At 32.2% G+C, this 72,089-nt stretch overlaps 1 protein-coding gene across 1 annotated transcript; it reads left to right on the top strand.

Moving 5' to 3' along the window:
- The first annotated feature begins 34,554 nt into the window (after nucleotides 1-34,554).
- Nucleotides 34,555-45,352, top strand: LOC128987436 (uncharacterized). Its single transcript, XM_054408277.1, has 5 exons — nucleotides 34,555-34,629; nucleotides 37,806-37,845; nucleotides 39,748-40,166; nucleotides 41,012-41,054; nucleotides 44,826-45,352. The coding sequence occupies exons 1-5, from the start codon at nucleotides 34,594-34,596 to the stop codon at nucleotides 45,230-45,232; spliced, it is 945 nt and encodes a 314-aa protein (XP_054264252.1). The 5' UTR covers nucleotides 34,555-34,593; the 3' UTR covers nucleotides 45,233-45,352.
- The last annotated feature ends 26,737 nt before the right edge of the window (nucleotides 45,353-72,089 follow it).

Raw genomic sequence — 72,089 nt, 5'->3', positions numbered from 1 at the left:
TTTTAAGAATTTAGTTATAAACCAAATAAGATATGCAAAAAATAAGTACTTTTCAGACCAGTTAGAAAATAACATGAAAAATAGTAAAAACCAATGGAATTTGATAAAAGAGTTAACAGGTGCAAAGCATAAAGGTAGTACCCCAATTGTATTAAAAAATGAAATCGGGCAACTGATTGACAACCCCGATGAGGTTACGAATACCTTAAATAACTTTTTTTGCTCAGTGGCTGATGACTTGAGGAACGAAATCTTGTTCGATAAGGCAAACATCAATCGTGTATTTGACCCTTACAGGAATACCTTTAAAAGGACCTCAACTAAAGATTCAATTTTTCTTTACCCAACGTTCGAGGAGGAAATAATGAAAATTATAAATTCATTAAATGGTAAAAAAGCACCAGGTTATGATAATTTAACTCCCAATATAATAAAAACTATAGCTAATTCTATTGTACATGTTTTAGCCTACATTTTTAATTTAAATTTAGCAACTGGGGAATTTCCAGTTAAATTGAAAAAAGCAGTCGTTACACCTTTATATAAAAAGAATGATAGATATAATCCAAGTAATTATCGACCAATAGCCCTCTTACCAATTTCATCAAAAATACTCGAAAAAATAGTAAAAGTTAGGTTGGTAAATTTTTTAACTAAGCATCAATTCTTTAGCAAAAAGCAATTTGGATTCCAAAGCAAATTAAACACTTGTTCTGCTCTTATTGAGTATATGTCGGATATTTACACAAATGTTAATAATGGTAAAGTCTGTGGAGGTATTTTCGTAGACCTGATGAAGGCATTCGATATGGTAGACCATGGAATTTTGTTGGAAAGGATGTATCATGCTGGAATAAGGGGAGTTGCTCTAAAATGGTTCCGTTCCTACCTGTCAGGACGAAGCCAAACCACAAGGTCAAATAATTGTGTTAGTGGGGAAGGTCGGGTAAAACTTGGCATACCACAGGGCTCAGTTTTGTCCGGTCCCTTGTTTCTGATTTTTATCAATGACCTTTGTAACGGCAAATTTAAAGGTAATTTAGTTGCTTTCGCTGACGATACAGCTCTGTCATACGAAGCAAACTCATTATGTGAGTTAAATACTAAAATGCAACATAACGTGAATGCTCTGAGGTGGTGGTTTACATCAAATTTAATGGTCATGAGCCCAAAAACCAAATATATCATATTCAACCTAACAAAACATACACACTTCGCAAAATCCCTGAAATATCACAACGCAACATGCCCTACAAGTTTTAACATTTGTAACTGTCAAGACCTTGAGCAAGTAGGAAGCCTAAAGTATTTAGGCTTATACGTGGACAGCCAACTTAATTGGGAAGAACATATTTCATACTTAAAACTAAAATTAGTAAAATACATCCGTATATTCTACATGCTCAGAAGCGTATGTTATATACAGCTTCTTAGATCAATTTATTTCGCATTCATAAATTCAAAAATTGAATATGGCATAGAAATCTGGGGTGGGACATATTTTACCACATTAAAACCAATAATCACACTACAATAAGCCTTCGTCAGAATAATACTAAACGAAACAAAAACCAAACCTTCTCTACCTCTTTTCCAAAGTTTAAACATTTTGCTCTTTAGAAACTTATACGTTTTAAGAATTTTTTTTAATAGATGTGATACAAACAGAATGAACCAGGGCAATATCACATTAAGGAACGTGGGTAAAATGTATGTTCCGCGACCCAATTTATCCCATTTCAAAAAATATTTTTTGTACTTAGCACCAAAGTTTTATAATCTACTTCCAAACTATATTAAAGAGTGTAAAAACAAGAACCAATTCAATTAAATTATACGTAACTATTTACTTAACCATAATGACATTAATCAATTTTTTTACTACTCTAATATAAAGACATAGTGTTTTCCTTCGATAGTTATAGTCTTAGTTATAGTTTGTTAAACAATGCCTAATACTTTAATAAGACGTAAGAATTAAGGAAGTTAATATTGTTTCATGTGAAGAAGCCACGTTTATGTTATTTTTAAATATTGTGTAGTATAACTGTGGTACTGATCCGGCCAAGCACTCTCTACCCTACTTACTGAGTTTGTGTAAGATTCATATATAGATCCCGCACAGGTTTATAACCTTAGGGCTTTATTGCTCTATGATTCTCTTTATTATATCTCATGTTTATAAACAGTTAAGGTTTAAAAAATTTTGTGTAAGTTCATAGGCATATTTGTATAAATACTATAAGTAAAATTGTGTCCAATACTATTGTGATTGCTTACAATAACTGTATATTATGTACATTGAGCAATAAAGAATTTTTCTATTCTATTCTATTCTATTCTAAATTGGAAAACATTTAGGACAGCTTAGAGTCAATCAATCAATTATCAATTGAGATGGGGACACCGCCTATGAGTGCATTTCAGCCCAAATATGAATGAAGGATAAGTGTAGGATGGGGAGAGAGGACTTGGGTTACCAACTAAGACCAGCTGTTCCATTTGCCAGGACAATTTATTAAAACCCACATGATCAAGGACACCTGGGTCTTGTTTTACACCATCAAAAAGCTATACTCTTTTCCTTGAAAAAAATCTGCATCAGTGCAGATATTGTGGTATACTGAATTATAAATTTAAAATAAATTAGTTTTATAAAAGTTATAGTTTACTATAGAGTGAGTCCATTATATTTATCAAATATAACCTAGTTCTTTGAAAATTAATAATTTCTTTAAAAATATTATTGATATTTTAAAAAGTTTACAATGATGAAAGTAAACAATGATATCAAAATATCGAGTAGTAAACATGGACAATTCTTCCAAACTGATTGTCAGAATGTCTAAAAATACTTTTTAAACATTCTTTACAGGACGAAAAGTATCGCTCACTATTAGCGAATTTCCCATAGGGAATTAGCTATTACCGTAGGACTCATGGTAAGACCTGGACCCGGGACCGATTTTTTTTTGTTTTGAGGTCCCTAGAGGCCAAAAACACCATCCGTTCAAATTCATATATATAAATAGGCTATATATATATATTAATAAATGAAATAAATAATGAAACATTTAGTACCCTTTTTTTAGTTATTAATTTATTGAATCAACTTACATGTTTCGGATCTTAGGTCATGATCACAGTTATGAACAAATCTTATCTTACTAATATTATAAATCTGAAAGTTTGTGAGTTTGTGTGTATGTTTGTGTGTGTGTTTGTGTGTGTGTTTGTGTGTGTGTTGCTCAATCACACATAAACTACTGGACGGATTGGGCTGAAATTTGGCATGATGATAGCTCACATTCCCGATTAACATTAAAGCATATTCTTATCTCAAAAACCCTTTCGGGCTCCGCCCCAGTGGCTCTGTAGTTCCCCATGTTAATCTTATGATTTTTCAAATTTAAAAGGAATTAATGAATCTTAACAGCTGTTTCAATTAAACAAGTAGGTTCTGTTCTATGATGTTCAATAGCATAAAAGTTCCAAGGATTACCAACAGGGTGCAGCACTATTATTTTTTTTTAATTTATGACAACAGCTAATTTCCAACCAAAAGGTGAGTGAGCGTAGCGAACGAACTTCAACCTGGAGGCGAGTTAGCGTAGCGAACGAGCTAACCTGAAGGCAAGTGAGCGCAGCGAACGAGCTCCAACCTAAAGGTGAGTGAGCGTAGCGAACGAACTTCAACCAGGACGTGAATGAGCCATGCGAATACTTATGAAGCTAAACGGGGCGAAGCCCGCGGGTACAGCTAGTAGTAAATAAATAGAAATGTAAATAATAAATAAGTAAATTATCATATGATTTTTGAATTTTGTCTAGTATATAGGTTGGCTTAGGTGTTGTTTTCTTTTGATTTATTATATAATATTTTTTCATATATTATGTTTTCTTTTTGAATTTGCATTGTATTAAGTATGTTTTCAGGATCTTTTTTATGGTTTCTATATATGTGGAATTCTTCTTTAATGAATAACTTGGCTTTGTTTGGTTCAAATTCAATTATTGATAAATTATTTTCTATATTTTGATATTTATGATTAGTTTTTATTAGGTGTTCTGCGTAGTTTGATTTCATACTTGTTGAATTTTTAGATTTAAATGCCTGTATATGTTCTTGGAATCTACATTTGAAGCTTCTACTAGTTTGGCCAATATAATACTTGTTACAGTCTGTACAGGAAATTTTGTAAATACCGCTTTTGTAACATTTTGATGATTCTTCAGTTATTGTTATTCAGTTATGTTGATGTTTGGACACTTTTAAATTTATAATCTTAAAGACGTTGTTTTTTGTTCTATATGTTGCTTTGTAATTTTATATATGTATATTTATTTATTTATTTATATATGTGTCCGTAAGCGCGATAACTCAAGCAAACACGATCCGATTTTAATGAAATTTGGTACAAACGTGTAAACCTACGTTTATTCGAACGAGTTCGCGAACCAGCATGATCGGACCATGGGAACGGGGGTTTATGGGGGGTTTTATGGGGTAAAGATGGGTTTTTCCCATTTTTGACTCAAAATACATACAATTTTGCAGTTTCTTACCAAACTATTTTGTAGAGCTTAAAAAAAAGAAATAATTTAGTATATTGAAGCGTTATAATGCACCTAATGATTACGGAGAAAATTCCAAAAAATTTTAAATTTAAAATTCCCATGTTAATCTTATGGAGAATAAGTCAACTGTTGTAGTTTGCTTGTTTATTAACATATTTTGCCCAAATTTGGAAAATGTTTTTATTTCTTACTAACTATTAACATTTTACATAAAAAAAAACACTTTTACCTCCCTGTTGCAGCAAACCTAAGTATGTGTTAAACTGATTCTATTTAAATAAGGAATGTGATATTTTTAGGAGACATTTTAGTGTAAATCCAATCAGGCGAATGGAAATTCGCTTAGTCTGCAGGTTTGCTGCGGCGGGGGTATTCATTTCCTTGATATAAAAGATATAATGTTTTTTTGGAAGAAAAACTACGATGCAATTTTAGTTTAAATTTGCTGAATAACATATGAACATTTTATTTTCACACTGCAAATATGGGTAGGGTCAGGACTTAGGTTAAGTGTCAACGGTGAACCAATATAACTTTTTGTATTTTTAAACATACATCAATAAGGAGTAGCATTATGTAATGACTCAAAAACCATTGTTTGTAAATACAGGGTGACACAAAGGAACCGGACGTTTTTTAAACAGCTGTTCCATTGTTGTTGCACGTGATAGGAAGATTGAAGTTATGTCATTACCTTCAGTGAGGCTTGCCATTTTTGTTGAAGTGGCTCAGTGGACCCTAGACCATCGCGTTTTCGCATACGATACTTTGGTCCGAAATGGTGAATCCGTCGTCAAATCCAGCGGGAATTTAGTCGACATTTTAATATTGAACGCCATGGTACGGTTCCAAGTTGAAATACGCTATTAAGATGGGTTCAGGGTTCCGAACAACTGGGAATATAACAAGAAAGAAACCACCAGGCCTTGTCAGAACTTCGAGAATACCCGAAAACATCGCCAGAAAGAGAGCAGTATTGAATTAAATTTGGTGACATGCCGTGGCCGCCAAGATCACCCGGATTGTCCACTAGTGATTATATCCTTTGGGGGTTTCTTAAGGAGCGTGTTCATGCTCACAAACCACTCTAGGGGATTTGAAGTTTGCAATCATAGAAGATATCAATGGCATTGAACCTCCTGACCCGAGTTTCAGATGATTTTCAGACCAGAATGATAATTTGTAGATAAGTACATGGCCGCCATTTGCATGACGTCATTTTCAAAAAACGACGGTTTTATAACAAATGGCAAATGTTTACCTCACTATGTACAGTATTAAATCCAGTTTATTCCTTTTAACTACTGTGTACTACTTATTTAAAAAACGTCCGGCTCCTTTGTGTCACCCTGTATATAGTAATCAATTAAATTTCAAAATGAATCTTGTTGAAATATTTATATATTTATTCATATTAATCTTATGAAAATAATGTAAAAGTGTATTTGCCTATATTTCCCCTAATAACCTGTGTTAATATTAGTAAAACCATATTGTCTCAACATATAAATTTATTCATTGGCTTACCAAATTATTATTATTCCAAAACAATTTCTACAATTAAAATACAATGCATTTGGGTTCAAGGTTAGAAATAAAATACAACACATGTGTTTAAATATGTGAACCCCATAAAAATTAACAGATGATTGACAACAATAAACAGTGTAGAAAAGGTTTAGCTGTGCTAAACTAAATTGTGAAATAATTTAAATTATGAAACAAAGTGTTGTCTAATATTGATACAATCGAAGAAAGAAGAATTACATTATCCTGAAGCAAATTTTCTTATAGAAGAATGGTGAGAAAATTCCATTTCGTTATATATAGACTCCTCCATCATCCATTTTGGGACTAGACCTACCTCCATTTCATTAACATCAACCAAAGGAAAGAAAAATTAATCAGAATCAAAATCTTACTAAATTATTGTTTCCAAATTTTTATTTAATTTACAACTTAACTTATTGAATTTTATATTAGGCCTAAAGGAAATCTTTTGATTTACAGTCTACACGAATCCCCACCCCCTGAAGAATTTTGTAACCTTAGTGTTAGTAATTTTTGGACTATTAAACATTGTATTTTAAAACATTTGTCCCTCATCATTTCTACTATTAGTTAAGATCAGAATAAAAATAACAATAACAATATAGAGAGGTTTATTTCAACTATTGAGACCATGCATATATAACATTTCAACAATGTGAGAAGTGCAAAGACCTAAGTTTCGCAATGTCCCATAAAGCTCCTGAATTGCGAGAATTGAAACTTTCGAGTTCTAAATGGGTCCGGCAAGTTGGATCGTTTTTGCTGGCAAGACTTTTAATTTTAAATTCAAAAACTTAAATTTACATTGGACTCAACGAGGGCTTAGATCTGCTGTTATCAGGAAGGTAAAAAGTGTCTTTGATCAACTTTATCCTTAAACAAGTAACCTAAAAATGTTTCCTTTTTCTCTATAGGAACAACATGAGAATCAGATAATTTTTTTTCTTTTTTCTCCGTTACCTTGAATTGTACGGTAACATTTCAATACAGTAAATGGCTACACCAAAGACAATGAAGAAAATGACAATATCGTAATAAGGTTCATCATCTAGTATGTAACCAAACCTGCAATTTGTTCAAGTAAACCCTTATGATATAATTAATTTTCATACTACTCTTCAAAGATTTAAATCATAAAGTACATTATTTTCAATTTGTGATCGTCTACGCTACAGGAATTCCATTTTTTATCGAGGGACGACCTGATTCCTGGTATTTTATATGTAAATCTTTCTTTAGGTAACCTGATGGAAAGTAGCTCTAGTAAGTACTAGAGCTACTACTTAGACTAGAGACTAGAGAACTAGCTCTAGTCTAAAGTAAATTGATAACCTGATGGAAAATAGCATATGGATCATAACACGATATTGGTTGAAATCAATAAAGTGACCTTCACATTTAAAGGCAAGTGATACAACCACTATGTTACCCTGACAAAAGTTAATACTACCTATTCCATATTTTGGACGATATGTTTCACTGCACAGGTTTTTTTCTGCAAACAATAATGTTTATTTAAATAAAGTATTTGATTAGGTTTCCTATTTGATTTACTTATACTTATCCGTATAAATATGCGTCTTTATTTGACATAACCACTTGTTCAATATCGCCTTAAGGTATAAAATCTATTATACATGAAAGGTATAATTACTCAAAATTGTATACCTAATTAAAAAAGAAATAGTTCTAAAATAGAAACAAGAGTTAACGCTTGCAGTTTTGTAAGTTTCATTGGTGGTAGTATAAAGTACAATTTCATATGGAGGGAATACCAAGGCTCACAGAGGTATAAATTCCTTTGTTTGTGCAAAGGAATGTGAGAAATGTAATACTCCCCAATGTCTTGTATTAGTCTACGTCTGAAAATGTTTCGAAGCATAGCACAAAGTCTGGCTGGCAATTGATATATTTAAAATACCAATAAACAGTGTTCATGTTTATACAATGATTTATTTACAAAAATATAATTCCAAAGAAACACTATTACAAAAATGATACCTTAAAACAAATTCAAATTCAAGAATCAAGATTATACTCTTTGTTATACTTTAATGCTAATTTTCTAGGTAAACAAAAATAAGAAATTAGAAGACAAACTTTGACTCGGTTTCGCTCAGCTGGTGTTTAAAACTGCTAATACCAAATTATTATCAGTCGCATGTGTCATTCAGTAATCATGGTAACCAAAAGGCTGTACATATTTGGTTGGAATTAAACACTTGTAAAGTGCAGGTAAACTTTAAGTTTTAATTTCCCTTGCATCTCCCTAAGAAAGGCTTGCGACATATCTTTACAAAGATAGCATCAGGTAGCCATTAGTATTACCAAAGATTACATATGCTAACGCAAAATAGATATTGCACCTTACGGCAATTTTGTGCCAAGTAGTTTTTGGATGGGGCCACCTTCTCGTAGTTGGGTGGTCCCTCAACAGAGGCGCTGTGTCAAGTCTCGATCTGCATTACCATTCAAGTTCGGGTGAGTTCGGTAATGTTCGCGTGCTCGGGATTAACTTGCCTGTACATTGACTAAAGACTATACTGAGGCCTGTACGCAACGCGCTCGCCAACCCGTCGTCATCGTATCTCTTGTTGAAAGCGCACAGCTATCATTAATGTACCATAACTTTATCTTTTTACTAAAATGACAGTTATTTAATTTAAAATTAAAGTGACCGCATAACAAAGAGCTAAAGGATACTAAAGGTTTACTGATATAAACATGAATTTATAAACATCTTCAAAAATTGCATTCACAGTGATATAATAAGCTTACAATGTTATATTAGTTTTTCTGCATTGAATTTTAACGTACATTTAGAGAACTCTTAACAATTTAGAAATTTATAAATCTTGCAAGTTTTAATAATTAGTGACAATTTGTGAGTTCGTCGACTTTTCTGTTTTCGGAATTTTGACCCACAAAGTTTGCTTCCGGATTTCTAGACTCACGCAATATCTTGCTAATAAACTCACGATGAGGAATGTATGGTTAGTCAACTACTACCTAACCATTCACTGGCTACTTGACCTTTTTAAACATAGCAATATACACATAGTTTGTAGTTTGTAGGAAGAACATTTATCTACAAAGATCGGCATTTGTTTTCAAACTAAGTATTATCTCGTCACATTATTGGTGTTTTTTAAGTGCCGTTCGCAACAGAGCTTTGAAGAAAATGTACAGCATAAGATATAAAATATAGATTTTAAATTTGGATTGTTTTATAACAAATCTTTCAACTGACGACTATATAAAATTAATTTAATAACACATAGTTTTAACAACAGCGGAATGTTAATTGTACATAAATTAAAGAGGTTATCTTTACCACGTAAAAACGATATTTAGGTTGGAAATTGGAGGTCAGTCACACTCTCGCAATCACACAAAAGTCAACTAACCCGAGTGACCCGAGATTCCAATTTACCAGTATGGCCTGGTTTAAACATTATATTAAACAATAGGTCGAATACTTTGTACCGGAAGCCTGTGACTACATTTTACAACAGCCATTCATGGTAAGTTCCTGAATCAACATTAAGGCATTGTATTGGCATAGTCAGGTTTGGATTGGAGCGCCCTGGAGCAGAAATTGCCTAACCACCCCTCTCCAAATTTGAAACCCATAAATATATAGCCTAGGATACTTTATTTCCCTCTTAGTGGTCTTCGTTGATAAACACTTAAACCACGACGTTCAACGTACGCTTATTTTCAATTGACAATAAATTACAAATTATTGCATAACAGTATGATGAAGGTAGTTAATAATATATTTCGGAACTGTATCATAACTGTTATCATAAGGCAGACTCTAAAGATAATGAGACATCGACAGTAGAAATACTGGTGAATTTATCGCTATGTGATGAAGGGGCTGCCGCGAGACGGTGGTGATCGTCTGTAGAGGCAGTAATGAGTGCAGACTGCTGAGTGACAACTGATGTACATCCATAGTTTGTTAGTAGGCCTACATAACTAGTCATGTTGGTACAGCTTCCTTTTTACTTCTCATATTATTTATAAAGCAGTTAGGTTCAAAATGCAGTTCACACACTAAACGTGAATGTAAAGCAGTGTCGGGAAGGCCTTGCCGTTTTTTGATTGCCGTGTTTGCCATTTATCACATAGGCAGCTACACTCGTCTTAATACCTGGTATTGTTCATGAAAATATCCACATCATAATACAATTGTAATTCACTACACATAATACTAACACTTCTTCACTATTGCTAATCCATCTTCTAACAAACCTCCTGTTACTTACATAAGCAAAAGCAAACAACCATAAATGAAGGTTAACCATAACAATAAACAACAACAAAAAATACGTAAATAACAGCTGGTCGTGTCGGCAATGAAGTCTTAGGTTGTGAAGACATTCGCTAGGCTTCGCATGGAAATTGATATCACAAAAATGGCTTGGCTGCAATATCTATTTTGCGTTAGCATATGTAATCTTTGGTATTACATATTATGTTCGGAATTCTTATGGACTTAAACAAATATGGGTACGCCATACACTGTTGGATGCTGAAGTATACATCCCATCTACTGTATATGGAACAATTTGTTATTGAAAAAGAACATAGTTGTGTAAGCCAGTCACTGAGCTATAAAAATAACTGGAGTAACTGGAATAACTGGATTTATTACAATTGTTATTTATTTCTATTGTAGTTTATTATTGTTGTTATTTATTATTGTCATTGCATTTGTTACTGTTGTTGCTTGTTGTTGTTGTTATTATTTTTGTTATCTTTTTTGGCTAAACCATTTATTCTATGTTAATTATTAATAATTTATCATTGTTAGTCTACATTTGCTCAGGTTTTAGTTTGTTCTTGTCAAGATTTTTCTGTTAAGCAATATAAATACGTCCCATTGCATGTTTGGCTTGTCCCTTAGATATTAGTAACATTGAATATTTATTGTAAACATAATTGTAAATTGGTTTGTTTGGACCGTTGGAAGCAAAATAAAATAAAATAAAATAAGTAACCACTCTGTGTTTTAAAAAAGTACCACTGTTTTTGCTGGTTTTGTTTCAAAGTTTCGTTTCGTTAGGTTGGCCGGGTGATCGGGTTGGTGGGACTTGTCAAATTAAAGGCAAAACCAAGATGGAGTCATCCTGTTTTATTGATGATAGTAAAAAAAAAATCTGCCAACTCAACATTATGATTGCAATATAAGTTTATTTATTTATTTTACGAGCAAGAGCAACCCATGTTAACAAGATCATAAACCGATGGTCGTTATTTAATCAAAGCCATAGGGCTATTGGCCTAAACCAATATCTCTAAACCAGGAAACTTAACTAGCCTATTTTCACCACATAGCTTGAAAAGAGGTAAATAAGTTAGTATTTATTTACTATCAAACAAAAACAATGTATAATGTTTCAAAATAACTTTAAATACAGAGAGTTTAACGTGCAATAACTTAAATAAAATTTTGGTACAAGTCCTTGAAATAACGGATAACATAACCCCAAATAAATAGTATGGTTAGGTTAGAATGAATTGGAATTATTTGACAGCATCCCACTAACCGATCACACGGCCAACCTAACAACACGAAACACCAAAAACAAACCAGCCAAAACAGTGGCACGTTTTTCTCTAACGTTTAACCAGAGAGTAGTGACTCCAGTTATAATCTATATCTCAATGAGCCAGTCATGTGATGCGATAGGGTCTAAGATTCTATTTTATACCTTACTCTTGTTGCTGACATATTTGATGGGTCATAAAAGTTGTTATAGTTAACAAAAACTCATTTCCCTAGTTTGTCTTGGTAGAAAGGTTCAAATATTCGACACAATTAGTAATTTAGATCAGTACAATCTTTCGGTGGGTGACATCAACATCATCAGTGGCAACTCTAACATCTGGATGGAATGTCTAGTTGTATCAATAGTCAAATGTTACACTCAGTAGCCTTGGATTACATTAAATTTTGAAGGTGGTTATACGTACAAAAGTGCCTTATATTTGACTATACTCAGTGCAGTAGACTAATGATTTTGGTTATCAAAGGCAAAGAGGTGGAAATTGTATGAAAGCATCAAAGGCTTCACCATTACGTCTTATATCACTCACTGTTTACTGGGATTGGAGAAAGAAGTTTTATGTCATATTTGCTACCCGACCTTAAGGTAATACTACAATTATATACAGTTTATTAGTTGCAACTCAATTTGATGCAACTTTATTTTATAATCCGAAAGTGAAAAGTGGGAGGATAGTAATGACGCAGCATTGAAACTTTAAACAAAATAATACATAGGTTTTAAGAAAAAAGTGTGTGTAATGTGAAAAACCCTTCTGCAGCAAACCTGCAGAACAAGGGAATTTAAATTTAGAGTCTTTCTACATTTAATCAGTAACAACTATCCGACCCGTGCGAAGCATTCGGACTGTATTCTCTTCAAATCTCACTTATTGAAGTACCGGTACACAACATACTGCGTAGTAAGTGCATCACTGATTTAAGTATGGGTAAGAAATATGTTTTCAGGATTAGATGTGGGTCTACATTTTAGATAATTAACTTTTAAAAAAGAAAAAGGTTAAGTTATTTCCGTTTTTACATGATTACAGGACCTTTATGAACACTATGTCCGAAGTAATAATATGGCCATAAACGATTTTTGTTTTAATGGTTTTTGTAAAAATTAAAAAATGAATGTGTAAAAAACTAGGTCTGGCACGTGCAATCCTTCCTACGTTAGCGTCTGTCCAAGCGCCTTATTTCAAGTCATGGCAAAGGTAACATTTACGGGAAATTCCTTCTTAGTCAGTTTAGGATTACAGACTATTGCATAGTATGGCAGATTGGCCGGAGTCAGCCAACTTCACTTTGATAGTGTAGGTGCCCAAGTGAGCTACAGCCAACCTAGGACAATGCTTAGGTTTCTCATCAGAATTATAATAGAGTTATTTTTAGCATTGGTTTATGAGGGGAATAACCTAAAGGACTTAATGAGTTTAAAAAACTTGAATGGATACAACAAAGTGGTCTACGTCCTTTGGCAAAGAACCGAACAAAACTGATACAACCAGTTTTCTGTCGGTAACAAATTCGACACAACTATTTATTGACACCTGTAATAAATAAAAGATAAGACGTGATGTTTAAAGATGGAATTCTTAGGCATACATAGAACGGTTGGTTGGTGAGTCAAAATGAAGGCTATGTCGTAAATAAAGAAATACAGGGTTTTAATAAAATCATAGATAAAACATACTCCCTTAGTAGATTTCTCATCCTTAGGGAACAGCTGAAGACAATTTTATTGTTAGTTCTGTACGGTTTATGTAGAGGTCGTGTTTTGTTTACAATTTGTTTCCCGTTATTACAGCCATTTAAAACCTCGTTTAACCAAATAATACGATCTAATCATAAACAATAAATTGTCCCCTAGTTATTTAACCAAACAGTAAAGCACAAACCAAGAAATTAGCCCTAAAATAATAGAAACAAAATTTCGTCGACACTAGCGCCCAGTGTGGCGTACATGAACTAGACATGAAAAACGAGCTTCAAAATTTACAATAAGATGAGAAGTCTACTTGTGTTGGTTAGTCTACGATAAAATATTGGCGGGGTTTTAACTGTCTGTAAAACCATTATAAGACGATTAAAATACAGTTGAACCTCGTTTGTACGAACCTCGTTAAAACGAATTCCTCGATAAGACGATTTTTTTTAATCCCCTTGACACTTTCATATAGGTCAATGCTAAAAACACCTCTATACAACGTAGTAATTAAGTTAAAAACCTCCATAAGACGAATTTGTTTGTGACATGGGCTAGGACTGATTAACCTCTATACAACGAATATTCTTAGCACAAAACCTCTACAAGACGAACGTGACCTCTATAAGACGAATTTATCATAATCTTAACCTCCATAGTACGTAGTTTTCAAAACAAACAGAAGCTTGTCTCAACATGAAACCCCCACCCATCCCTCCTCCTTCCTCAATCATTGTTTGGAAAAACCTTGGAGCAAGGAGGAACCTCTATAAGAAGAATAACAGCAGCATTAAACCTCGATAAAACGACCCTCTTTATTAAGAATACCTCTATTGTACGAATATTTCCCGTACCCCTTGAAATTCGTCTTATAGAGGTTCAACTGTATTTCATATTGGTACCCCTGCATCCAGTAGCTCAAAAAGATTTGTTTGAATTAATTAAAACCGCAGTTGGGATTGTTGTGCTAATCGACAACCTACTTATTCGCTCAAATAAACTTCAAGTTGAGTTTTCTTTACAAACATATCCGATCATGATTAGGCTAAATGTGTAATGTTATTAAGTGAGTCAATGATTCTAGTACAATGGGTATTTAGAAGAAAATTTAACAAAGCTCCACAGCATGAAAATATCATTCGTCGTCGGAGTAAGCAGTTCATAAACACTGGGTAAGTTAAAAAGCAAAGTAGGCCTGGTAGACCACCAGTCTTGACCCAGTTGAAAACATAAGATGATGTGAGAAGTCCAAATAAATCTATCTCTCGCCGTAGTTTTCTCAACTTGATGGAATGGAAAATGCAAACAGTCTTAACTTTCAGCAGCATGGAGCCCCTCCACATTATAAAATTATTGTTCGAGATGACTCAAATGTTAAGTTTTCAACGAGGTGGATTGGCAGATGTGGCCCTGTAGCATGGCCTCCAAGAAACCCAGACCTGGGTCTAAGTGATTTTTTTCTTTGAGGATGAGTAGAAAAACATTGTTTATTGTAAGAAAAGTTCGAAATTAGGCCCACTAAAAGAAAGATTAGAGATTTAGTGTCCACTGTAACAAGATAAATGTTGCGCAACATGTGGGCTGAAATATAAAGATCATCGTGTGGATGTCTATCAAGCAATAAATGGTGCCCACGTTGAAGTTTATTAGCTATGTAAAAAATTTTTTTGATGTCAGGAATTCAACAAAATAAGTAAATTTTTTGTATCTTTTCTCGTATTATTTTTATTTCATAAATAAACCGGCTCCATTATTTTATTAAAAACCTGTATAGTAGTAAAAAAAATCCATGCGGTATTTACTTTTGAGTTGTTTTTGTTTAGACTTCTTTAAAGTGAATAATCTGATTTCCGGGGTTATTAACGCAGAAAGCACAGACTAAGTATGTTGTCGTCATTGTTGAAGTAAAAAAAATCACTTGGATTTGAGAAGTAAATATTCGTTTGGTTTTGATTAATTTAATTATTCACATGATTAAGTTGAACGAATATCGTAAATAAAGTCTTAATTACTTGCAGAATGATATGATAGATCGTTTTTATGAAATACTACTGAAAATTAGTGATCTTTTTATTTTTACGGTGTAGTAGGTAAAAAAGCTTTAAAATGACAACTCAATTATGAAATTTGATGCAGAAATAAGGAAGTTATGGAGTACCGACAAAAAAGTACTTAAACAATTATAATATATATAGATTGTACAACATCGCTTCAATATTAAAAACTATTTATTTATTTATTACATGCACGGCAAACGCCATTTTACAAGATAGTTGACATTGATTTTAATGTGACTTGTGAAATAGATTTAGTGTTAGCAAACAATTAAATAGTATAAGTAGTGGCGAACCCAGAAAGAGCCATCACTTTAGGCACGTTTTCCCCATAAGAATAACATGGTGAGCTTTTTTTGACCACTTTTTTAAAAATCCAGCTCTCGGCCTATACAAGCCTATATAAATGTTCAATACCATTGTATAACACTATTACTATTTCAAATCCATATGCATTCACAAAATCGAGCGAGGTTTGTACGCGAACTCGGGCGTGCTCCCGGCTCATGGCGCGCTCCCTTGGACATCCTTAGTGGAAATCCATGAATTCTGGCTACTTGGGAACCCAAGCCATTTGACATATAATAAATCACCTTTTCTCCTAATAACCTTTTCTATCAAATACATGTCTTTATATTTGGTCTTTAACAATTCCTCTGTATAGAAGCCTCCCCTGATTATATTACCATTTTCATCTTTCAAGATATAAGTCACAGGCTTGGTATTCTTTACTTCTGCTATTGTAAATAGCTCCCCTGTCCAATTCGGGGTATATCCTTTACTAAAAACATGTTTATACTTGGAAATTCTCACACTATCACCTACCTTATATCTTGGCTTTTTAACTTGCACTACTTTAGAAGTCAACCTCTCATGCACATATTTACTGTTCTTAATATTCACTTGGTTAGGCTTCATTCCTATAGATCTATGCACCTTATTATTATATTTTCGAATTAACTTTGGAAGTAAATCCAACCATTTATAACTCCCCTGAGCACTAAATTCCCTATATAACCAATTCTTTAAAGTTCTCTGAAACCTCTCCACAATTGCAGCTTTAGTTGTAGAAAATGTGTGATAGTGATTAATATTTAATTGTTTCATTAGTTTGCTAAAATATTGATTAAAAAATTCTTTTCCATTGTCAGATTGAATGTTTTTAACCCCCTTTGGTAGAATGGTTTTAATGGCTTCTGTAACCACCAAACCCGTCTTATTCTTTAGCGGAGCAGCATAAGCTTTTTTAGAAAATGTATCTATTAAAGTTAAAATATATTTATTGCCAGAATTCTCTCTAGCATAGTTTTGCATATCAATTAAATCTATTTGTACAGTTTCGTTTATACCTAATACTTTAAAAGACCTTCTAATGAAATTCTTTCTTGCAGGCTTATGAAGTTCGTATGCAATTTCATTCATTTTTTATAACATCACTCTTTCCTTGTACTGTAAATATATTACCATTAGCCCCAATCAATAGATTATCTTCCATTCTTTTAAATACATAGTTTTCTGGTATATATGGTCTATTATCTATATACTTAAATCCACTCAAAGATGTGGGGTCGGCAACTAATAAATCAGGATTGTATTCCATCAAATTAAATTTTCTTCCTCCATATACAAATTTTGATCCATCATAATACATAGCTTGTGACATTAAACAAATATCATCTAAATATTCCCCCATTGGCAGATTTCTTATATATTGTTTTTTGGCATCCCAACATTTTTCTTTTTTATCAAAAGTTATAGTCTGTTCTTTTGTAACACAGTCAGTGTCATCAACGGCAGGTTTAACACGTACTAACCTTTTATTATTAAAATCCCAATAGCCTGCTTCCATTTTTGGAACTTGTGAAACATTCACAGCATCCTTACTATCTGTACCTTCTATCAAATTGCTAAGTTTCTGTTTCTTAGCATTCCAAACACCATTCTCTGATTCTAAAATTTCATAATTATTATCGTCTTGTACAAATTTACCATCTTCTTTTCGTATTAAAGTCTGTTGTAAAGTGGGCACATCATTTAAACTTTCACCCTTTTCTACATTAGTAATTTTCCGTTTCTTAGCATTCCAAACACCATTCTCTGATTCTAAAAATTCATAATTTTTATTGTCTTGTACAAATGTACCACCATCTGTTCGTATTAAAGTCTGTTGTAAAGTGGGCACATCATCTAAACTTTCACCCTTTTCCACATTAGTAATTTTCTGTTTTTTAGCATTCCAATTTTTATTCTTAGATTCTAAAAACTCATATTTAGTTTTACCTTGTAAAAATACATCACCTTTTCTAGTTAATGTCTGACCCAAAGTTGATACATCATCTACAAACTCCCCATCTTTAACATTACCAATTTTACGGTTTAAACAATTCCAACTATCGTCTTGTAAATTTAAAGTAGGTTCATTACTAGCCCTGGGTTCTGTAGGCTTATTATATGGATTATATAAACGATAAAATTTATCTATAAACATATTTTTATTTAATAAATAATTCCACTTTCTCTTAATTCCTCAATAATGGAATCTATTTCATTATCCACTCCTGAGTTACCGGCTTGGCGACTTAGCCAAAGAAGTCTTAACCTATCTACAAGCTCATTAGGATCATCCCAATAAATATAGTCTATTTTATTACCAGTCACTTGTCTCAAACCTTCACCAACAGATTTAAAAAGAGGTTTAATTATATTAAGATATTTAGTATGTCTATTACTTGAAATTGGTGCACCATCTTTGTAACTCTTTAAATGTCCATTTGTGGTTTCCAAAATCTCTTTATAATTTTGCAAATCAACCTGAGTATAATCCTCAGGTTCTTTTAAAGTTAACAACTGCCACAAGCCTTTTGTCCCCTTGTAGGTTTTATTTGCAACTGTGACATCATCATTGGCAATATCAACTTCCTTATTTCCAATAAAAAATTTATTTGCTTCTCGTCTAATACCATATGTAGTGTCTGTCATACTACTTTTACTGAGGTAATTTCCTAAATAGTCTGATGCTAAAAGACCAAAATCTAATTTCTGTGGAGTGGATTGCTGTAATGGTTGTAATGGTTGTAATCTTGGTATCATTGATATTCTAGATGGAGTCATTGGGAGTATCTCCATTTGAGGCCTCTCTGTTTTGCCAATAGCTGTGATTTTTTTTAATTCTTGTAATGGCTCTATTAAAGGTTGGAATGTTTGGAACCTCTCTTCAGCCTCTAGAAACTTGCCACGTTTTAAAGCTCTATATTTCTCTCGTATTTGATTTGCAGAGTCAACCAATTCTTGTTGAATGTTTTTCATCTTTTATTTACATTTTATTTATCTCATTTGACAAAGGATTGTACTCAAACACTTTATCATGTATTATCAAACAATATGCAGATGTATTTGCTGGCACATTGTCTGCAGTTTCAATCTCTAATTTAATATCAACAATTCCTTCCTTCACTGTTTCATTCTGTCTAGAACAGTCTATTATAATTAGTGGATATTTCTTCATAAACTCAGCCCTACTAATCATAGGATCTGGGATAGTATTATAGTAAGTCTCTCTAAACCTCATAAACATCTCATAAGCTTTAGAGACATCTCCATTTTCAAAGTCAAGATTTAAATCACTATAAGGATAATATTCAGAGTTTAGAAATACTTTGAGATTTTTTAATTTACAGTGATCAAATTCGTCAGTGTTTTTTCGTGCACTATTATCCCTAGCTGTTTGGAAACCAAATATAATATACCTAGGCTTCTCCAAACTTGAAGATGTCTTTACTGACCATGTATGTCTTGTGGTATTGGGATATGATGGAAGTTCATGCAGCTCTAAACTTCTAAATGCAATTTGCAAATTTTTATTTTGCAATAACATCTTTTGTAATTGTAACTTCTCCCCATCTGATGGTATCACATGTGGCATGACCCATTGAATAGAGTTAAGTGTAATTTTGGGAATTGTATCAGCAGTGCCACTGGCTGGAGCACTAGTGGTTGTTAATATACAATTCAAATCATTTTTGGATCTTTTCAACACCAATTCTTGTTTGACATTTACTAAAACCTTATTAAAATCCTCGAATACACCCATTAACAACTCTAATGGCAAACAAGTACTGAACTTGCCACCTTTATGGAACTCTTTTAAATTCGTGTCAGAATCAAATGCTACATTTGACAATTTAGTAGTTTTATTGTAAGAGCTCAATATTTTCATAAGACTAGAAATTCCTGGGTTTCTTACAATGTCTATTTCTTTACCTGCAACTTCGTATCTAATTTCATCAAATAAGAAAGCAAATGCATTATTTATAAAATGACCTTTATCATGATTTTCAATTTCTCCCTTAATATACAGATAACTCCTACATGGGAGAGTTAGCAAATCTTGATTATTAATACATATTCGAATTTCATCAGAATTATTTATTGCCAAAGTGTTGTGGGGAACATAGGAGTGATTTGTAATTTTAACCACACTATCGTCGAATTGGGATTTCCCTGTAACGTCTAGAAAATCTTCCATTTTTATTAATAGAAAATTTTAACTTTAGTCCTATTGACTTTAGGAACCTAGCATTTTGTACACTTATAGATAAATTCTTATAAATTCTCATATCTTTTTTATATGACAAGTAATTGTAGTTTCTTCTCCGTTAAAGTCAATTGCCTTGTCGTGTTGATCGGCAAATGTAATACTGACAACATCTAAACTTCTCTTATTTACAGGAAAATATATAATATTTCTTGGAACTTCAATAATTTTGTAGCCAGGAGGAGCTTCTGGATAAAAGCTATGTATGGTGTGTGATTTGTTGCCATTTAAATAGGACCCGTTTGCAATATTACATTTTACTCTAATCACATTTACATTATTAATGTTTATTTTATTTGTAGATTCAAACTGAACACCAGGAGTAGAAACACCTTTAAATCCCAATAAGACAGACCCTAAACATGGTTTTGTAAAATCAAACACATGGCTAGAAAGTAATGTCGCTTTCATAGTTTTATTATTAGCTGTAAGGAAAAAGTCTGGGATTTGCTTTTGAATTTCCTTTGCAAGCTCAACCACCTCATATGTTCCTTCAGAAATTTCTATTGTAACTGGAGCATTGTGATCATAATAGAAAACATCATCACCTTCTCCAATGGTTAATTTGTTGCCTTTAAGTTGATTTAATTTTGGAATAAGCCCTTTGAATAAAAGTTTGGATTTAGTATTAATTAATGCGTCTCCATTTTTATCTATTATAACTTTAAGTTTACCATCTAATAACTGGTTTAAATCATCAACTGAGATATCTCCTTTTGGTAATGTTTTTTTCTCTACTTTATAATATGTTAAAGTATTTAGAGGTTTTTTAACATTAAATATAGAATTATAACTTTGAAAATCTACTAATCCAATTACATAATCATCATTTAATTCTATGGGAGGAAAGAACACTGACTTAAGCTCTGGCTCTGTACCCGAAAATGTTATAGTAAATGAATCCATTTTTATAAACAAAAATTTTTTATGAATGATAAACATAAAATTCCACAAATAGAACTATTTAAATCTTGTATTTGATCGGTTGTATAGAAGATTTTATATCCCTCAAAATATTTAATTACTTCTTTTGGAGGTTGGATTCCAAATGGGTCAAAATAAATTACAATATCTTTATTTTTACGATATGCTGTCCAATGTGTGCCAGATGAGCTATCCAAATTAACTATTCCGCACTCTTTTACTCTTGGTTTTAGATTTTTTAGCTCGTTTTTTAGGTACACCCCCCGGAAGTGAGGCACGTCTTTTGCGGCCTCTAACAGCTGGTAGTTGTCCATCTTTTTTATTAAATTTTAATCCCATTCCCATTTTTGCTTTTGCCTTCATCAAATTTGTCACGGCATAAGCAGCTGCTCTTTCAGCAAGATTTGCGTCCTTGGCCGTTACTCTAGTCCAAGCTAAGTCTGCTAATCTCATGTCTGCTTTGTTCCGAGCAGCGGTATCAGGATTATTCATGTAGAATATGTCATGCTCTTTACAATAAGAGTCTAGTTTATTTTTTGGAGGTACATTTTTAGCTAAATTCTCACGTACATTCGTCCCAGGTCCACAGTACTGATAAGATGGTATGTGAAGTGGAAATGGAAGGTTATTTATAAGAGTATTCAATAACCCTCGACCCCTGTAAGGTTTTAAGAATAAACCTTTCCCCTTTTTACATGTTTTCTTATTAACATTTTTTACCATTTTTATTATATAAAAAATGTCTTTTATTCAACAAAAACATAAATTTAAAATAGTACATACTAAGGAAAATATACCAAAGAAGTTGGGTCTATTTCCTACCAATATTAGATGTGTTATTTGTGGTCCAAGTGGAAGTGGGAAGACGGTTGTAATTTATAATTTAATTGTAAGAAAGGAAGGATTAAAATTTACAAACTTATATTTAATATCTAAATCTTTAGAACAAGAAAAATATAAAAAAATAATTGAAATATTTAGTTTGTGTGACGAAGTGAAATTACACACGTTTACTGACTGTGAAATCACACCAAATGATGTAAAATCACAGTCAGTTGTTGTATTTGATGACATAAATAATCCAAATATTACACAATTTTTCTCAATGGGTCGACATAAAAATATTAACTGTTTTTACTTGTGTCAATCTTACAGCAAATCACACAAACATTTACGTGATAATGTAAATTTCCTAATATTATTTAAACAAGATGATTTAAATTTAAAACATGTATATAACAATCATGTTGGTAATGACTTTTCATTTAACCAATTTAAAAATCTCTGTCATCAATGTTGGGATAAAACTAAATATGGCTTTTTCGTGATAGACAAAGAAAGGTCAAAGAATAATGGCAAATATAGATTTATGTTTGACCAATTCTATCAAGAGGATGGTAAGGGTAAATAAATGAAAGACTTTTTTTAACATTTGCATTTATTTTGCATCTACATACATTTTATGTTTGATCAATTTTATAGTGACCAAGAGCAAGAGTATTGATGCCATCTTCCAGAATAAACCTCTTGTCATCGTCAAAGGATAGTACTTTCTTTTTCATGGTCAAGGTTTGAAGATGATGATTTGTAGATTTAATTCTTGTCACATTCTCATAGTAATCTTGCCCAGTTGCAAGGCAGTTCAAATAATGTTGATGTCTGAGGAGATGTTTAACAGTGGCACCATCAGCTCCTTTAGCTTTCTTCACCTCTAAAGCTTGCTTGTCTTCTTCATATAACCATTTGAGAGGAATATAAGAATATAACTTTGGTCTTAAACCACAATATTCATACATAATATGACCACCTAATTCGTCTTTAAACTTGCCTGTGACTTTTTTATTTTTATTAGAGTATAAGAAATGGTCTTTACTATATCCAGAGGTATCAAAATAGTGCAAGTCACATTCTATTTCCTTGTAAAAGTCCTCTGTAACTATAGCATACATTAATGAATCTGTATCTGTCATTAGAAATCTTTTATTCTTAAATTTTGACATATAATTATAGTGGAAATCATACATTATTACTTTACTAATATCTAAAATTGTCATTCCTAAATATATTGGTTTATTAAACTTTACAACTAATTTATTTAAATGTATAGCATGTAAATTGTTATCGAACTTTTTGCTACAGTCAAACCTTGGATTAGTGACATATTTTGTTAATAGTGACTCATCCTTGAGATATATGTCACGGAACTTTCGTTGATTCATAATTGTTCGACCAAAGAGACTATTATTTAACAATTTGTAAAAGTCTTTTTCGAAATCATTATAAGCACTTTTTCGTTTTTCAATATTAAAATTAATATAGGGTGCAAGCCATTTTGATTGTCTAAATTTTAAAATTCTATGGTATTTTGTAACAACCAACCCCAATTCCTCATATTTTTGTAATGCTTTATAATGTAAAATATATTTAGTTTTGTCATTTAAATTTGGTATTAATTTCCCATTCATTTTCTCTGGTGCCAATGGATAGTCATTATGTAAATCATGTAAGCTTTTATCATATTTTAAATCAACTTCTAAAATGTAACCAAACTCATAATTTTGATTGTATTTGTAGTCTATCTCATTAGTCCAACGGAATTCATCCACAGGCAGTGGCTCACACATTGCTGTAGAGTATAGCGAGTTACAATCTAAATATATTAAATACACACTCTCTTGATTGGGATCATAGTGTTCACCCATATTGTTGGCTTTAGCATAACGTGTAGAAATCATACTGACTCCTCCTCTGATTGCACTTTCTATGAACAAATGCATGTCAATATCTTGAAATAATTGTAATTTTATACCAGTCATTCTAAGACAGGCCTCCCATGTTAATCCAGGAAGTGAATACATATGTACGGGGTCAAGTTTATAATCCTTTAAACACAAGTCTCTAAAAGTCTCAAAGACATCAGCCAGTAGCAATACATCTGTTTTAAGATATAAATCATGATATTCTTGTAAATTATTTATATTAAAATGGGTCCAGACATTTTTAGCATGTTCATATTCAATGGGAGAGATATGTTCTTTAGTTAGAGTACTGTAAAATGCTTCAATTGGGGGTAGAGACTCTGCAAACTTATCTGGTCCCGTCATATATTCATAGGGAAATACGCCTTTACGCTGTAGTAGAGGATTGTCTATGAATCTAAATGTATTTAAATTGGAAGCCAATTTATATAATGGAAGTGACAGAAAGTTATAGGAATCTAAAAATATTAAATCATCAACAGAGAATGAAATGTACTTTTCCATATCTTTGGCTATGCAATTTAATTTACGATCATATTTTCCCAAGTGTTGCATTATTAAATGTCCATCGTAATTTTTCAAGTTATGGAAGAATACTGGGATTTTCTTTGTTACTTTATAGTTTAAATTACAATCATTGTGGGCAGCTCCAAGGTATCGGCCAGATGAATGACAATGATCTCGCACCCTATCAAAATATAGGGGTTTTTCACAAATATGACAATGCGTTGAGTTTTTGAAAGATGCCTCTTGTTCAGGAGTCATTACAAGAGGAATATATATCGACATTTGACGTTTAATGAAGTCATAAGTCTCAAATAACCTTTTGAAAAATACATCCATAACATTTGCACCACTATATAACTCTTCAGAAATAATCTTAGAATCTCTCACTAAGACAAATGCAAATCCAGATGGAGTATGGTTATTAGAGTTTATAAAGCATTCAAAATCTGCATAAATCACAAATGGGGCTTTAAGTTGATATTTATAATTTTTAAATTGTAATGTATCTTGTTTAGACATTTCCACTCGTTGAGCATCAAAATTTTTACAATATGTTATGTGACGTTCTAATATATCATTAGTGTAAAAATGTTGCAAACACAACTTACAAAAATACTTCTTATTGTTATCTTTTGTAGATCTCAACATTAACCTATTAAAATCACGAATTAAACAGTAATGTGATTTACGACCTTCTTGTAATAATAATAAATCGATGTGAGTATTACTATTTAGTTTGGTTGTTCTTAATGGATATATACATTTATCATCTTCAACCCCAAATACATTAACGCTTATATTATTTTGTCTTTCAAATTTATCTATATCAGATATTTTCACAGGATACTTTATGTTTGTCATATTCAGATGACCTATGTAGGGTGCATAGCTGGAGACTCTATTAGCATTTTCATTAGAGTTCCTTGGATATAAAGCTGCTAATACCGACCAAAGAAAACACTTATTATCATCATTTTTTATATTTAAAACTGCATGTTTCGATTTAATACTCTCTGGTGTGGGAATATATGACTTTGGAGTTAAGGGCTTATATTTGTAAACGTGCAACTTCCAATACTTAGTATGGTCATATATCCATCCACTGCCTTGGGCTTGGTATTTGTGTATGGAAGCATCAATCTTTAAAAGTGCATTTTCAATTTGAGGCTTTAAATCTCTTTTCTCAATAGTTAAGGTAGTAAGGCTTCTAAAATCTGCAATACATTCTTTTTCATTAACTAATTGTCCACTTTGATCCATTGAATATTTTATAAATTTAATTCTCCTTACTAAAGTCCATTTTATTGGCAGAGGACAAGACTGAAGAGTATTTTTAAGTTCAGTTCTAATCGATTCACCAACAAATTCAATCATTGTATATGGACAATTATTGCAAGAATTGACATGTCTTTTAAAATGACCAACCACATTTTTCTTACAAAAATTACAATTCTTATGACTTTGTAATATATGCGATTTTAGAACCACATTATCATCACAGATTAAATCACATACCTTGCACAGTTTCACCTTCATTTGATGTACTAGCTTGTAGTGGCGGACCAAATTGCTCTTCTTGGACAGCGAGGCGGAGCAGTGTTGACAGGTCGGCATCACGCTCGAGAATGAAATATCACCCGGATGCCACTTCTATATATAGACTCGTCCCCGGTGACGTCACCACCTGAGGATTCCCCAGTCTTGTGACCGCTTCACTTGGCCCTTGTGACAGTGCCCGTAAAACTGTCTAAAAACGCTTATATCTCGAAAACGGCTTGAGATACGGCAAAACGGTTGAAATTCTGGCAAACGTAGTGGGTGTCAACTTTTGATTATAAACAATATTACAACATAAAAAAATCAAAAAGTAAGAAAAAAATTTAACATTATTTTATATGGGTACAAATAAAATTTACCATGAAAAATCGTCTAAGTCCGTAAAACTGTCTAAAAACGCTTATATCTCGAAAACGGCTTGAGATACGGCAAAACGGTTGAAATTCTGGCAAACGTAGTGGGTGTCAACTTTTGATTATAAACAATATTACAACATAAAAAAATCAAAAAGTAAGAAAAAAATTTAACATTATTTTATATGGGTACAAATAAAATTTACCATGAAAAATCGTCTAAGTCCGTAAAACTATCTAAAAACGCTTATATCTCGAAAACGGCTTGAGATACGGCAAAACGGTTGAAATTCTGGCAAACGTAGTGGGTGTCAACTTTTGATTATAAACAATATTACAACATAAAAAAATCAAAAAGTAAGAAAAAAAATTAACATTATTTTATATGGGTACAAATAAAATTTACCATGAAAAATCGTCTAAGTCCGTAAAACTGTCTAAAAACGCTTATATCTCGAAAACAGCTTGAGATACGGCAAAACGGTTGAAATTCTGGCAAACGTAGTGGGTGTCAACTTTTGATTATAAACAATATTACAACATAAAAAAATCAAAAAGTAAGAAAAAAATTTTACATTATTTTATATGGGTACAAATAAAATTTACCATGAAAAATCGTCTAAGTCCGTAAAACTGTCTAAACACGCTTATATCTCGAAAACGGCTTGAGATACGGCAAAACGGTTGAAATTCTGGCAAACGTAGTGGGTGTCAACTTTTGATTATAAACAATATTACAACATAAAAAAATCAAAAAGTAAGAAAAAAAATTAACATTATTTTATATGGGTACAAATAAAATTTACCATGAAAAATCGTCTAAGTCCGTAAAACTGTCTAAAAACGCTTATATCTCGAAAACGGCTTGAGATACGGCAAAACGGTTGAAATTCTGGCAAACGTAGTGGGTGTCAACTTTTGATTATAAACAATATTACAACATAAAAAAATCAAAAAGTAAGAAAAAAATTTAACATTATTTTATATGGGTACAAGTAAAATTTACCATGAAAAATCGTCTAAGTCCGTAAAACTATCTAAAAACGCTTATATCTCGAAAACGGCTTGAGATACGGCAAAACGGTTGAAATTCTGGCAAACGTAGTGGGTGTCAACTTTTGATTATAAACAATATTACAACATAAAAAAATCAAAAAGTAAGAAAAAAATTTAACATTATTTTATATGGGTACAAATAAAATTTACCATGAAAAATCGTCTAAGTCCGTAAAACTATCTAAAAACGCTTATATCTCGAAAACGGCTTGAGATACGGCAAAACGGTTGAAATTCTGGCAAACGTAGTGGGTGTCAACTTTTGATTATAAACAATATTACAACAAAAAAAAATCAAAAAGTAAGAAAAAAATTTAACATTATTTTATATGGGTACAAATAAAATTTACCATGAAAAATCGTCTAAGTCCGTAAAACTATCTAAAAACGCTTATATCTCGAAAACGGCTTTAGATACGGCAAAACGGTTGAAATTCTGGCAAACGTAGTGGGTGTCAACTTTTGATTATAAACAATATTACAACATAAAAAAATCAAAAAGTAAGAAAAAAATTTAACATTATTTTATATGGGTAGCATGCATTTTATATGGGGGATCATGCCCGAGTTTGCGTACAAACCTCGCACTATCAAGTTGATGATTTTGAGAATATATATGAGAATGGATGTGGATTTGAAATTTTAATAGTGTTATACAATGGTATTGAACATTTATATAGGCTTGTATAGGCCGAGAGCTGGATTTTTAAAAAAGTGGTCAAAAAAAGCTCACCATGTTATTCTTATGGGGAAAACGTGCCTAAAGTGATGGCTCTTTCTGGGTTCGCCACTACTAGTATAACAATATGAAATAAATAATAAATAATGTGTAATATAATAAAATGAAATGTGATAACAACAGAGTTTTGTTGAATAAATATCAATGATTTATATGACGTAACAGCTATCAAGCATGTTGCACGAAAAACAACATAAATAGACAATTTAACAACAAAAACAAATGTAAATAGACTATTAACAACGAAAACTACATGACAATCCATTTGCAACAAGACAACATAGACCATTTACAACAAAAACAATATACCAATACACAATACAATATCATTTGTATTTTTGTAAGTTCTAGAAACCGTTTTAGAAAAATTGCGAATGTTTTGAGCTTTAAAAATGGGTAAACTTAATTTTTACAGTGTAAAACCTCGTTTTCATAGCCACTTTGGTTTATTTTTGTGTGTTATCTCTGCCAATCACATTTTTTAAACTTGGAAAATGAACTGTCCAAACCTTGTGTTGGTCTTTTACCCAAGACCCCTTGGGGTCTTCTTACCCAACGTCAACCCTTTTGTTAGATAGCATGATTAATTCATCGCCCAATGATTAATATATGACATATGAGTCATGAATTTTTAAAGTTTAACACGCTTTAGCTCGAGTAGGTTAAGAGAGAAAATGCCTAGAGTAAAAAAGTCTAAAAATTGTACCTATCTAGAATCTAAAACAATCATAAAATACAGGGTGTTCCGTAATAAATTTAAAAGTTGGCCGCCATATTGGAAAAAATGGCGGCCATTTTTGAAACATTGGAATTCATATTTTTAATATAATTAAAAACTAGTTGAAGTTCCCATTTAATGTTCTATCTAAATCTAATAGTTTCTAAGATACCAATGGTGGTAAAGTTAAGTTGTTCACCCTGTATAGGTAAGCTAATTAAAATAAAAAAACCCTACACCCTCATTTTATATTATTAACCACGTTTGCATACATAGTGGTTGGGTAACAAACTACGGTTCAAGTAGTCACTGACATGGTTGATTATTTATGTACCAGATGTGTAGCCTGTAGTAGTGTAGTAGTGTAGTTGAGTACCAGATGTGTAGCCAATTAATGGTGGCGCTTTTAATAATTACAGTTAAACGGTAGAACCGTACTAGACTCATGAAATGAAAAAGGCTGCCATTCTAGCCTAAATTTATATATTGGCATTTAAATATTTTCACCAATAATATAAACGTTACCTAATGTTTGAAATAAGGGAATATAATTTAGTAACACTTATGTAAAATTGGTTCAGTTATTTGATCAAATGTTGCTGCTAGCAATATCCTAGCAAGTGGTCCTCTTAAAAAATACTTAAATAAAATAAATTCATTCCATACCATAACTCGTTTTATTCTCAATTTTCATGACGTTGCCTAAGGCCTATTAATGTGTTCTATTCTCCAATAAAGAAAAGGGATTTAAAATATGTTCCCAGTAAAACAAAAGGGACTTAAAATACAATAATTTGTAATCTAAGGTGCAATCTCTGACAAAAGCTAATTTTTAGAGCTTAATTGATTTTTATAGGTACCTGAATGAGATATTCTATCGACACTACCCATAATATTGCCCAATATACTTCTCATTTGTTGGATAAAATATGGGATATTTATTTAAAAATAGTGTGGATTGTTATTGTACTACAGTGGTATGGTCTTGTGTTATGTACGGTGTGCGTTCTACAAACGGGGATTTTGAAGTCAGTTGAAACCTTATTATATTCAAGACAGCAGTTTGTTTGCATATCAAGTTAGGATTTTTCCAAAACTATTATACACAAAACCATCGCAAATACAATATCTGCCAGTTTATAAGCCAAGCCAAATACCTCACAAATAAATGTCGATTTCAATAAAAGTTGAGGTAATGTACTAAACACAGGGTGCAGATTATTGATATGTAAACAACGTAAAACGTAAACAATTCATGATTGTTTGGTCGCTTTAGTAGCCTATCTTTTTAAAATATAGAAATTGGGAAATTTAATAAGAGGTTTTTGTTTATTTTAATTTTTAAATAAGAAAACAAAAAGCATTATTCGTGTGTGGTGGAAAGATATGGTCCGTAACGTAAAAACACTGTTCAAAAAGCTGAGGTAAAATTATAATAAAGAATTAATAGTAAATGAACAATTTTTTACTTTAACGTAACGTTATGAAGCTTATAGCTGACAAAGTCTGCAGTTCAGAACCACAAGGTCAACTAATTTTATCTGTTATAATTATTTATAACGTTGCACGTGTAACAGCTGTACTCTAATGGCAGTAAATTGTCAGCTTGGTTTCGAAACTTCGATAACTTATTCGGTTGTAATGTTTTCAGTTACAAAATTCACTCTTAACATAAAGTAAACACAGAAGCGTTGTTACTTCATTATCTGTATTCGTTGTTTTCTAGTAACGACAATGAAAATGAAATGAAATGAAAAATGTCTTTATTTGAGAGGTGAAGTTAGGACTAGCAAGTCCTCTCTACCACTTAACCTCTAAAACATAAATAAACTATCCACTTTATAAATAAAATTAAATAATCTAAGGTACCATATTATAAAAATGTTGAAATTAAATTTAAACCCAAAAAGTCCATTCACACAAGCCGCCAACAACCCGCCACACCAGCGCCAGAGACTCATTCATGCCTGCTACTCAAAATCATAGATTTTATCTCTACCCCAAACCTTGCACGGTTCTCTATGGATTTTATATGGTCAGGAAGAAAATTCCACATTCGAATTGCAGATACTAAGAAAGATTTATTAAAAACTGTTGACCGGTGAATTGGTGTAGATAAAAGAAGAGAGCCTCTACGAGTGGAACGGGTACTGATGTCAGAAATGAAATGGAAGTTATCTGATAAATACTTAGGAATTTTACTGTTGATAATGGAGTGTAGAAGACGGAGGTGTGAAATTCCCGAAGTTCATTTAGCCTCATTAATGAAAGCAGGTTGAAATATGGAGTCACGTGGTCATATCGTCTAAGGCCAAATATGAATCTAACCTCATTAGAAACCTCATTAGTCATGCCATTGATCACCACATCACAGTAGTTGAAATGAGTCAAGATGGGAGTTTTTACTAACATGATTTTCAAGTTCAGTGGAAGGTATTCTGCGAAACGTTTGATGGTTTGAATAGCCCCAAAAACCCTGTTACAAATGGAATTTGCTTGGTCAGACCAATTCAATTGTTTGTTCATTATGAGTCCTAAGTTTCTCACTTTGTCGCAGTAGGAAAGGTCTTTTCCGTCAAAGCTAAGTCGTGGTGCAGTGAGTAAGTTTATTTTAGTCATTTATCTGGGGTAGCCAACAATCATTGCTTGAGTTTTGTCAATGTTGAGTTTAAGTCCGTTGTTTGTGGCCCAGTGAGTTATTGATTCAATGTCAATGTTCATGAGCCGCACAGCAGTATCCATCTCGTCTACATTAAAGTGAGAGTAAATCTATAAGTCGTCAGCATACAGATGGTAGTGTGAGTTAGTGATATGTTCTGTGATGTCATTGATGTAAATTGAGAACAGTAGTGGGCCAAGAACAGATCCTTGAGGAACACCTCTAGTAATCTGCTCCCAAGTAGAACATTTGTCACCAGCTTTGACACACTGCTGACGATCAGATAAATAGGACTCAATCCAGTCAACACAGTTGTCAGAGAAACCAGCAAAGCGCAGTTTCAGGAGTAAAAGAGGATGGTATACGCAGTCGAACGCCTTTGAAAAATCAAAGAGGGTTAAAATAGTGGCCTGTCTGTTATCCATTGCACGGCGGATGTCATCAGTAATTTTCAACAAAGCAGTGGTAGTGCTATATTTCGCGCGAAACCCAGATTGAAAATCCGATAAGACTTTGTTCTCTTCCAAAAAAACTGAGAATTTATTATGCACTATTCTTTCAAGGCATTTTGAAAGGGCAGGAAGAATGCTGATTGGTCTATAATCAGAAGGGGTATTGGGAGATGAAATTTTCTGAAGTGGGCGAACAATGACTGATTTCCAGATGGAGGGGAAGGTAGAGGTTGCTAATGATCTGTTAAATATGAATGTTAGTACCGGGAGAGTAACTGGTAGAGTGTCTTTAATAAACCTAATAGGAATATCATCAGCGCCGACTGCGCTACTTGTCATCCCTAGGATTGCCCTACGAACATCAAATTCACTAACTGGGGAAAAGAAAAACTGATTTTCTGGCATGTCAAGTGGTCTAGATGTGATATTGGCAACATGGTTAAAGGCACCTGCAGAACTTATAGGAATATTCACAAAAAAGTTGTTAATAGTGTCGAGACTGATAGATATTTGATGTGAATTTTTAGACTTGCCGATACCTAGGTTCTTAACTTTGGTCCACAAAGTTTTGGAGGATTGTTTCTGGGACAAAGATGTATAATAAATCTACCAAACGAATTGATACCCTGGCTTTAGAGTTTCTAATCTGTTGTTGGGTTTGATTCCTGAGTCTTTTATAACAGGCCCACTCATCAGGGAGTTTGGTGCGCTTGGATTTACGAAATGCAGCATCTCTATTTTTTTGAAGTTGTCGAATAAAATCATTTATCCAGGGAGCAGGTGGCTTAGAAACTCTTTTAGATACTATTGGACAGTGTTTATTGAGAAGATTAGAAATGAGGAAAGTAAAATGCTCGACCATTGAATTGACATCAGGATCATCAGTAACCACACATCCCACGGTAGAGTAGAAGCATCTAAAAGCAGAGCATTGAGGTTAAGATTACGATAGTCTCTGTATTTAATCAAATTTGGGCAGAATTTGGGCTTTTTTAATTTATATACACAGAAAATCAGGTCATGTTTAGAAAGTCCAGGGGCAGAAAATTGACCGTGGTGGGCAATAAAGGATGGGTCACTAACAGCTATGATATCCAGCAGTGTGTCAGCCGTGGCTGTGTGATGTGTGGCAAGTAAAGGTAAGATAGTAATGTTAACAATCTGAGATTAAATACGAGAAAATGATTTATCTTTTTTTTAGGTCTGTATTTAAGACTATTTTATATTCTGGAATTTTTTGTCTGCTAGATGTGCGTTTAGGAAACGATGAATATTTGAAAATAGGACTCCGAATCAGCCAATATTTTTTTTAATCGTTGTTTTGAAATATACCTCTTTGCAATTTGTTTTTGTAATCCTATTAACGTTATACAATTGCTATTTCATATCAAAATAAGCTATCTTCTATAAATAGTTAATGTAACCCTTAGTTACTTAAAATTTACATAACATTTTTTTTAAGCTAAGATGTTTAATTTTTTACCCTGATCTTAGATACTTCAGGAATTTTACACAGAGAAGTAAAAACCAATATAAATATGGCAAGCTGGAACCTTAAGTCCACTAGAACCTCAAAAGTAATTTAACGCTTTTATAAATATAAATTTTTTTTAGATATAAACCTTTTAAGCTTTCGTTGATCTTGGAAAAACACAGCTGCAGGTCTATTCATAAATACGACTCAACGGTTTTCTTTTCCTAGAGAACTAGGCTCTAGCTCCGGATTGCTTTATATCTTGACTGGGACGGGTGGCGTCGTACCGAAATCAAGCTACTAGGAGGTCACGAATGGTGGATATTTATAGGCATGCACTGTGAATGCGATGCTCCCTGGTGTGGATTAACGTTCGAACTAGTAAGTACTACAACTATCCGCAGTGGCGCAGTACTATCCTGAAAATTATACCAATTTGTTAATTACAAGAAAAAAATTTGGGTCGGATTTCACTATCAACTGAAGGTCCCATAGTTACCATTAGCTGTATGGGCTATTAATTAACAGCTGTGTCTAAGGAACATGTAGTCACTAACAAGGCAATGAGATCACGCCACTCATCCTACAACACTCATCCTTCACTCATATATTAAAATGCGCACATAGTGGGGTCCTCATCTTAAATAATTGATACATTACTTTAGGCTGGGCCTAGAGGTTAGGGTGAAAAAACATCTACTCGTATATTTCATATTATTATAATTTAAAAATTGCATTGTCTTTACAGGTTGCCATTCTGTTTACGGAATAATAACAAAAATATAATAAAGGAATTGTGATACAGTATGTGCAAGCCATCCATACGGGTACATTACAAATATAGTACGAAAAAACGTTGTGATAATATTGAACAAATGTATGCTAAAACACTGTATTCAGCATTGGGATACATGCTGCTCATCAAATATGTTAACGATTTTATCCCAAAAAAATATTAAGGGAGTTAACGGTGGTAATATGTTGATAACTTAGTTTTATGAACAATTGATTCGCCTATTTGAAACTGTAACTTATAAAACATACCCTAAAAAAAATAAAGACGTAGTTGCATGAATTTTAGTTAATTAAACAATTTACATTAATGTTAATTTTCAAGCACTTCTTAACGGAGTTAAATATGTTTGACCACTATTATTACTAAATTGAGAACATACAATTTTTAAATTTAAAAATAGGACTGTAGTTTCAGATGGTACTCCCCACCACTTGCACAGTACGTAACTAACATGGCTGATAATTTAATAACCAGGTGTGTTTGATAATTGTTAAGATCGACTTCGTTATGATCAGTTAGCTTCTGGATTCGATAGAATCCAGTCATATGAAAACATGAAGAATCTTTTGCTAGTATCTATTTATTTTCTGGTGAGTTAGTTTTATGTTTTTGAAATACATTAATTCATTAGCTTCACTGGGATTGAAATATATGATTGTATACGTATCTATAGCATATGAATGATTGATTTATTATTTTCAATGTTTTAGTGTATTTGTAACTCTTGTAATTTCACTTACAATTTAAAATGTCATAGTGAACATCATTTAGACTGTGAATTACACTAACGTTTTAGGTGTTATAAAATTTGCATGTAATTTATTTCAAATAAAAAAAAAATTAATTGTAAATTTGAATGAAATAAGGTTATTTTATTTAGTGTTTAATGTGTGTATACTGTACCTTGTGTATACTGTACTAAACTAATACGTGAAACAATATATATTAAAATACCCCCTCCGCAGCAAACCTGCAGACTAAGAGAATTTTAATTGGATTGGATTTTCAATTAGATATATTTTAAATTACATAAGGCTTAACTGATGTTCAATATAGGTTTGCTGCTACACGGAGGGTAATTAAGTGTGTAAAATATTAATAGCTTAGTATAAAATACAGTAAATAAATTTGCCAAGTTTGATAAAAATATATTCTTAAACAAGCTAAATACAATAGTTTACTTATTCTCAATAAGAATAATATGGAAATTTTAAATTTACAATATTTGTTATTTCCTCTGTAATTTCTAACCGTAAAAGTAACACTATATTATTAGTTTTTTTTTTTTAGTTTTTAAAAATATTTATAGAGAAATTGGGAAATTAACTAATTTTTACCCCATGAAACCCCGTTCTAATAGTTTTAACGAACAATAATGCTGGTTCGTGAACTCGTTCATGTTTATCCCACCCTACACCTTCAAGCCAAATTGCATTAAAATCGGATAAAAACTACTCAAGTTATCGTGTTCACAGACGTATACATATACTAGGATTGATTTCATTGCGGTAAAAGCCAGTTGAGCACTCACGTTTTATAGTTTTTAATAAAGATATAAATTAAAACAACGATTATAGATAAAGTACAACTGTTTCATCAATTTAACTTATCAATTTCGCTTAGAACTATCAACATCTATAATAAGTTCCATAAGTAAAATGTAGACATGTGTAGATACATCCTTTGTATTGGTATTTTTCTATGTTTGCTTGAAATTGTCATTAGGTGAACCCACAGTTTTAGTTGAACCCGACCAATCGACATTTTCTCAATCTTGGCCAGATTTGGCAATATAGGCAGAAATAATTCCATATTTTATTTTATTTTAAATATAGCAGATTTATTTTTTTCTAAGACTTACCCAGAGAGAATTGCAAAAATAGTTTTCATACATATGATATAAAACCGTATAAAGTCTGTTTTTTACTTTGTACTATTTACATGTCAAGAACATTGTTTTCAAAGAAGTGTTATATATTCAATTATCTCAAAACATTGCCATTCTAACAACTCATTTTAACTCATTATTAACTCATTTTAAGAACTCATTAGTTGTTCGTGCGTTTTAGCCATTTATAGCTCGTCTTCATTTTCTACAAACGGGCAATTTTGAGAATGCATTCTGAAACTGTCCTTAGTATGACACTGTTAAGCGAATTAGGTCATTTCTTGTAAAACAAAAACGTAAAAAACTACTTTAGGCTTACTTACTTGGGTAATTGTATACCGCAAGTAGTTGCCAACATGCTGATCAATACAACATGACGATCATGTGTGTTACCAAAACGATACGATCATTAAAAAAGATTTCAAATTTTACAATGGTTTGGGGAGTATAGAATGCGTAGTTCAAACTCAGTGGTAAACCGCGTATTTTGTTGATAATAGCCAACTTACACAAACATAAATTTAACAATAAGCTTTATAAGTTCAAACCAGCTTATTAAAATTCTTTGTTTTAACTACCATTTACATAAGATCAATACTTGTATATATTTTACATCGTATATTTTTGCTATTAAACACATATGGTCATAATTAGTTGACATTGGTACACTCAAACGTTTCCACATGAAACACCCATTATATTGGTTTAAATTTCACAATAGGATAAGAAGTTTACTTGCACTGTTTAAAGTATATAATAAAACCACATGTTCAGTCTACTAACATTAACATATTGATTTTAGAATACCCAGTTATTAAAAACTGCTGATTTATATAGTTGTTTTAATCCCCAATCACTTAAGATAAATATAATTTGTTATAACCTAATTAATATTACACAAATAAAATCTGTAAAATACTGTACCTATTCGATCAGTGGTAGTTTTCAAATGGCGTATAATCCTTTCTATGTATTATTTGATCAGTGGTCATCATCCGAATTTTTTCCCTTTATACTGTGTTTAGGTCGTATATTAGCCTTAATTAATTTAAACACATAGTATGATTCTTTGTTTACATAAACGTATTTATTTTGTAAGCTTCATGGCAACCCATAAGTCCAAAGTTAAAATTTAGAAACTTAAAGTTAGTTACAAATTATACAGGTATTATCAAAAAATTATTTTTTTCATCTTAAGCCTTCCAAACATTTGTCAATACAACCTTCGTAAGTTTGGTTGAACTATGTTCAGCCGTTTTTAAGTGATCATGTTAAAAAGTTTGCATTGAAGCCAATCTCAAAGAGCTTCGCTACGCTCCTCTCAATACACATTTTAACGAATTCAGTAGTGTTTTTGACCTCTAAGGACATCAAAATGTAAATGGTCTTAACGTGCCACCTACGGTAATAACTTCTCTATAGGGAAATTTGCTTAAACAGAATAAAGTTTACAGAATCAATACTCGTATAAAAGACTGTATGAACTGTTCTTTATATGTGTGAATTATTTATCACAAATAATAGCATGACCTATCTAGCACAGGCATTTGGTGAAGTACGGAGAACTAACTTCTGTATATTCTATCCAGATTTACAGAATATTTTAGGCATAATATGTTGGTGTATTTGTGTGCAAATATTTGTGACGGATGCCACGCAGTACCTATGTTGAATTGTTTCCGTTCACAGATATATCATTATTAAACTGTTAAAGGCCTTAAAACAAATTTTAGCCTATATTATTGTTTGTTCTGTTTCAAATTAACCAGGGTACTTCTACAATTAATGTGTTAGAACATGTTTTAGTAATTAATAAAAACATTTAGATTGTAAGCCCATAAAATAAATATAAAATGGACCATTATACTTATGTTTTAGGTATTGTATTGGGAATGTGATGCTGGAAACGATGGTCTAGGTAAGATATTATTTATATTGTAATTCAGAAAATTTTTAACTTGCCTATGGTTATAAAAATTGTATCGGTTAATTTACTAGAAAAATATTCAATAAAATTAAAATTTTGTTCATCCACTTTCAACAAAATTATTCGTTTAGTATTTGCTTAATAATAGTATAACTAGATTTTAGGGACTACTGTATTTTTATTTTATAGTTACAAAACTCATTTTATTCCCACATTATACACAGGGTGTTTGTTATGGAACCAAAATAATTACAACTACAGACGAAATCAGGTAACTTTTAGACCATTTTAATGTCCAAGAAGTGATTATCATTGGGCAGAAAATACTTTTTATATAATCAAAAAGAAATGTTTTTGTTAAACAGTTGGAAATAATAAGTTGGGCCAAAGAACATCAATATGTCGTTATTCATTTTGTACACAATATACACGAATAGTGTCAATACAATAATCATAAAAAAACTAAGATCTTAGTACTAGGTACAAGAGTCAACGGAAAAAATCATTTATCTTTGATAAAAAGAATTCTTTTTCATTCAAAAGAACTTTGGAAGTTGTGGTGGTTGGTGCTGGGCAGACTAGGCATTGGCTTCGACGAGCATCTGTGCATTGCAGTATGGTAGTTGATGTGGAGGGAGTAGAACCATAGATACGGTACAACTCCCTTGACGTTTCTTTGCGCCGGGGACCCATGATCATAGCTTGGTGGTTCTTTCCATCAGAAACCTCTTCCTTCGGGGACCTTGTCCTTCAGGAACCTCTTCCATCTTGGACCTAATCTATTAGAAACCCTGGATTAGCACCTAGCGTAAAAGTTCAGTTTGAAATTATCACAATCCTTTTTTATATGGTTATAAAAACAATACAAATAAAAACAAAGTACCTATCTTTCATATTACATCCGTACAAAATTAGCTTTACCCAAGATGGAAATTCCGCAAGAATTGATTGGTGAACTGCTGAAAATGGGGCAATCGATCTTTCATGCTCAAGCTACTCGAGTCCAGCATTTCCAAGCCGAATGGCTAGTCTGGTTTTTTTTCTTGGCTATCAAAAAATTGAAATGGACTCTGTGCTTCTCCTTATTTTATTTCAGCGTTCGATTAGCTTCAAAGGGCCAAGTAATTTTTTGTGTATGATTTAAACCACGCTTATCACCATATTACCTTGAGTCTCGACCTCTCACTGCATTCTCTGTCCTGTGAGATTTGTACCAACTCACAAGAGGGGGGCCAAATATCACACGTGACTTAAGAAATTATTTTATATTTTCATATAATAATAATTTTTATCAATTCATCAATTTTCTCCATCCACGATGAAAAATAAATATTTACTTATAAATGTCCGTGTTTTTTCGAACATTTTGAATAAGAAATAAATAAAACGAATAGAAATTATTCTTTTCCTACAGTTACCTTACAATGTACATGTTCTCTCACTGATTTTAGAAAGCATTTTTTTTTTTTAAGTGGCCAATTCGCTCATCAGTGAGACAATGTTAAGATTGTCTCACTCTAATTACTTTGTCTCACTCCAGATTTGCAACGTGAAGGCATGAAATAGTGAGCGCGTTTAAGCAGGCAACGTCGTATGCGCGTGAAATACATTGGCAGCACTGGCTGTAAATCAGCTGGTCAGCTGTTGTACTGTTGTATTTGTCACTTCACATTAAATGTTATATTAAAAGTTTACTTCTGTGTAAAAATAGGTTATGTTTCTTCACCAATTTATTTGTTTTATGGTAACTGTAGGAAAAGTATAATGTGCAACTCGAGTTCAAAGTACAATTGCTCACTTTTCTCACTAGTCAAATAACACACAAATAACTATAGGCTGTAGAATTTCCGTGATTGTGTTATATGTTGTTTTCACATCCACATTTTATTCCAGTTTTACGAGACTGGTGGCTAGAGAAAGGAACAGGAACACAAATCGTATTCACTTCGGAGGTGCAGAACGCCAAAGAGGCAGAGTATCATAGCGACGACTATGGTGGTTTAGAGGGGGATATTCGCATAGTGTGTGGACAATACAAAGGCATGGTAAAAGCTTATATCTACAGGAATCATGGAGTATGGCTGGATTCTATCATCTTGCATGATTTCAAAAATGCTGCGTGTAATAAAATCAGAACATACTGTCCTGAAATAATAGTGACAAACACCGAAGCAACCATAACGTACACTATGCATAACAAAGGACAGTTGAAATGTAAGAAAAGAACGTATGCTATAAATAAGAAAAAAATCTATGCTCTAATAGACCGTAAAGAGCTTGAAGATGTTGAATGTCCCGAAAAGGCGAAAATTGTAAGTCTACTGTCGAGCTTAAGTTTTTTTAGTTAGGGTGATGTTCAACAGTGATCAATACATTTTCATACGTTATGATCCATCGATCATTCAACCAATTATCAAGACTTAAAAAACTAACACAATATAAGTTGAGTAATGGGGATACGTACAATAGGAGATCCGGTTTTAATACGTTTAGCCAAGATAAACATATTTAGGGAAATATAGAGCCGTCCAACGACCAATTAAAGGTCCATGACGACATTTTATCGGTGATGAACTATACCTTGCATTAATTATACTTGTGTCAAATATTATAATTCTGTTGAGGCTGGTATACTAACGAGATTTAAACTATAAAACACCTTTCTATTGTGCAACTATAGAAACTGCACTCACTGGGTGTAGGCGGGGAATACTTATTTTAGTATGTTCAAATATGTACTATATGTTCAAAATCTTTACAATAAGGGATATTACCTTCATCCTTTGCTTTACAAGTGGCTAGTTAGTGCTAGCTTTCAGGAAAATAACGTTCTGAATCGATGACGCTTATTTCGTTCTAAATATAAACATAAATATTACGTCTATCATCATCTAGCCTTTGGTAGGGAAAAATGATATATTCTCAGGTTTTGCGGGCACAATGACCAAAAGTTATGCTTTGATGAATTATTAAACACCAATAGGCTCACTTTTTGCAGAAAAGATGTCAAACAATTAGAGTAAGAATATCAATATCAATAATAATTCAATAATAATATCAATATCAATTATATGGTTTGTTACGATTTAAAAGAAGTTCTCATGAAGTTACATATTTATTTGTTTTATGATACATTATACGTGTTTTTTTTTTATAGAATCTAGGTCCACATTTGAATGACAAGGCAGATTTTGGTGTAGGTGAGTTAAGAGCTATATATATACTTATTAAAATCTATTACCTATTACCTATATGGGAAATTCGTAAAAAAGGAATACCTATCTTAAACAATTGTTGTAATTTTGGTAATTTATTTAGAAAAAAAAATTATTAAATTCTTTACTGAAAATGTTTTTTGATAATTAAAGAAATGGCTGTGAGCTAGTAGGATAGATGGGAATCTTAAATTTGTTGAGTTTTGTTGTTGATTGTTTTTAATTGTTTATTACAGCTCGTTTCTTTTAAATGGCCAGTTGTATTTTAACTTTCCTCCATGGTTTTTCTTGTTGTTAGGTAGAGCTGTGAGCCACTCCTCGTCCCTGCACACGGGATCACGCTTCCGATTCGTTTGCCTGGGTGCAGGTCGAGGGCGTGGTTAATTAGGAGGCGAGTTATTGTTTAGATAATTTTATTTGGTTAATCGAGGTTTTGAATGACTGATATAACAAGAAATAAATTGTAAACAAAACACGACCTCTACAGTGCACCGGACAGAACTAACAATAAAACTGGCTTCAGCTGCCCCATAAGGATGAGAATAATTATTATAAACATAAAGAATTATTTGCTAATATAATGGTTTAAATACCTTCAGTTACCAGTTTAACGACAGTCGGCTAATATGACCGAGGTTTCGGCACGGAGTTATGCCATCATCAGGCGGGCCAGTTTGAAATATTCAGTCCAATGGACGTCGTTAGGTTAAAACTACTAACAGTTCACACAAAACATACACACGAACATATATACATTGAACGAGCGGTACAGGTATTTACAGAAAGACAACATTTTTTGTAGGTTCACCGGCCGTGGCGGGTGGCATCCATATACCAATCCAACAAACAATAACAAACAAAATCTTCATATTTGACGAACTCATTAATACTGAAGCAGCCATAAAATTTATCTGAATAACGTTACCAATTACGTTATTTAGTAAACAGAAAATAAAGAATTGTCATGAGAAAGAATCACACGCCCAAATCGTTAATCTATAACATGGAAAGGTTCCTATTACTATGAGTATAAAAGAAAGGTTAACACAAAACGGCGCTATAATGTTGAAAGTTGATAAGGGTAATTCTATTGTAATAATGCCCCATAACTAGCAACGTTATTGACTTCATCGTAAAAAATGACATAAAACTAATAAACAAGGATCCCACATTAAACTATAACACAGCAATAAAAATGTATTTAAAAAATCTGGTTTTTAATTGTTGCATAGATTAAAGACTTGTTGTCCTAAGCTCAACGAGTTAAGAAGGATACCTTGAAAGTATATCATTAGTTTTATGCCTAGAAAGATTGAAAATTAAGTTTCAGTTATGGTTTCAGTTCCTTATAAATAAATTATTATTACATCTACATAGTAAAAAAAATACGTTTTGGGAAAACCCCCGTGGTCTGAAAATACAGATAGTGTCACGGTGCGTGGCGCCTCGCTGGAGCATGCGCACTGAGAGCTTTCCCCAACTACGCCTCGATATACGGTACTGTACCGTCGGTACAGTCACGTTCAAATACTAAAGTTGTGAACTAGCATCAGCTGTCAAATTAGTTTGCTTTATGTTTACGTTTTTGTATTTTTCTGTCTCTCTCGCACTGCCTCCCCTACACGCCAAACACGGTGAAACGGCGGATACCTCGTTGTGTCTTAGTAACATTCCTATATATAATACGAGTAAAGTTTGAATACTTGTCAACTCGATCTGGGAATCGGCTCTAACAAAAACGTTTATATTTACGGAATAACTAAGTTCTGTGTCAAAAATAAGTTCTAGACCAGTGGTATAGCCAGGAAAAATCTATATTCGCCATAATATGAGTAGGCCTACAAACTTTTGAAAATTTAACATGGTCCTTATGAGAAAACATTCCACCATTATTGTCATTTTGTTTACATTTTAAGACAAAACGTGGCGTTCTGTACCCACGGGCACCTCAGCTTGCGCATGCGCAGAAGTTCTCTATCCACAGTATACTAGCAAAACAAAATACAGTACAAAAGGAAAAACATCAGTTGTTACTATTAAGCAAAGATTAAACTGAACTCGATACATAGTAGTCAAGGGTAGCAGTGTGGAGTGTGGGATCTGTTTATGATGATTAGATTACGGTATCTGAAATTTTAAAATGCAATGTAAAGGGAGAGAAACAGGTCCATGCCGTTGGAAGTGGTGAAGGAAGTAGTCAAGGCGAGTAGTCCGGAGTGTGGGAACTGTTTATGACAATTAGATTAAGGTATCTGCAATCTTAAAATGATATGGGAAGGGAAACATGTCCGCGACATAGGAAGTGGCGAAGGAAGTTGTGAAGGTGAGTAGTCCGGAGTGTGGGCACTGTTTTTGAAGATAATTTTAAGGTATCTGCAATCTTAAATTCTATGGGATGGAAGGGAAACAGGTCCGCGACGTAGGAAGTGGTGAAGGAAGTAGTCAAGGTGAGTAGTCCGGAGTGTGGGAACTGTTTTTAAAGATTAGATTAAGGTATCTGCAATCTTAAAATGATATGGGAAGGGAGGGAAACAGGTCCGCGACGTAGGAAGTGGTGAAGGATTTAGTAAATGAGAGTAGTCCGGAGTGTGTGAACTGTTTATGACGATTAATTTAAGATATTTGAAATCTTAAACTGCTATGGGGAGGGAGAAAACAAGTTCGCGACATAGGAAGTGGTGAAGGAAGTAGTCCAGGCGAGTAGTACGGAGTGTGGGAACTGCTTTTGAAGATTAGGTTAAGGTATCTGCAATCTAAAAATTATATGGGGAGGGAGGTAAACAGGACCGCGACGTAGGAAGTGGTAAAGGAAGTAGTCAAAGCGAGTAGTCTGGAGTGTGGGATCTGTTTATGACGATTGGATTAAAGCATCTGCAATCCTAAAATGGTATGGAAAGGGAGGGGAACAGGTCTGCGACGTAGGAAGTGGTGAAGGAAGTAGTACAGGCGAGCAGTCCGGAGTTCGGGAACTGTTTATGACGATTGGATTAAGGTATCTGCAATCCTAAAATGCTATGGAAAGGGAGGGAAAAAGGTCTGTGACGTAGGAAGTGGTGAAGGAAGTAGTAAAGGAGAGCAGTCCGGAGTGCGGGAACAGTTTATGACGATTGGATTAAGGCATCTGAAATCTTAAAATGCTATGGGAAGGGAAGGAAACAGACCCCCGTTACCCCTAAGAGCAAAATTATCAAAACTGACCATAATTATTGTAGCCCTTCATTTCTAAACAAGTTGCCGCAAACCGATTTCAAATATCTCTAATATTTAAATAGCTAAAGAGGGTACAAGTTAATTTTTTTGTCACCCTCATAGTTATTTGGATTTGAAACGTTTTAGGGCGCCATTTTGTTATTAGTGAGCCGATTTTGGTTTTCTTTATGTCAATGTTTATGTTTCGTCAAGACCTGTAAAATGATACCAAACTTGACTATACTTGTCATTTGAAAAGTTTAAGCTACCCCCTACCCCCGCTACTCCTAAGGGCAAAATTTTCAAAATTGACCTTAATTATTGTAGCCCCTCATATCTAAGAAGGTTGCCGCAAACCGATTTCAAATATCTCAAATGGTTGAAAAGTTAAGGGGGGTTGCAAGTTACTTTTCAGCCACCCTGTATATTGAACATGAATTCAATCTATAGTATATTTTTATCCGCCTAACTTCTGACAAAAAGGATTCGCTTTCCTCAACGTACATGCCGTATAATAATATGTGAATTGTAGTTTTATACTAACATATATGGTGTTTTAATTTTCAGTAAATATTTTGCCAAGTGGAGTTGGAGTGGACTTGGAATACTTTGAAAACATGAAAAATTATCATTTTTCAAGAAGAAGTACACAAACTAAGACTCTGGACTCTGGACCTTTACTTAAAATACAATGTAAAGCTTATTGCCATAAAGACCAAGGTACAGAAGATACAATCGTAATAGCATCACTTGTCCAAACCTCTGGCTTAGTAGTGGAAAGATTTAGAGTGACCTCTTGCAGTAGCCGCAGTAGCTTACAAATCACACCTTCAACAACCACCTATGGATATAAAACGATAATTGGGCTCGAGAATAATAAAAAATATGAAAGAGAAATCAAACTGGAAGATTTGGAAGGTAACGAATACTATACTGCAAAAACACTGACCGTTGGAGACTTCAAACCTAAATAACAAGACTATAACGATGTTATTCAGAAGATAGGCCTACGGAAAATCTATTCCTAAAATAGGTCTAATCACATTTTCCAACACAATAATGTGTTATCAGGAAATAAAATGTCATAGCCTATGGTTGTATTCTTTCATTTAAGATTCCATTTATTATCCGTTTGAATAAACAAATAATCATATTTTACTTACAGGTTTTAATTCAATCAAAAATCAAACCAAAAAATAATAAAATAAACAACAATCTGCATTAACATTTAGTCTGGTTGGGGGGCCTAATATTTTGCTTTTAAAAAACTAACCACTGACACAGAATACTGGTCTGTGCTGTTAATGTATAAATAATCGCGAAACAGTAATAACTGAAAATTATAAGATATCACCGGCGGCTTTTATTCAACTTGTCACATTGGTGAACTTATTCGAACGCTATTTATGTAATTTGAATAAACAATTGATTTGATATAATGAGAATTTTCAGATTGCATTCTTCATTCTATTCGCTACCATGATAGGCTAAACCAATATACGAAATCACATAAAAAATAATACAATACAAAATAAAAAAAACTGTATAAGACTAAAAATACTTTTCCTGATGACCATTTTTTAAAGTAGCCTTTTCAGTTCAGTTCTTGGAATTGAAAAGTTTCCAATAACAGCATTGTTGACTTTCATAACAGCATAGTTTTACTCATAACAACACGGGTAACGGACCAATGAGGTTCAAGTATTGAGAGAGAAAAAGTAAAATTGTAATGATTTGAACTTCAACTAATCAGCTGTTCAGGCCAATTTTATTGTTGATTGGTGAAATTAGTGTTTGGTTAAATGTATCATTGCATCACTGTCAGTGGCAAGAGGTTATAAACGAAAACCTTGGAAGTTATGAGTAGTGAATTTTATTAATAAAACACTGTCGTAGGTAAAGTAGTGTACGCAACTCGCGTAAATAGTGTTAACGACACGAGTAGAAAAATTCAAGGTACAAGCCTTCTAACGTAACGAACTTCGCCGTAGGCTGAGTAGTGAGAGCAATTATTGAAAGCTACATGTTACAAGCTTTGAACACTTCTAGAAAAAAGTTATTGATGTGAAAAATAAGAAATTCATACCCAATAAAAGAATATTAGGACAAAGGTAGCAGTGTTTTTATAAATTACGCCACAAAAAATTCCAGAACCCACTTTTTTGAAATCTGTTTAATGTGATCATGCAGTGTCAGTCCCAGAACCTACCACTGTCAGTTGGATGATCTGTCGTGTGGACTAAAAGTAGACCACAGAGAATCAATATAAATAATATACAGTCACACAAATGATTCAGCTTTAATGCATTGACATGATGATAAAACATGCTACGGCTGTTCTTGTAGTATTGAAACAATCATGTAAGTAATCTGATGTTGTAAGTATATATGTTGGTTAAATAAGGTGTGGCTGACCTTTTTTCCCATGTAGAAATACAGAGCAACTTGTCACAACAATAAATTTAAAAAAATATCACCACAGCACAAAAAGACCCACAGCAAACCTAAGCGAATTTCAATTTGTCTGAATTGATTTTAAATTCAATTATAACATTAGGTTTAATGAGTACCTAGGTTTGCTGCTACAAGGAAACTAATAAAGTCTATTTTTTTTTTGTAAAATATTAATAGCTTTGTATAAAGTAAATAAATTTGCCAAGTTTGATCCAAATATATCCATAAACAATCAAACTACAACATTTTACAATATTTTCCATAAGAATAACATGGGCATTTTAAATTTACAATTTTTTTGAATTTTCTCCGTTACCAATAACCGTACAAAAACACTTTGATGTACAAAATTATTTTTTTTAAGTTCTTTAAAAATGTCTAGAGAGAAATTGGGAAATTTTTTGTTTTGGGAGTAAAAAATTAGAAAAACCAATTTTTACACCATAAAACCGTAAAACCCCGTTTCCATGGTCCGATCATGCTGGTTGCGAACTCATTCGAGTTTACCGCCTTACACCTTCAAACCAAATTTCATTAATATCAGACAAAAATTACTTAAGTTATCGTGTTCATGGATATATATATATATATATATATATATATATATATAAATCTTTAACATATATACAAATTTGAACGAATGGTGTTTTTGGCCTCTGGGGACATCAAAATGAAAAAGTTAAATCGGTCCCGGGCCTAGGCATTACCGTGCCACCCGGCAATAGCTACTTCCCTATAAGTAAATTCGCTATCATTGAGTTTTGAATGAATTTTACTTTATTATGTTTATAATACTAAAATTCATAGCTGAAAAGTAATATTGGCTTAGTTTTACTGTGTCTGCTTGACTTCTTGTCGTTTTACATGCTAAGTTTGATACAGTGATCCCCGAGTAAATATATAACTGTGTTCCTGTGAAAGTCTTTTCCTTTAGTACGTTTCTACATTACCACTGGGAGGGGTATTACCATTTCAACGAGTTTATTATATTATATTACCAACGCCTGGCATCAGTTTGTAGCCCGCTTGTGTATATGATAGCGTCTTTAGATTTTATAGCAGTGTTTGTGGTAGTAATACTGAACGGTTGCTAGGTTTAAAGACTGCAGCCAAGTTAGGGTGGGATTTTAGGGTTCAATTTATTTTCACATTCAGCCTATAAACACTTATTGACAAACACCATTGTGAAAATATGCATCTAAGGTTGTTACAACTCCGTTATGTTAACTCATTTATATTATACGCTATGAACTTGATATATATACTATATCAAAGTATACATTTAGTACCATGTACTTACGATCACTTAAGGTTTTCTATAAAGCTATATATCATAATGTAGTTTGTTGCAGTGCTCTTAAATTAAAGAAAGTAAAATCAAACTTTGCTCAAAATATGATTTTTGACGATTAGTGTATATTGTCGATTTATAAATCGTTAAACTCTAGTAAACGACGGTAGGTGAAAATAAAGAGATTACAGTAAATAATTTTGCGCACTGTTTAACATACAATTTCTTAAGCAATCTTTATTCTTCGAACATTTTCAATTGAGATTTATACACATCAGTTATGTTAAGGTAGAGGAGACTTAGTAACACATTTATGTTGGTATTTTGAGACGAACTACCACATACAACTTTTCTACCAAAGTATTACTAACTTAGCACTTTAATAATAATACTGTATACCCTGTATATTAATAGAGTTTATAAATTCAATACCTATAGGCCTATATTACAAATTTCGTGAGCATAGAAAATATATTCAGGTATTGTATATTGATGTTGTTTGATGTTTGCCAAAACAAAATTTTTTTCTCATTTTGGAATTGGAAAATGAATTCATTCACTTGTATGCAATCTATAATGAGTAAAATACTATAACGGGTTTGGTATGATACTTCAATGTTACCAGACTAGATATATAGATGTTTAGATGTGTTTCAATGTCATTGTTAATCTATTTTACCTTTTAAATAGGACAATAAATAATGAGAGCTTTAGATTGGTTATAGATTTTTCAGCACTATCATTCTATTTTTGAAGTCTAATATTGGATTAATTAGTAAAAAAATAACAAACAAAACATGTATATTCATATTAACTACTCAAACGTGATAGCGCTATGTATGTAATTTCCTGTGAAAACCTCTAAAATTAGAATTAACAGTTAAGTCATATTAAAAAAAGTAATTTGATTATTGTTGGGGAAAATATAATCTGGTACAGATAATTTTTAAACTGGATAAAGCTTATAGTGTATACAAATATTATTACCAACTGTTCTGGAAATAAATCATGCCTTAAAAATGTATTTTAATTGTTTCCATTACTGTCCACTCTGATTGTTAAAGGTCTTTATAGTTTTTTTTACAGAAAAAATATATTTTTGATATATGCATTTATTGTAGATATCACTCATCATTTTTATAACAAGACTGAAGGTAATGTTTGAGAGCACAGAATATTTAGTTTGAGGAGACAACATCCAGGATAGAGAATGTCTGCCCGAAGCTGTCTGAAGATCCTTTGAAACCTCCCTACGTCTTTAACGTCGACATAGAGTTTCAAATCAATCTTCCAAAGCTTGATAGGTTTGGATACGCTGCAGTTTCAATACCTCCCTTAAAATAAATTTACGCTCGCTTAACTGTTCTAGGTAGGTAAAAGTGCGAAATAAGACTGCTAATGTGTGTCTAGACGTGTAAACGTGTAATACTGACAAACAAAGATTTAGAAGAAGAGAAAGTTAAAACTAAGTGTCACAACATGAAAATAATTACTTTTAAAAGTGAACAACAAAGTCTAGGAAAACTATAGAGGATAAATTACATTGCAAAAGGCGAACAATCAAAGATTGAGTTAAATTAAAAAAATACATGATTTAATCATAGAATCTTTACAAACTTTGTTTTTTTTTTACATACTGCTACATTGATCCTTTGAAACACAAACATCTCTTCTTATCTCCCCCATCTTCATAACCCCTTTTCATTGACTGATTACTGATAGCGTGTGTGGCTAGTAGGTTACCGTCTATTCTCAGAAGTCAGCCCTACCTGTCTTCATGTAGCTCACATCAGCTGGGAAAAGAGTTTAAAATTTATGATTATGCTACTGTTCAACTATGTTCACACCTGGTTGACTAAGTGTAATGTGAACAGAAAACAGAGTGTTTAGATGATTACCGTGGGTTCAGTGCTCATCCTCTTTCTTACAATACATACACCAAAAACTCGCTATATACAAAAACTATTAATTGTATACAGCACACAACGACTACTCTGAAAACCTGTATTTATAATTTAGCTAAAAGAAGTACAATTTTGGTTTTCTCCATTTGAGTTTATCTTAATTGAAATAAATATCGTTTGGAATTAATTTATAATTGAATTAATACTTTATGGACGAATGAAATAAATGGAAATAGCGACTATGGCTTAAGAAATGTATACAGCATCTTCATTAAGATTGTGTTTTTGTAGTTGATTTGTTTAGTATTTGTTTCTTGTGACTTAACCAATAAAAATTACTATTTTACTATCCATTTGTAATCCATTTGAAAAATATTTCTTCCTTATAATATTATGACCAAAGAGTATTATACAATTTGGAAAATCAAACTGGAAATAAGAAGAAAATATATCATAGAATACACATACAACAGGCTTGGGATTTTACAATAAGAGAAGAAATATACTTTCACCATTTTATGATGATGGTAAAACGTTATAACACGATGGAAATAGGTATATGACTAATTCAATCTTTGAGTATAGGTGAGCTACATTCCAGCGAACATTTAATGCTCTAGCTAAACACTTAAGCCAGTTACAGAATAAACAAGATTTGGTTTTTTTAGCCACTAACAAAAACTGGTTCATCATTACCTATTTTTTGATAATGCTAGAACTGTTGGAAAATATTGTAAACTATATTTTTACGCTTCCCCTGCAACTATAATAGTATGAAAGATTATAAAGAAACCGTTACTTAAAGTATTTGTTAAGCTATGATTACAACGGATGTAACTGACATCATATTAATATACTGTACTACATTATTAGCTATGAAAGTAGTGCTAAAGGTAGTTGTATCGTCGCATAGCTACCATATTGTAGGGTTATTCGCCTTCATTATTTTGTAGGTCAAGGTGCAACGGATTGAATGTCTCATTCTGTTTTCAAGTTCTACAGCAAAATTGGTTATCAAATGATTAAAAACGGGAACGAACATTTAATTGTTATTACATGTAGTTGACGTATTTTATTTCCTGCATCTACTAATGGTTAAGTCCTGTAAATATCGTCAAAACCAATTTTAACACAATGAATATCTTAACTTATTGGCAATTCACCTTCCGAAACTTGTCCAATGTCTGTGCAATGTTGTAGAACTAATTTGGCCAAGACGCCAACAGGCATTAAGGTAGGGACCAATATGGTTATTATCAAACTTGTACAACAGGACCATTACAAACGTTACTACATAACGTGAATCCTATAACCAATATTCAACTAAAAATATGTTCTTTCGCAAAAATCTACTCACACTACAATCCATCTGTTATTGTATAAAATACATCATAAAATACAAAAATACACAATTTTCTTAAAAGTCTACTAAAAGTGAAATATTTAAGGATGCATTTTACAGGAGGAAAATATTTCAATGTGTGATTAATATATGTGCGTGAGATCAAGATTGTACGTGTTATTTTATTCACGGAAAGTAAATACTGTAAAAGCTTTGTCAAATAACACTAAGAACGTATATTTACGCTTATACTGTTGACTCACAAGACGGTAAATATACATAAAAGATGGTAAGTGGTGATCGATTTCTATTGGACACTCCAATCATCATCAGACCCAATAGGCGAAATTGTAATAGCAATACTTAAGGATAAAAGCAATACAGTAAGGAAATGTAGTTCCTTACAAATTGTAAATCTTCTAATTAAATCTCTATGTACGGTGTTTATTGAAATATTATTAGCTATTATACCGAGTGCAATATTAAAATTTGTGTTACGGCACATAAATCTCTGAAAGTAGTCCTAGCTTAAGATTAATGGCCCCCTCTAATCGGTTTCCTCACTTTAATGGTTTCAGAAATATTTTCATTTATATGCTAGCAAGATCAATGTAGAATTAGATACAGGAATTAGGATGTAGGATGTTGAAAACCCTGCCCTGGAAAACTGGGTTGAATAAATCCCTTTTATCAATAGAATATCTCATAAGTAATTGGATAAAAATATGAATAAGTTCTTTCTAATCTCTGGGTTGAAAGATTGTTATACAAAAATATAATTTAGATGCAAATTACTACGAAGATTAAAATAGTTTGGTTGGTTTAGTCAACGGTTTATACGGTTTAACGTGAAAAGGTTTAAGGTTTATAACCAATTAAAAATTTAGTTTTCATAGTTACCCACTTGACATCCATAATATTGCAAAGTTTTTTAAACTTCTTCTTTATCTACTAATTCTACGTTTTTGGTAAGTTAAAATGGATTTTCTTTATTTTATGGTTGGAGTTAGTGTAGGGGGTTTTAGGTTGGAAGTTAAAGTTGGCAACCATTGATCCGTCTCCGCTTTTTCCCCAGAGTAATATTTTAATGCTTGCCCCTTGTCTTCCTTGCCCCCCCCCCCCCCAACCTACAGCACCTGGGTCCTGATTAGAGGCCAAGGATGGGGGCTGCTTGGTGAGCTTTTACAATAAAAAGAAAAAAAGAATATGTAGCCAGTAAGATCAAACATGAAAAGATTTTGTTAAATAATTCCTTTTAAAGATGCATATTTTCCTCGAAGAAGGAGAATCGTTAATGATGAAAGTGAAAAAATATTGTCCACGATTAAAGAGAATCGTAGAAAAAATTAGGTATGAACGTAGAAAGTACAGTAATTAACCGAGAGGAGGGAAAACTATCCCTGACCATGAACAAATAAGCAAGAGGAAGCATTGCCTCTAAAATGACTTCCCCATCCTAAAATGAACTGTGAAAGTTTTAAGGTAGCACTGAAAAAACAACAACCCACCAGGAGAAATAAAAAATAACGGGACAGCAAGACTGTAGAACAGAACAATCTTTACAAACCCTACAAATAAACAAAGTAATGGGAATTACCTTTGAGAAAAATGATGGGAATTTACATTCTATAAACTTTCATATATTCACATAACTGCTTCGTCTACTTCCATCAGAAGCAAATGTTGCTGAACAATTGGGATAAGCAAGTAAGGAAATGTCAAGGAAATATGAGGAGTTCACGAAAGGGAAAGGATTACAACAGTATTTGAAGATATGTTTATAGTTTTATCAAAATAAATATCCTTTATTTTATGGGTTGATTCTTGTTTAGGTGTATATTAATAAATAGTTAAAGAAAATTTTATACGATGTATATGTTTCACAGTTTGTAACGTCTTATTGCAGTATTTTCAGTTCGGTGTATGTCCAAACATGTCCTATGTCCTCACATTTAGGTGGATACTTATTCTGATCGAAAGTTCATAAATAAAATGATTTAAAACATAGAATAGATACAAGAAATAGATACAAAGAAGTATTATATGAACACAAAACTTATACATTGCCTAGTGAATAAACGAAAATGTAAATAGTTTTCAATAAAATGTAGCAAAATTGAGTTTATTCAGCTATTAAATCAGAGTTTTGAACTGCAACTGAGGTCACAGATACATTCAATACTCAAACCACACATAGAGTTAGGGAGGGCAGGTGTCACTCCGTGTATTTGTGGCTCCCTGAAGATTGACTTGATGTATTATTTAAGCTGCCTCTGCCTGGTTCAAGTCATGGATTTTATGTGGCACTCTAGCCTGAATATTTAAATGTATTTTTAGCGAATTTCCCATATAAGGAATAAGCAATTACCGTATGTAAATGTAAAATTTCCATATTATTCTTATAGTAAGCTATTGTAGTTTGCTTGTTTATGAACATATTTTGATCAAACCGGGAAAATTGATTTCCTACTACACTATTAACAATCAACTATAATAAGAACTAGTAAACACGTTGCTCGAAACCGAGCAATTGCAAAGAAGTAAAGTAGCCTAGTTATTTAAAAACAAATAAAAGTCATCATAATTTCCGATGAGTTTAAAAGACTTTGAATTGAAAAATAAATAACAGCAATTAAATTATAGGCCTACAGCTGATCAAAATGTAAATAATTATGTTCTTCATAAGGATAACATAGGAACTTTAATAGCCACTGGGGCAGAGCCCAAGGGACTTTTTTCTAAAATGTAAGGCCAGTTTGCAAATGTACGCGACACGCTCTTTCCAATGAGACGTCAATGGATAAAATCGGTTAAGAAATGGCGGAGGAGTTCAACCGACAAAGTTTCATGTAGCGTATTAATTATATAGATTTATTACCTTACCTGTAGCAGCAAACCTGAATACTTGTTGAACTAATGTTATTTCAATAGGGAATAAATATATGGCATTTTTAAGGAGATATTTTAATGAAAACCCAATCAGACGAATGGAAATTTGCATATTCTGCAGGTTTGCTGTGGCGGAGGGAATTATTATCTTTTGGTTAAATTGTTTTTAGATAGTAAGATAACGAATATTATTTATTAGTTGAAAGTAAATAAGTCCAAGGTGTTTTGTTTGTATTAGTTCCTAAGAATTGTATCTATATGATTCTTTTCATAAACTTCGTTCCGTTTGTAGATAATAATATCAGAGGCTGATTAAAAGTATTTTACCATCAATTTATGATTAATTTATACTTGAAAAATAAATCCCCATCCTTCTCATACGTACTGAAGGCTTTTTAGCGATTCTTATCGTTGATTTAATTTTTTTAATTATTATAGACAATAATATTTCTTGTAAGTGATGAGACTAATATTAATGAAAAATAGGTAGGTAGATAAAACAGTGAAAACCCCTAATGGTGGGATGACTTTAATCTAGAGATAAAGCGCTGCTGTTATCTGTCTACTTTTTGGTTTCCAAAATCATCGTCGTAGTGGATTCATACGTTAATGATTTAGGTGTTTTATATCAGTTTATATTTGTATTTCATTTTATTATTAACGCAAAAAGACTTTTATGACACCAAAAATTCTTCTAATACAAATTTAATGTTTCGTATCTATGTCAAATTTAATAAATTGCCATATAACACGAATTTTAGCAATTACGGACGAACAATATGAATTTCATCTAGTAGCTTAACTACCTGAGTTAATTATAATTGAGTAAAAACAGTATTTGATTCTTGTGGATTAGTATATTTTGGATAATTATTTTAGTACATATTTTTTATAATGAAAGTACATTAAACACATACTCGAAAGTTAACAAATTGGACAGCACCATTTAAAGATTCTACTTGTTTCTCTACGTATATGGGTAAATTTACAGGTTGATATTTTGTTATTCATCTAGTTTTTTTCTATCAAAGTCACTCTCAAGTCAAATAACATTAATCCGTCGCTCATTGAAAATACACACAACTAAATTCCCATCGCCATAATAATTTAGCGACTGCTAATACTTAATAGGCTTGGATACCGTCTAAATAATTTATTTTAAAAATTATATTCAATGATTGTAATGCAACACTATCAGTTTCCCACGAATGGGTGACACAGTAGTAATATATTTTGTGTCTGCTCACCAATGGTGCACAGGTCTCAGTTAGATGTCAAAGTATGTATGTGACTCCCCGGAGATTGACCCTGTTGTATATTTGAGCAGCTTCTGCCTGGTGTGTATCATGGGTTTTATATTTATATGATTCCTTGGCTGCGACATTAGCTGAAGATTTACAAAGTCTTAATATTTGGTTATAATATTGTATTAGTTTAATTGATAAGCTCGTTCATAAACAAAAATCAAAAGCCAAGAGATCAGATAATACGGGAAAGGAAAATGATAAATATGTCTGCGTTGAATATAGTAACATTTTGCATAACGGCCTATCTAAACAGTTGAAAAATATGGTATAAATCTACCTTTCAGAACATCTAACCGTTCAACAAATATTTTAAACCACTCAACCAGAAGTGGTAAAATATTTGACAAATGTGGGGTGTAGAAGTTAACTTGTGCTGATTGTCCTAGCACTTATACTGGACAGACAGGTAGAGATTTCCGTACTAGATACAAGCAGCATAGACCAGATCCTCGTAATATAAAACAAAAATCATCGTTTGCTCAGCATTTGGTCGATAACAACCATGGCATGAGCGGTAGAAGTAAAGACCTTGAAATCCTACATGTTTGCAAAAAGGACTGTTTGTCTTAGAAAGCTTACAGAGAAATATTGAGGTTTTTAATAAAGTATTATTCATAATACGTCACGGGTTGTACATTACCAATAAATATTTTAAATAGTGTTTTAAATGGAAATTTTCTAAACATTTGTATTAAATGGAGTTAGCTAATTTCAACCAAACAATAACGCTGGAACACAAATACAGACATTCCATTTTACTTTCCCACCAGGAAGTTCGAAAACAATCCCACGTATAACTTTCCAAACATTTACCTGACCCAAGTTGTATTGTTTGGTTATCGGTGTAAAAGAAAAAAAAATCTGAAATATAAATTCGAGTTAATAGATTGTATTTAGTCTTTTTTTATAATGTATAAAATAAAATACAACGGTTACTGAATAATCAATTCAAACTTACGAACGGTTAAAATTTATCTGTTAATAAGAAAGTATGTTCCTTTTATTTAAATGTTATAACTTTACATCCTAGGATGGTAGGCTCTAGTCATCCTAGGATGTTATTATAATTTCAATTATAATAATTTCCTAATGATATTTAAGTTTTTAACAAAAATTTTCTTAGAGTGACACTAAAAAGCGAGCTTCCTTGCACTATTCATTGTACAGAAAGTTGTTAATTGCTATATTAACTTACTTTTGCGGCACACTTTTTTGCCGCACGGTTTTTTGCCGTACAATAGTATTCCAACTAAACAACACAAAAAAGCATCATTCAATATGCTTTTATTGTGCACGTAATCCATGTACGCTTGGCAATAGATACTACGACTACGATCAGCTGGTACAGCGTTTCCCATTTCGTTCAATGTTTGGATGAAAACTTATTGAAAACATGTTGTGCAGTGTTTCGTCCACTAGCGCCACAGATAACTATTATGATGGCGAATTACATAGAACTGTACTTTAAGGTAAAATTTGAATGTTTCCTAATAAGACCTCATCTTATCACCTTAGTATGGTGTGGCAATATTCAATTCAAAATCTAAAAGAAAACTATTAGTATAAAATCCACGATACCTGCGCTTAGTCTGGCCTAGCAGCTTGAGTAGATTGAGTAGTAGATTGAGCTTAGAGAAGCCTAGCATTGCTATTGTTAAACTTTGATGATTCTTTGCCAGTTAAAAGGAAACGTAATCACTAAACTTGTATGTTATGCAACTGTTCTACGTTAATGTCCGGTGACTTTGTCTTCACGAAGCCTCTGTTAGCCTACATCAACGAATTAGAAATATTGTTTAACAATAAATTAATTTCAAACAACTAATAACATGGACAAATGAATAACATTGCAATCATATTTTATTGGAGGAATTAAATCCAATCAGAAACAATATCACCAAATAATGTTAGTAACGTTAAATAACATTATTAAAAAGAAAGTTTTAATTTTTCACTGCGAGGAGCGATGATAGGATTATGGAGATACGTGGATTGCCTTATCAGCTCCTGTTTAACGTGGGAGCTATATAGTGATCCTAACTGTAGGATCACATAAAAGCTATCCTCTTTTGTGAACTAGCCCAGCTCAGGTAAATCTCCCACTGCCCTCATAAAAATTTAGTATTAATATCATTCGTGTTCATAAAAGTGCAATTTTATTTCGACTTAAATTCAAATGGTTGGTTTCAAAATACCTTTACAAACTACCAGTGGATTTCCTGAAAGATTTGTATCTTTGATAATTATTTGTAGTTGTCTCATTGTTGGCAGAATCTATCAATAGGTGTTTATTTTATGTGCATCCATAAAAATCAGATAGTGATGTTCATTTCATATTCAATCACTTCCAAGTCATTAAACTTTATGGTCCATTGATTTTATTGCACGTTTTTCAACCCGTTAAAACCAAACGAAACCAAACGAACCAACACGAGCTTATTTTACTTTAACATTACATATTATGTGAATATTACAAAGATATCATGCCTAATGTTCTCTTTGGCTGTGCAAACTAATAATTTCACTACTTGTCATTCATAGAGTCCAAAGATAAATTGCAAAGATAAATAAATAGAACAGTTTGTTTTGAAAGAAGTAAAAATGTAAACAAACACCATAGCCGTTATATTGTTACATTAGTCAAAATTCGTTGAGAATCCAATTACCTCAACACACAGGTTTTCTATAATCTATACCTGTATTAACTTTTATACAACAATTATAAATATTTTACAAGTTTAGCTAATGGTAATATCAAATACTAATACCGTTTTAGAATAGATATATCTCCAGGTTTTTTAGGCTACGAGTTGTGTATGGTACGTATGTAGGAAATGCATTTACTTTAATTTCGGAAGTTGAGTAATAGCTACTAAAATGTGATAGATTTACATATTTATGTATTTTGTATCATGTAAAATACATTCCTTTTTAATTAAATATAAAGTTTGGAAATCGGGGTTAGATGGGAAGTTAACAAATTTGACTTTAAATAGATTTTACTCAAAACCCGTTTAACAGAAAAAAGAACTGTAAATAAGAAAGTTGTTGATAGTTTAACTTGGAATTGACGATTTTTCATTAGTTTGAAGATTGGTTCAGCAGACTAAAATATAAAGGATTACATAGGCTTTTTTGAGTTTCACCGGAAAAAATCCCCCCCTAACCTTCCTTCAATATCGTTTGTTAAGAAACCCCATTTTGTTGCACATTTACACCGTACCCCTATGCCAAATTTGATAATTCTAGGTAGTATATTTTGTAAGATTTGTTGTCATCTGTTAGTCAGTGGAATTTGCATTTTGTAAGTATAATGATAAGCTCTAATGCAATTGTTTTCTTCATCAGGAAACAAAATAAGTATGAGAATAGTAAATGAAGAAAAACATAGAGTAAAGAAAAAATCGGATTTCAATTTGTACAGTTTGCAACAAGAAAAGCCTAAAGCTGCTTTAAGGTTAGATGTCGGTCCTAAACCAAAATCTAGAAGGTTATCTGGACCATAGCTTCCTTAAGATGACAGGAAAAATGTAAACTCTTCTTAGTCTCCAGGCTTAAATAATACTTTAGAAGTCTGAATATTATATCACAAATGTTTTGGTACTGAACATATGTTTTGGAAATCCATAAAACATCAGCACTCTTAATTTTCATGTATGGTGGTGGTTGTCCAAAAAGTATAAATATTTTACTGTCAAACTAAATCACTAATTTTCTAAGGCAACTCTATGTAATGGAAGTTTTATGAAAACGGACTGCATGGTAATTTACACTTGGCAAGCGCCAGCAAAGTCATAAATATTTCCTAAGCTTTAGATTAGTTCTTGTGAGTTTACCTCATGTGATAATAGAAATCCTTGTGGATTTAACTTTAACAAAGCTTGGATCGTGTAGGTGCCTATTGGGGGGGGGGGGGGGGGGGTGGATATATTTTTTCCTTTACCTTATGACTTTATCCATGTATTAACTAACCTTTTTGTGTTTTCATTTATTCTTATTAATAAAAGAGTTTCAACTCCTTTTCTTCCCTTATTTACTGTTCATTTACACTCACAGATTAAAAGAATACACGCATAATGATTTGAGTAAATGTACTTAAAAAAGATAATATTGTACTTATTATGAAAAAAAAACCCCTCATCAATGATTTGTAGTAAAAAAATTGAATAAAATAATTAACCTAGTAAAATCCCAAACTTGGAAAATGTTTGTAAGTGAAAAGCATTAATGCATTTGAAAACAATTAATATCCTGTTTATGGTCCTTTGCCTACTGATATAAAAAAATATAATTTTTCGGTACAGAAAATAAATAAACTAAACCTTTATATCTTATAACAACGCCAGCACTAAAAAGTTGTTAATTAATTACCAAGCATTCCAGATTTTATTAGTTTGTTTGTCAGGCTGCATAAACCTTAACAGTTATAAAATAACGCATACGTTTTCTGCTACATTCAAAACCAGGTATGTTTTTATGCACAGCGCTGGTGAATCCAATCCTTTTAACAGTAGCAATATTGTTTCTGATTGGTTTGGCACCATCCCAATATACAATATGGATTGTCAAGAGGCAATATAAAATATGGATTGTCAACAGTTATTTCATTGTTCTTGGATTTTATGATTCTTACAAATATAGTAAATCCCGTTTAAACTAAATGCGTTTTTAATACTATAGAATAATTGACGAGTGTGTGGTTTTTTCATATTATATAGTGGTGGATTTACAAAAATAATTTTTTCTACGTTATTCAAATTAATACCTATCTTAAGAAAATGTATTATTCAAAAGGATTAATTTCCCCTTCTATATTATCTGTAATATATGTGGAATTCGTGATTTTCGTCGTGGTTTGTATTTGGATGTCATATTCTGTAATAAGTACTTTATTTGTTCTGAAGGATTACAAAGTTTGGAGTCTATTCTTTAGAGTTCTTCAAAATATGTTTTTATTTTTCCAGAATTAGCTTATCGGTTTAACTTGCATTGAGGAAGAAGCTACCTTAATAAGTTCATTTTTTTAGGGACATACAGATCAACCTATGTAAATGTACATTAAAATTATAAGAAAAAACTTTATTATTTTTAAAGAATGTGGAAAGCAGTGAGGAAGTAAGACTACCAGAAGACTACCTATGAAATATTCAATATCAACCTAATCTTGTATTACAAAATTTATTTGAAACTGATCGTATGCACTTTTAAAATAAAATATTTTAGCCTACAGTTGGATACAACAATTGTATTTAAAAGGTTAAATAGAAAATGTAAATCCACTCCATTTATCTTTACAAAACATTTTGACTTTATGATTTCTTAATATTTTCGTACAAAATATTACGTTATTAATTATACTGAAGGTAATTAATTGATTTGGTGGAATTAAACCCCTTTGTTATACGATTATCGTTATCATAATGCAACAAACACTTAAATGAGACGTTGTTATACGATTGTCAAGAACACACTGATGTCATTTGAACTTTCATGACATGAGACAAGCCTTGTGGCAAACGAACCTTTAGTGAAATGAATTACACAAACATTATAAATTTCAAACATAGTAATTAAAACACATTTATTTAAACAGGTATAGAACTAAAGTGATCTTTTATCGCTGTCTATACAAATATAGGTTATTTTTGTACTGCTGATCTGTAGTTTCATTATTTCCAATTGTTATTCTTTAATCTATAATGGTACGTACAGTTAAAGAGATGTATGCAACAGTGATAATTATTTTTACAAATTTAATTAAAGTACACTTATTGGAAGTAAAAGTATTTATTGAATTGGTATTGTTATTATAAGGTACTTATTGTTATTTATTGTTTAATTGTTGTTTATTGAATTCCGTAATAGATGCTCATGCTACTGTTCAACTCTTTTCACACCAACTGGTCGACTAAGTGTAAAGTGGACAGAGTGTTGGCATGAATAAGCACTGTCCCTTTTTTACAATCATATTTTTACCAGGAGTAACTCAAAATACTTACTTTTCAAGTTGCTTTCACATGGATCAGATAAAACTACAGATCAGTGTAGACATACTTTACGTGGTTAACTTTTATTTTTTATCAAGTAAATTTAGAACCTCTTTTTCATTTCAACATATAACAAGTTATCTGTTGAAGAATTAAAACATTACATAGCATTGAATCTTTCGGATGGGAAAAGTTTGAATGATATTTTCATACGTTAAAACTCTACGGTACGTTTTGAAAACGTAAATTCAAGGAACGTTTGAAAGCAGCAATGTGTTAGATGATATAAAACAAGGGGTAACATTCCTATATGTGTCTACTGACTATTGTTCATCTCATACATTAGACCCATTGAATTTGTAACATTTGTTAGATGAAACCACACTTTGCACACGATTTACATTACTCGTTCATTCCTTGACTTTAAACTAATTTAAAGTCAATAACTACTTATTATAATGCACAATCTTTCATAATTTATTGGAAAATATATTGCACTGCCCTGTAACTATTAAATACTTAAATGTATGATTTAATTTACTAAAGAGCATCACTAGTCTAAGCTCTGTTGCAAAACGTTATTCAAATAAACATAGGTTTGAGGGAGTGAGCAAAAAACGTTTGTCTTTTCCAAACAATCGGCGAGCGATAAAAATGCTTACATTTCAAAACTCACTCTACAAAACAATGATAAGATAGAACTACGTAAAGAAGAGAGTGATAAAATCAACAGTAACCTTGGTGACAGTTCTTATCAGTTCCTTTATCAGCAGGACGTGCCTGCACTGCGGATAACCTAGGAGATTGTGCTGCTGACTTGGCATCACGTGGCTTCATCTTGACTATTTTTTTGCATTTACATTCAAATTAAATAGGCTCAAATAACAAATATAAAACAAAAAGTTTTAGGAAATTATAATCATTATTATATACGGTATGTAATTATATTTTTTAAATTACTAAATAACCCTTTACAGTCTGTATTAACTATTAAAGGGTGATTTTGAAACTAATATGACACTATGAGGAGTAAACTTGGCTAACTTGTTCACTGGCGTTTATATTTCTTTATGTTTTCCTTTTAATTTAACTCAATTTATTACGAAGTAAATGAGTAAATATTATCATACAAAATATAAACTATTTAGTAGTAAAATAACGTTAATACTTTTATCAAAACAACTAATATATTAAGCTTTTGGTTTATGTTAAAATTAGAACAATGTGTGTGAATGCCTTCATACAATTAGTAATGGATTCCTGCTGGCTTATAATTAAAATGAACTATTTAGGTGAGCACAAAATAGATGAATCCTTCGATATTTTGTAACGTCAGTCTAATAACATGGGTAGCTGTGTGGTTGTAGGCTCGACTAAGAAACTAAATGGTTTCCGGTTCGATTTTGAGGAAATTGTGTAGCATTTTTTTATGGGCTCTTAATAATTGGTCAGACAAGCTTCATAATTTATACGCAGTTAATGTAATTCTTACGATATCTTCCTAGCATGAAAGAAAGAAATATGAAAACACGCTATTTAATATGGTGGCTTTCAATAATTACGATAAATCGGAAAAATCTTGAAAAAGTGAAAAAGATAAACATTTTATTTATTGTAGTCTTACACAGTTGTTTGTATAGGGGTTTTTATTTTGTCCGACAGATGTGCTAAACGTAAAATAAACTATCTCTGAATAAAGTAATTACACAATAGACATGAAGTAACCCGTAGTTGTGGTCTACCTGACACACCTGTGTATTAATTGGTTTAGTTTCAGCTCGTTCCCAACTCTACTGAATGGAATACTGAATGGCAATCGACAATCATATCAATTAATTATAAATTAGGTTGAGTTAATTTACTATAATGATCTACAAAAGCTAGTTCACAATAGCCTAGTGCTACATCGGATAACATTAGAAATGATTCAAAGAATTTGTGTTACGAAGATTGGGAAGGACATGAATTGAAACTAACCAACAATGACAAATTGAATTCAAAGGTTGGTCTTTCCGTGAAACAGGGTCATAAAGAGCGAAACTTTCCTTGGATTCTCATCATAGAAATAACTTAAGCTATTACAGATGGAAGTTTACAATGTTAGTTTGAATGTTTAAAGCAGTAACCTATGTAAAAACCAAAGATGACTAGGCAGTTTGAATATTTCGTATTTTATTGCTTAATATACATTGGTACTAAAGGCAGTTTTCTCCACAAAATCAGTCACTGTAACTATGTTAAGAAGCAACATTATGTATACAGCAACTATAGTTACGCTTCAACTGAAGGTACTGTTGAAGTACTAGTTATGCTTGACTACAGGATAGAAAACATAAGTAAAAATAACAAGTGACAGTAAATTTCGAAAATGTATATGCCATTTAAATGTATCAGTATTTTAAAATGTATGAGATCTACAAGAATATAAGTTTTCTGAATAAAATAAAATTTATAAAATAGTTACATGCGTTATTAATTAAATACCTGCTGGGATTCAAACCATCATCAGTGAAATTTATGAGTTTTAATTTTGCATTGAAATATTTTTAACTCCAGGACTGATTAATTGTTGAAAAACTTTTCTAATAACATGTCGTACCTCCTGCTTGTAGTTTGCTACTGATAGCAATATCCTGAATCCTTAATTGTTTTTCTGTCAAAAGCTTTTCTTATATCATTAGGCTACTTGTACTGTATATTCCTCTCTCAGTGATACTGCTAGTGACGTCATCAACAATATATCACATCGGTGGCGAACCACAATATCAAAAAAGAAACTTTCAACTCCTATTTTATAAAAAATTAGATATCTTTAGTGAATTCATTTATTTATTATTTGTATTTTGGATTAGTGTATAGTAGACAAATAGTTTCCTTTTCCTCGCAAAATCTAAAATTTTCGTCTGTTATTTGATTTATGAATGTCTAAACAGTTAAATTAAATTTAAATAATGTGCTAAAGGAGAAGTATATATTTCGGAGGCCTACCAAGACTTATAATAAAAATAACTCTTAATCTATTTATTTTACAAATGGAATAATCAAATACATATTTTTGTTTAGCTTATCTCAACCTAAATCTAAAAAAATTAGGAACGTGTGTAAATCACTATCAAATTAAAGATATTCATGGAAAATACGTTACGTTAAATTATGAACTTTTTAAAATTCCTGTCATAATTAATTGACAAAAAAGTATAATTACACTTTCTACACCATTAAGCCCTTAGGTTCAAAACAAACTAATGTTAAAACCTTGCTCCACCAAGAGGCCTAGACTGATGAATTGAAACATACGCTACAGACCTTCCATCCTAAGAGATGAAGGTTTTTAGTTAGTAGCCTTTAGGTGTTTTAATCCTGGTACATTCCCACATTACAGACTAGACACTTAAGCATATTTTCCTATTCTTCCATGGAAATTTAACGTTTAATTACATTTTTAGCCTCGCTTCTAAATACCGTAGACCACCTGAGTTCCTCAGGCTCAAATGACGGTGACTTTCCTTTGACAAGATACATTTTGCTCCCAGAGTTTCTGCCAAAGTGATGTTACCCGTAATTAGTTACCTTAAGTGTAAGAGAGACAAAATATGATTAATTATTTTTAGTTGATAAGATAATTACTTGTTATGTGTGGTTTTGATTATTGAAATGTTTCTGAGAATAAGCACTAAAGTGAAATAAGACGAGAAAATTGGTTTACTGAAATTATTAACTACTGAACGTATTAGGTGCCTGTGAGTCCCATATTCTATGTATAATATAATATCAAACTACGAAACCTTCTGTTATTGCTGAAACCAACTCAGAAAGCTTTTAAACTTGTTATTTCAGTAACAGACAATGTCAGAGATACGCCCACTAACTTTAGCAACATAAATTGTTGTTCTTGTAAGTTAAGTGATCCCCTAATGCTGTTTCTGTGTTAAGTTTAATGATATAAGTATCTTTAAAGATAAATTACTCTTTGAAAGGACGTTTAAAGTGTTCGATTTTGTAATATTACAATAAGAAAGACTAAAAACTACAAAAATCTGTTTTTTATCAAACTCATATTAGGTTTGAAAATCTATTAGGTGACACCTTTTTACATTCCCCTTTATCTAAATATGAAGGCACCTTAGCAGCACCTAGGAGTGAAAAACAACATAAAACCTTTAAGAGATATTATTGAGCTGGAAAATGAGCGAAACCTATAAACCTTAGTTGAATCCCTTTGAACCATTGTGTCTGTATTGAAGATGCTGGAACGGTTCAAAGGAGCTATAAGAGCTCGAGGCAGACATTCTCCGTTCTTGATGTTGTCTCTTTAAACCAAACTTTTATCTTAGGCATACTCCTTCTATATGTACTCACTAAAGTCTACCATGTAGTCCACAAATAGTATCCAATTGTACTCACTACGAATATACTAAATCTCTATTCTTCAACACAGTTAAACTATCATGTTTACCTACTTAATTACGGCTATAACCTTTACAAGATAATTGTTTGAAATTGTCATTATGTAAAAGCCCTTTACACAGTAAAAATTACATAAAGGCTAAATAGAGGGAGTTTGTAAGTGCAGAGAAGGTTGCCATTGTCTATGGGATCTATCAGTTTCTTTTCTTTCTAGATAGCTCTTCGCATAACTACCAGACCAACCGCAACCCTAATACTTCAATGTGAACTTATGAAATTAAAATCGTAAAGTTCATGTGTTTGTATTTAAAATATGGTGGTTTCACTCAATCTTTATTGGTTGGCAGTTTTGGCGATTGCTGACTTTAACGCTGTCAAAATCTTGGAAGCAGAGAGTAAGCCAATCCACCAGACAAAGCTACATCGGCAAGGATGCTGGAAAACCGAAAGAGCGCTTCTAATGTAATATAATAATCCTAATCTAAAATGAGAAAAAGTTAATATCAATAAATTATATTAAGTAGTACAATTGCATTTGAGTAAGTTTAATTGACAAAAATGTTGATTTTTAGTAACGAATAGTCAACTGTCATAGAATATAGTATAGTATATCAGATTATTGTAGTAGTAATAGTGAATGTATTATAGTAGTACATAAAATACATTATAGCCAATTCATAGAATTGAATTTTATATGGATAGAAAAAAAAACGTATAGGTTGATATATTTAGGATATCGTTCAGGTAGATATTGATTTACAATAATTTGTTTACCGATTATCCGTGCTACGATTTACTTAATGCTCATTTAAAAGTAATAATTGTACTCTAATAATTTGTTTGATAAAAACTTCAAAACTTATCAGTCTTATTACCATAAAATATAAATTAAAGATTCAGCAACATGATTGCCCTTAAAACAAAGTTTAAAAATTGTGCTTGTAGTGTGAAACAATAGCAATGCTCTCAACTGAAAGTTGGATTGAAAACAATTTCACGAATAACTTTCCAAACGCATTTCCTGTCCTTAGTCCTGTTATATGTTTTGTTCCATGATAACGAGTATTTAATATTTCAAAAGTAAAACAGTAAATATTGGACTCATTACATACGCACATGTTTTATATATTATTTACTGAATGGGATCGTTGAGGTAGGCATATGGTTGTACACTGTTAAACATCCAAGTGGTATAACACGTAATTCTGATTCACCTAAATAAACCACCCTGTCTTAAATACAGGCTTTAAACCTGGCAACCGTTCAGTTTTGCCAACACAAACACAACCATAAAACCAGAGTACAAACGCTATCATGAACACACGAGGGGCGCTGTGATGAGGTAATATGGCTATGTAGAAAAAGGGTAATATAGTAATGCAGAAACATAGTAATATGTAAAAAAATTATAAAAATAATACATAGTAATTTAGTCATATAATATATTGACAATATAGACATAAGAAATGTATGAACAGGGCAACTATTTAGTAATATAGACATTATTAGTATGCTAATAGATATACTGTTTATCAATGCAGCTAATGACCTGTATAAACTGATAATTTAATGGCGTAACATTTAAACGTGGATATTTGAAAACATTACGACAGTTTCCCTTCAAAAATGTGATTGATTCATTGAAAATGAATCCTGACCAAACAAATTTAGTAATGGTAATATAGCAACAATCTTTTAGCTTCCGCAAACACATCAACAGAATTCTCTTCTTAATGGCCTTTTTAAACTGGTTTTTGGAAGCATCGGTAATTATTTTTTTATTGGACCACTATCCAAGCGATTAGTAAATACATTAAAATTTTAGAATTGTAGTAAATAAATAATACAGTACTTGTGTACTTCATTCAAAGGCAATACTGTACCCATGATAGTACAACGTAAGCTCATACAATTTCTGTGTTAAAATGCTAAACCAACTTCAGGTTTGTGTGGCAATATCCAAGAGAAAATCTTAGCCTAAGCTACAACAACTGTACCTAGGCAATTCATTAGGCTAATTACCAAGAAATCTGTGGTCCGTATGTATTTATCCTAAACCCGACTTAGGGATGATACCACAGCAATTTGACTTCATCCCTACTTTTTAAATAAAAACCAAACAAATAAGATTTATATTTTAGTTGGTACAAAAATATAAATTTTAAGGACCTCCCATGCTATAACCGTATTGCGTACCATCTTGAAGTAAAAACCAAATAACTCGAAATTAAACAGTGGTAAACTCCTTTGATAAAGTAATAAATGAGGATAAACCAACGACCAAAGTATTTTATCGACGGTGTTTTGAACTCTTCTTTAAACGTTTTAATTGCTTTACTTCATAGACATTACCAATCTACTATTATATTAGATTGTAAATAAATAAAAAATTAAACACAAGTCTAGTGGGGGGTATCAAACCGCACTTTTACTTAACAAAACAGTAAGAAGACAACCATATAAAGAAGAGAGTGATAAAATCTACAATAACCTTGGTGACAGTTTCTTATCAGTTCCTTTATCAGCAGGACGTGCCTGCACTGCGGATAACCCAGGAGATTGTGTTGCTGACCTGGCATCACGTGGTTTTATCTTAAAGTTAAATTTTAATATTTTTTATATTTATCGAAACTAAATATAAACTAATTACTATTTTGATATATGCTGCTTGATTTAAGCAAATAATGTAGTATTAGGATAAGGCAGCATTTCAAAACATTTTATTGAACAAACTAGCAGCCTGCGTCATTTTGTGGCTTCAAAATCCGTTATATATGTGATAAATACCGAATAAATACCTTGTTAAGGGTGAAAACGATTATTTCTCATCATAGCCGTATTATTAGCATTGTGTGTGCGATATTTTCGAGGAATCTTACTAAAATTAAAATGCTAATGAAACATACTATGAAAACACTAAATCCCTTCCTTACATTTCAAACCAAAAACATAACAATATTTTACTCAAATTCCCTAAAACCTTAATAAAACGTAATATTAAAACACAAAGTTCTATCACTACTCAAAATCTAACATAACGTCATTGTCTTATTTATTTTAGGTACTTGAGTATTAAACGGAAGCCACCATTACGAAACGCACCGCGGCACTTATAGAAGGTTAAATTGTTATAGATGTTGTAGTAGAACTATTCTAGTATTGTTGTGAGTCGAGCGTTATCAGATGAGTCATGTGTCTACTCGCAGAATCCCCTCCAAGTAGGCCAAGGTCAGGGTCGTTGACCGGAGCGCGCGCCATTACCTGTCATCGCCTGTCACTGTGTCTGGTCAGTGTACTGAGTGATTTATTGCCGTGGGGCAGTGCAAAGTGGAGGAATAAAAGGCAGCGAGGAACTGCGCGTCATCATTTGGATAGCTATTTGGCAGAATACATGTGGCGATCAGATGTGACTGCTAGCGGCGGCGACGCTTTCAACTCCATCCTGACCGACATTGCTGCGTTCTGGGTTGCACAACGTCAGAACCAGGCGTCGGATTAATTCTAAACTTCACCTGTTAATCTATTAAAGTGTGTTCTTTCCAAGTATGTAGTTATTTTTGGTATCCGGTACGAAATATTTCTGTAGGTTAGGTGGCCTCCGTTTAATACTCAAGTACCTTATTTTATACAATAACATTACAATGTTTTACCTGAATTCACTGAAACATCACCAATTTAATATCACAAACAATCACAAATAACCCCAATTGCGTATGGATGTAAACAAAATTGTATTATGGCCATTGGTTTTGATGTAAACAAATTTTAACTTGAAGTAGTTCAGATGATTGACAAGAGAATTTAGCACAGACACAGGCACTAAAATTTTAAAAGCCTAAAGGACGAAGGGCTTTCACGAGATATCATCCAACCCCGCAAAAGGCACATCTAGAGGCTAAAAGCTTTAAATTGAGACCCAATATGCCTATAACAATTTTGGGATCGATTTGCTGAACACAAAGATTCAACAAATTATTTTAATAATATAGATACATTATATAAGAGGTTTATTAAATTGCTTCCTAAAACAGTAAATATTAATATATTTGCTCGATGGAAGTGTTTAATTTGATGTAGAAGAATATCCTAAGTAGGCATAATAAATTACCATCTGAATTTTATAGTTTCTATTCCAATTAAATATTTAAAAGAACCTAAAGAACTTTACCAGGTCTTTACATTAAATATTGTGACAATAATCTGAAACTTATGCGAGGATTTCTTTACATTAAGTACACTTTAAGCTTTGTAATTAAGCTTAGCCTTTTAATTATGTGTTTTATTAAATTGTATCAAATCATTTATCTTTACATCGGCATTGCCGTTACCACACAAGAAAATAACTACTTTCTTAAGTTACTTACCTTAAGCAGATTCAATGTAACAAGAATATTGAAAGTTTCTAAATCTACTGAAAGGTTATAACTGAACCAAAAGCCTGGATCAAGCCTGGCAGTAGTTCCATAAGATGACAGGCAACATTAAAACTCTTCCATGCCTGCAACCTCTCAAAACGTAGGAATTTATAGTATAAATGTAAGATCATGTATAAGATAACGTTAACCCTCTACAAGAAATGTAGTTTTCATTCGGCTTACATCCTATTATAACAAATAAATATTTTTGACTAACATGGTTTATAGTAAATTCGAATACTTGAACATTTTAATTTATCTGGGGAGAGGATTATTCAGTTCAATTGGTCCAATATAGGACCCACGTAATATGAACATACACAGGGTCGAAAAAAGTCCCGGGACGGTTAAATATTTAAAAAGTAATAAAGATAGAGCATAAAAACTTGGTACATAGTTACTGGACGTTAATCTAATTTTAACACATTATACAGTGATACACTCAAGGTGTCGGATGAAAATCTTAAATGTAGCATTGGTTGATAAGCATAGGTTGATATGCATATCAAATTAAAAGTATATATTGGAAGAATACAATGCCGCAAATTTGAACTCAAACGGACAACCTAATCAAAGGTAGCAGCCGTTCAAAAAGTTCTTGAAACTGCCATTTTTATCTTTGAACGGCTGCCATTTTTTACTAAGTTTTCGTAATTAACAGAATTAAAGGTAATGCCAGTAGGTATTTAGGTAATGACGTTCTATTTAACTTTACCTTTATCCCTCTCAATTAATTAGTTTAACTTGTTCTTGCTTGTATGATTCAGGTAGGTGTGGTAATATTACGAAAAGATTTAAAATGCAAATTGGCACTATCAGTTTATAACTTGTTTTTCCAATTGATAACGATTGCTGTATAAGTGTCATCTACCAAACACATAGTTTTTAAGGTAGGACTTTTGCTTTCTAGTAAAATGTTTTTAATTGTTTTGATGGACAGGTTGCCAGCTATATTTGTATTTAAATGAAACGAATCCCTATTAATGCAAGCTTGGGTTTCGAGAGTCAACGGCGTGAGTGTTTTGAAGTGTTTTCTCTAATGAAGTACTCTCCAGTCTCCATGGTGATGACTTAAGCTAAAGTAGACGTCAGCCGAAATTTGAGATTGTCACTTTTGTTGTCTGCATATCGTACAAGGTTTTTCGTCTTCTCCCTGGACGAATTATGTTTTAAAATACTAGGTCAATTAAATTAGCTTAATATTTCACTACGAATGATAGGAAACAATTATTTTTTATTGTTACAATAATAACAAATATAAGGATGCTAAAGCGTAGTTACAAAGCAATAAAGAGAAAAAAATAAAAATAAATTGAACTTTCAGAAACGCATTTCTGAAATTTAATAATAGTATTTCAGGCAACAAGGCATACATATTATTTACACGAGTTGCATATACTACTTTACCTATGACTGTTACTAACAATCATTACTCATAACGTCAGAGAGGGTATGGTTTCGTTTATAACACACCATTGTTGCTGATAGTAAAGAAATGACTAATTGTACCAACCACTCATTGCACCATTCATTGGATAATAAATGAAACTGGTCAGCTAGCTGTTAAGTTTATGTTTAAAGCATTCAATTTTACTTCATTTCTTTCAATCCTTTAACCTCATTAGTCTGTTACTAGTGTTTAAAGTAAAAAATAAATAAATAAAAATATAAAAGGCAATCATCAAAGTTACACAAATCTTTGTGAATGCTGTGAATGCAAATTACCCAAGGACAATCTCAAACTTAAGCTGACATTTGCCTTTCCTTAAGTTGTCCCATCAAGAGCTTTTCACTGCAACGACACTTTAGAACTTTGACTAGAAAAATTATAATTG

The sequence above is a fragment of the Macrosteles quadrilineatus genome, unplaced genomic scaffold, assembly GCF_028750875.1.
Source record: "Macrosteles quadrilineatus isolate MER2022 unplaced genomic scaffold, UCM_ALF_1.0 Scaffold_2__2_contigs__length_208266976, whole genome shotgun sequence".
NCBI lineage: Eukaryota > Metazoa > Arthropoda > Insecta > Hemiptera > Cicadellidae > Macrosteles > Macrosteles quadrilineatus.
Note: the sequence above shows the minus strand (reverse complement) of the source record. Positions and strands in the feature narration are given on the sequence as shown.

Coding starts and splice junctions, on each gene's coding strand:
- LOC128987436 (XM_054408277.1), top strand. CDS start 34,594: ATGAAGAATCTTTTGCTAGTATCTATTTATTTTCTG. Junction 37,846..39,747: donor TGCTGGAAACGATGGTCTAG/GTAAGATATTAT, acceptor ATTTTATTCCAG/TTTTACGAGACTGGTGGCTA. Junction 40,167..41,011: donor GTCCCGAAAAGGCGAAAATT/GTAAGTCTACTG, acceptor TTTTTTTTATAG/AATCTAGGTCCACATTTGAA.